The sequence below is a fragment of the Scophthalmus maximus genome, chromosome 18 (assembly GCF_022379125.1).
Source record: "Scophthalmus maximus strain ysfricsl-2021 chromosome 18, ASM2237912v1, whole genome shotgun sequence".
NCBI lineage: Eukaryota > Metazoa > Chordata > Actinopteri > Pleuronectiformes > Scophthalmidae > Scophthalmus > Scophthalmus maximus.
This window is the reverse complement of record NC_061532.1, coordinates 8,507,012-8,578,152: the sequence shown is the minus strand read 5'-3', so window position 1 is coordinate 8,578,152 and position 71,141 is coordinate 8,507,012. Positions and strand designations below refer to the sequence as shown.

Below are 71,141 nucleotides of genomic sequence, written 5' to 3'. Positions count from 1 at the left end.
CAAAAATACTCACTTTACACTAATACAGCGAAATGTGATCGATAGATTGACTCACTGAGGCAAAAGGAAAGCAAGCAGCATATTAAAGCCGGTGTCCTTAGTTCCCTGCATAACTAATGTTAATGAACACAGCGGTGGACTGACTGTTTTCATTTTAGACAATATGTTAAAATATACTTAAATGAGATAAGTTAAACAGTTGTTTACAAAGTGATAGTGATATTCCAACATTGTCTCACTAGAGATATTCATAACATTGTCTAACTTATGGGGTTGCGTCTCAAGACATTACTCACGCTCATGTCATTTTTGGACTTTTTTGGGGACAGAAACTGCCGTCGCCTGTGCCCCCCACCACCATCATAAACTCTGCTCCTGCAGTCTCGTAATTGAATTCTCTTTGGTTGTGAAGTACTTTGTTTCTGCATTCAGACACCTCTCTCGACCTTTGTGTAGCTGCACAGTAAAGCAATTAACTTGCACAACCTCAACCGCACGCTTTTACTTCATGGAACGGTTCAGGAAGTCAACATTTCATTTCTGCGGGTGTTTTTAATTTGATTCAGTGTGGCCAGTGTTTTTTCAGTTCGTGATTTGTGTTGGTGGTGCTGAGTTTCCATTTTCCGCTCTTATACATTCGAGTGAGCTGCTGCGTTGCGAAGATCTTAAAGCTGTTGGTTGTCGGATGTATTGTATGGCAAAGGGAAATGCTATATTCACCTTTTCACGCACCTAAGTTAAAAAGGCAGCTCGCATACCATGGATTTGCATTTAAAAGCATCAGAAATAGAGGACACTGATTGATTTTGATATATCCTCAAGGAAAAATAATAATGAGTCCAGAATAAAGTCCAGACACGTGGATGGTGTGTAGGGTTATTTCATTGCCAAAATGTGCTTCTATTTATTTATTTCCATGCCAAGTGTAAATTATTATGATCATCCCAATGCATGTCTACAAACACCCAATTTGTATTTGTACATACCATCTTGAGATGCTATTTTTGTGATAGCATCCCAGGTAGACACAGGAGTCATGGTACGAGACATTCTCCTGACAAAAAAATAAAATCAGCACAAGAGGAACAAAGGCCCACCGAGAAATGTCCAGGGTTGAGAGAATGGCGCACAGGGGGTAAAAAATAAATGTGGATGGGGGCGCATTTTTTCTGCATGTTGTCGGGGCAATTTGGCACCTGATAAATTACACCAGCCCTCCTCTTGGCTGTGCTGTCATGGCAGAGTGGTGAAACCATCCATTAGCTCTTCGTTACCTGTCAGCCTGTTGCCTCGTGTTGACAGGATTTACGCCCCACATGACATATCTGAGCGCAGCGAGCAGCACCAGCATGCATAGTCATTAGGACTTTTAAGTACAGGAGAGGTGGGAAATGAATGACAGTGCATGTGTGAGCGCGCGCAGACACACACACACACACACACACACACACACACACACACACACACAGACACACACACACACACCACCACCACCACCACCACGCTCATTAAAAGACAACTAGGCTGGTAAACAAAAATGTCTGTTTACTTTAAATCAAATACCGAGGCCAGTTTTGTGACATATGACTCATTTACACAAGTTCCTGAGAATTTAATTTGAACTCATGGATAAAACAGATTTGAGGAAAAATACAGTTCTGTTTTCCCACTAATGATCACGCTAATAATGGGATGTGTGAGAACCTCGCAGATGGATCGGTCGCCTGTTTTCATCTGCGCTGGATCTCCTGCAACCTTTTGAAAGGTTTATAATTAATGACCTTCCCCTACATGCCAGACGGGTCTGCACATGCCAGACGGGTCTGCATGCAGCCTCCTATACATGCCCACCTGTCCGGAGGTCTGTACTGGCTTGAGCCGACTTCACTGTTCTCCTCCATGACTGCCTCTCTCTGCCTCTCTAACTCCTCTGTCTCTCTTTCCTTGGGAAACCGGAGCCGCACCAAACCGCTAGGATCCCTGGATGATGTGTGTTTTCTTTCTCCAAACAGCCGGAAGGCTGTGGAGATATTGTCAGGAGGCTCAAAGGCACAGAGCGGAGCCGGGCTGGCTCTGCAGCGATTGCACTATAGCGCTTGCTTAAGGCCGTGACGGCGGAATGACATTATGCAGTACGTAGGCGGCATTATGCTCACGTGTTATGACCTTTTTTTTTTGCCTCGGTGCTGCATCATGAAGAGAATGAAAACATATCGATCATCTCGACAAGGGGCTTGTGCTCGCCGCTTTCAACAGGTTTATAAGCACGGCTTGACAGCAGAGAGCGCGTGTTGTCTTTGAGTGCACGGACAAATTGGACAGGTTTTGCGCGCTCATCCTCATTTAGGCGTTAATGTAGTTGTTTTGTCTTCCAGAGGTCTGTTTTTAGAGAAAATTAATCCAGTGTTTCCCCTAACATTAGTGGGAAGAGCCCCAGCACATTTCAACCACACACCCACTAATCCCCACCATCAATCAACATGGCTATAGCGCGTGTGCATTATTAATATTAATTGAAAACTGTTTCACTCCTCCAAGCAAATGCATTCTCAACACTCCTACCTGGCTCCATTCATTTGAGGTTCAACTGAGGTGCACTCTCTCTCTCTTGTGGAAATAAAAAACACACACAGTTGCAGGTTTTTAAAAGAGTAATCCGTAGTGCCCCTTGTTTATTCAAATTATTCATCCACAAAGACGTGCTTTTGTATTAAGATTATGCTTATCCAAATTCCCTCAGTAATGTGTTTTCTAAAATGTTGCTTTAAATGCGTCAAGATAAAATCTAGGATGCTCGGGAACGCCCTCGTGGCCTGGAGGGTTCAGCTCTGACCATAAGCTGGGCCATTCCTGAGTCGAACCTCATCGCTCTTCATCACCTCCTGTCACATTGCAATTGTTCACTACAGTACTATACAGGTGTAAAATGAGGCCCCAAGCTGTATTAATAATTTATCATTTAAAAAGGGAATATAATTTTTTTATTTTTGTGCAGTGCATCCTACACAAGCCTGAAACAAAGGAGTGACTGGAGTCATGAGCTTAGCTGGAAGACTCTGAAAGGCCTTATTTATATAGGAAACCATCTGTGTGTTTTTGAAATTAAAGTCCAATGGCATACCGCAGCCACAAGGCACATGCAGGGCTTAAGAGATTTCTTTTGTCAGATTACTATCTTTGTGTAAATGTGAGTAGTGCCCCCCCCCCCCCATCTCTGATGAAAATATTAAAGTTAATGTTGAATTCATTCACACAACAATATAGTGTTAGCCTTGATTTTTTTTGGTTTGTTTCGTGTTCCACCCTCACACTGGATCATCCCTCAAACATGATGATGATGTGTGAAGGATGATGCTTAATTGCTCCTGTAGAAAGCGTGACCTCAATCTGCGGCTTCTTTTCATTACAGACACAATGGAAAATATAAATCTCTATTCCTGATCTTTCCTATATTGTCAAGAAACATCAACTATAAATGAATGTTCGTGTACGTGCATGTTGGGGGTTGAAGTAGCCAACATAGTTTAAAATTGTAAAGAGCACAGATTTGTTCTGCTGTCGACCAGGACCGAGGATCTCTAACCCCTCAGACTGTATGCAGATGTGTGAGCATCTTTTTCTCTTTTGCTGAAGGCGTCGCATATCCGTGTGAGGAATGTTGCGTGGAGCGTGAAATGGTTTCATAAAGCTTTAGGGAGGAGGTGGGTTTGATTCATAACTATTTCACGTCTGAAATGAAGTGTACCTTCAACCGTAGCTTCTTTTTTTTAATGCCTTTTGTTGTTTAGATGCCAAACTGTAGAAATCTGCATATTTCAGAACTAATGAGAAACAAATGGTCCATCACAGAATGTCCATGAATACGAGCCGGGACATTACGTGGAACCAAATGATCCTGCATACGGCAACTCCTCTGTGTTTTGTTTCCCTTTACACAAATGCCTTTTTCTCTTTCAATGAATACAGTTTCTCCACCCCACCCACTCGACATGAAAATCACATCTACCTGCACAAAGCTTGTTGTGCTGCACAGAGAAAAACTTTTTCTTTTTTTACAAATGATCAAACCTCTCCAAAAAATTATAGAAAACGCAGTACTGCCTAGATGGGGAAGGGGGTTACAAGATTTGTTTGCCTCTGATAATGATTGGCCGAAAGGGCTGAAAATATTTATGGGGGATATGACACAAGGAGGAATAAAACTGCCAAGTGTACTCTATGTGGGATGAAGGTGCTTGTATGCAGGATACAGATCTTTCCTGGTGTTGCAATTCATTTTAAAATGAGGGATTTGCATCTCCATCATACACATCTGGGTGTATTGTCAATGAGCCACTGCATTAAAGATACTGTACTGGATATATGCTACTAATTCGACACAATATGATTCACCCCTACTGCGAGGCAGTGCGATTCAACACATCACCAATGTGATTCAAAATATGGTGCAATTCAATTCAGTATGGTAGAGATAGTTTCTGGTCTTCCTTAAAGCTACAGTGTGTACTTTTTTACTCAACCGTCTCCAGTAACACTAACAGTATTAACAGTTGAACAATTTAATGATGCTCAGAATTGACAATTAAGCCCAGTGTAATGTGCAGTAACTACTGACAGCACAAAGACACTGTCAGTAGCTAAGGGAACCAAAACATTTCCTCGATTTGTCGCAGTTCAGTTGAATGTGCAGCTCTTCTTCCTCCATGACAGTCTGTGATTCGCCCGGACATCCTTTTAGCCTTGAATTGAAATACAAAAAATCCAAACTTTTCATATTTTGATTAAAGAATGTCATTCTTGACTCCACCCACCTGTTGTCAACTGCAACATCACCACACATGAACCATAAGACTTTTCATTTGAATGTGCTGTGACCTGATGTGCTGTTGCTCTGTGCAGACGGACTGCTCCAGCGACAGCGAGAGCGAGGACAACTTCATTGTCGTCCCTCCACGAGATCACCTGGGCCTGGCCATCTTCTCCATGCTCTGCTGTTTCTGGCCCCTGGGGATCGCAGCCTTTTACTTCTCGCAGGGGGTAAAGCCACACACACACACACACACACACACACACACACACACAGTGCCTTTGTGTATATATATATATATATATATATATATATATATATATATACACACGCATATATTGCAAATGTATCCAAAGTTGTTGTCTGACATTTGTGAATCATGCAGCAACTGTTTGTCGAACACGGAAACAGGTGCATCCACCCACGTACACGCAGACGTATTTTTCCATGAATTTGCAGACACGCGCAGCACATGAGCACGCATGCACGTTCCCGTCTCTGCGAATGACTCGTCACCCGAAGATTAAGGACTATCGCACGTAAAATAAAAGCCTGACAGCTGACTTGCTTACCACCGACGCAAGGACCCTTTGCCGAGGTATCCATCAATAACTCAAGGCCAATCTATAATGGCTGCTTGATGTTCTGTAAACAGGCTGAAAAGAGGCTTTGGGAAGAGTACATAAATCACCTTCAAGGCTCCGCCTGTAAATTCCAACAAAGAAGGTGTCTAAAATGCTAAGATGAGAGAGGGCCTTTGAACTAGTGGGGATTTCAAGGGGATTGGTCATGACCCCATTACAGGTGTGGCGATGTATTCAAGGCGATGAGCTCTCAGGCACTTTGAGCAGCCCCGTTTGAACTGCAGATTAGAAAGCATAATGTGAGATAGGAAATGCATGAAAACACACTAAGATAATTTAATTTCAGATTTTCTTAGTTGTATTATTTTTTCTAGGTGTATTAATCGTTCCGCTTTCATGCACAAACACAGTGTTTAGGAATATTAGAATGAAAGAGAATGATTGTCTTCACTTTTACATTTATGAAGGCAAGGCACGTGAAAATAATATGGCCTTGCCATAGATACAGTGTTGTATTATTGATGCTGCTAAAGTTTAAGCCACATCATGTTTACATGTATTGGTATTTCACGTGTTGGTGATCTGAAAAGTGACATCATGCGCTGGTTCATACATGTTGACCGTTTCCAAGTTAATCTTTACACCCACCTCAAACCAATCAAGTAATGTTTCACGTGTGCCAAACTGTAGAGGCAGAAGTTATTTCCACAGAGAGCAGTCCATGTGATCTGTGGAGCTGACAAGAGAACACCGTTAATTCTGAAGCTTTTGCCAATATGTTCTTCGCCTGCAACTGCACTTAAAAGCTGTCTAATGGATTCCAACTAGACTTTTCTTTCCCTTTTCAATTGTCCAGGGAACAACTCTTGATGATGGTCTGTCAGTCAGACAAAGAGCAAAGTGATCGCCACTTCACTTGCTGCTAATCAATTCTGACTATAATCAATATGAAAAAGGATAAAAGGCCAGGTGTAAAGACACACAGACACACACACACACACACACACACACACACACACACACACACACACACCCGCAAAGAAACACACAGTATAGTGTATGTTTAAAACCACATGTGAACACACACTTTGTAGTCACACACGCTTGAGACAAAGAATCTTTTCAGTGAATTGCTCTGCCTTTGACTATCTTATCAAAAGCTTGAGCATTCAGCTGTCCTATCTGCGGGCACGAGTAGTCCAAGGCAGATGAAGGCAGTCAGTGAATTATCTTGTCAGAAGCTAATTTGATTCTTCCTGGGTAATTATGGGGAAGTGATGGCTGTGTTTAGGGAAGGTGCTGTTAGAAGGTGACGTCCAGACGAGCTGTCAGGAAAAGATACGGTGGGAGTCAGGGATCGCTTCATTTTATGGCTCAATAAACCACTTCACTGGTCTTCATTTCATTCAATTGTGAAAATGAAGACCCCCCCGTCCCCGTCCCCCGTCCCCGTCCCCCCCGACTAAATGAATTAATTCGGGAGGAGCTCACATGCAATATTGTACGTTTTCAGCCGACCACCGGCTGGAATTTGATAGACTATGTCTCAGCAATGTCTGTCCTCAGAGACAAATGTAAACTATCTAGCTGGACAACATGTTGGTTAAAGTCAAAATATGACTCTTTGTCACTTGTTTTACCTTATTAAGTACATGTCTCTAACAGGAACTAGCCCTAAATAAAAGCTACCTTTAGAAATATCATAATTCTACCTGTGAACTTCTAAATGAGTAATACTTTTTGACATAAACTCAAAAAACTTAAGGACAGATTTACATAAAATTTGGTGGGAATATCGCTTGGGAGGGTAGCTCCAGATCATACACTTTTGGAGTTTTGTATGTTGTAAATGTTGTAAATGACATTTTCATTACAATATAAAAAAAAATTGTATTGCAGCACCCCATGATGCTTTTCACTGTGTTTAGTATTCATAGCGGCACATTAACAAGTGATAAAAACGAGCAAGTGCATTGCTCATTTTAAATTTCCTGCACAGATTAGTTTGGTGTTAACATTGGATTTTGTTCGGATGTAATTGCCTGTGATGACGGCTCAGAATTTCAACTCAGATGCTTGTGTGCAGTTGTTCCAACTCTGCTGCTTGTAAGTACTTAATAAACGGCAGGATGTGACAGCAGGAGAACACTGTTGAATTTTTGAAACCGATCTCTGCGTTGTTGTTTTTTATCCATGACCGTTGCACAACGATGGCCCTACAGTGGGTTGGGTTTTCAAAGTGGGACTATTTCAAAAATACCTTGTGGTTTCTATCTGAGGGCATCTACATGCAACCTATATGGATCTCTAGGTCAGAGGACTTGTTGCTTCAAACGCTTCTCGACTCCACTGTCTTTGTAGTCCCTGCTCTCTGACTGTGTTGGGCATAGTAAGCAGATGCATCATAGGATTTGACAAGGGCAGCTGGATGAGGTAAGAAGAATATTTCTGAAATGATTGCGCATCAGCTTCACCACTTACTCCGAGGACATTTACAAACAAACAGGTAAGCAAGTGTAATAGACTATGGGCACAGCAGATCAATAGTCTTTTTGTTCCAGTGGAAGGTCAGTTGTAGTGGACAGAGAGAGCTGCTGAATGGCTTCAGGAGTAAAGTGAAGACATCACATTTATGAACATGCACGCAATATGCACACATGCATTCCTGTACCGTTTTAAAAGCCCTGTGTCCTATTTGCCAAAGACTACAACTTGAATACCGTGCGATGTCGTTGTGGCGAATGGTGCCGCGGTTTAGGATGCTGCATGAGCCACACACACACCCACCCACACGCGATAATGACTAGAATACCATGAATAACTGGTGAAAATTAGCTTAGAGCATTTGATTGGGAAGCGGAATTGAGTTTCAATTACCGCCGCTAATAGGGTTAGTGTTTTGTTTGGAGATGCTGATAAATGTTTCTCTCGGCTCTGAGACATCTGCGCTGGAAAGTGCATGCAGAGATGACAAGCAGCAGCGATTCCTGTCCCGATTATGCAAATGAGCCTCCTCTGAAGTTATCCTATGGCATACAAGGATGGGTGAAAATGAATGAGCAGCATGAATGGAACAGTTTCTGTATTTGCATTTGCGCGTGTCTGCGTGAGGGAAGTCGCGAGACCGACGCAGAGCGAGAGAGGGGGAGAAAGAGAGCGATTTTGGGCTGCGTGTGTTATGTATTTGGAATAAAAACCTGTTAAGTGTGCTGACTTCCGAGAGCGCATTGCAGTAGGAGTCTCCATGCAGCTAAGCACGAGATGTTATCTGGTTTTTCTTATGACACCCCATTTCAGTCATTTTGTCAAGGTTGTGGAGATAAGACTGATCCTTCTAACCATTTTCCCCTCAAGGGGATTCAAGGAAAAATCCTCACATTGACATGTACAGATGTACAGTACTGCCCGAAAGAGTTAATTATGAACATCAGTATTGTGATTTAAAACTTGTTTTAATACCTTTCCCCATTGCTTCTTGGCTTGACCTTGTAAAAAAAAAAAAATACCCTGATCTGCCACAACATTAAAATCAGTTCCAGGTTTTAAAAAGCTGGTGCTGGTCTAAATTTCTTAGAAGGAAAAGAAACCTTGAAATCGACTTTAGCTTGCACTGGTAACCATTGAAAAGATGCCGGGGGGGGGGGGGGGGGGGGGGGGCGAGTCTGGCTGCAGCATTATGAACCAGAGAAAAAGGCATAACAATTAACAAGGCGTTTTTTAGATTCTGGTTTCAGTATCACAGGTCACATTTTAGCAGTATTGTTAAGATGAAAAAATGCTATCTTGGTAAAAGTCTTGACACAAGACTGGAATGTAAAAAAACAACAACACTCAAATTCCAAAATAAATGTCCATATATGGCTGGTTTAACAACTAATAACTCATTTATTTATCAGAAATTTATCAGCCTTTACATGTAACAGTAGAATGTTCAAACCAATTAATTTAATTTAATGAAGCTTTTATCTGGGTCAGAATCCCAGTGTCACCAGGATAAGATCGTCTAGGTTTTCGAGGGAATGTCAATTTTCTGTGTTTAAGTCTCTGTGTGTTTTGTAGATCTCGGGCTCTCCCCTCAGTCTGCCAAACAAAGCCCACCTATACAGAAAGGAGACACAGACCCACAAGTGCCTGAACCTGCCTGAACCTGCCGAAAAGGAGAGGAAGTGGCTTTATTCCAAATTCCCTCAAGATTTCTGAGCTTGGCACTCTGCCATGATGAGTGGGGTCAGGCATCCTGGGAAGAAAACTCTTTTGAGCTACTTTTAACCACAAAACAAGAGTTTGCGGGCAAAGTTGAAGGTCAAAACAAGGATTTGCCAATAGTCTTGCGAACTCCACATCACTGCAGACACTGCATCTAACCAGCAGTCACAATCCCTCTCAACCTCAGATGTGAATAAGAAACATCACATTGTTTGTTTGCAGCTGGACTCAATTACAAAATTAAAAGGACATGGTTTATATGAGATGACCCTGGTTTAAAAATTGCAGGAACTGACCCTGGTGTCAAATGTGTCTCCCTCCTTATCTATCTCGCACATTACACATTAGCTCCATCATTATTAGAATGGATTCCGCAAATGACCGATGTCCTTTCAAACACACGCAGCCAACGCTTTTCAAACCGCGCTGCCATCCATTCGGAACAATAGTCTGAGCGATGCATTTTGTTATAGGCACAACAAATTAGGACTGGGATTTAGCAGAATGGTGAACCATTGACCAGGGAATCTGAATAGATTAACGACATTTGGAATAATACAGATCAGAGATTCGTTTAGAGGATGGAGATTGAAAATGGAAAAGCCAAACAATGCCACCGTTACACTGTCTACCGTTTGTGTGTACTCTCTGCTCCGCCTCCGACCTCTATTCACCGATGTGAATGACAGCAACAAATCTTAAGAGGCATCACTCTTTCCTCCCTTTTTTTTCCCCCCCTGGCAAGTTCATATAAATACTAAGATAGCTAGAGGAAACCCAGCACAACAGCTTTGTAAACGCATCCACAATGGGGAGGATAAACAAAACAAACCTCTATTTATCACTGTATTCATAAGCTACGAATGTATTTCAGTTATCGAGATGTTATGGATTTATACAAGAAGCAAGGACCCCTTTAAACCTCACTCAAATGGACCAGGCTTTAGTCATTTCTTAAAATAATTCAAATGTATTTTTATTTGATTTTGTATGTTGACAAGAAAAAGTCCCCAGGCCACGTTTAAGATTAAACTCCAGCAGCAAATTATTTAAAACTGCTCTCATCAGTGTTTTTACATAATCGGTTGATCATACGACTACATGTACAGTAAAGTGAAGAGGGCCTCTCGCAGTGACAAAAATCACTGTTGTTGAGAATATTGTCCGTTCTAAAGTCATAGCCTTACAGGGCTGACGTCCACACAAAACAAGGAAAGTGTTGCAAAAAGAGGTCATGATGATGGATAAACAACAGGTCAATACTGTTGCAGAATATGCAGGAAGCCTGTGCTGAGGAAGACAGGAAACACAACAAACCTTCACCATTTGAAAAAGGTACAATCCCACTGAGCATACAAAAAGTATTTGGTCCCAAACTGCAAGCTATCTAGCAGGCAAGTTGCATATCAGCAGAGTCGCGCCTTCCTGCCTTTTCAGTCATTATTGAGTTTGTATATTGTGCAATATGTGTGGCACAAAATGTCATTTCATTTTTTCATTTATTTATTTAAAAGCATTAATGCCGTTGCCCTGTCCTGGCACAAACCATTATGCCATATTCTTGAGAAGAGCAACAACATATTGATTCAAAAATAAATGATGGCTACAGAAAACCTTCATTAAAATGATCGAAGGTTCATTATTCAATCTGAATATAACCTCTTGAAAACCTACAATTGAAGTAGTTTTCATGTGAACAACAAATTCTCTTTACTTTCAGTGTGAATCATCAAAACACATATGTATGTATCCTTGAGTTCTAACAAACATGTTGAATCCTTTGTTATTAATAGTTCATATTTAAGTAATATTTGATATTGTCAAATATTAAGACAAGAGTCCAAATGGATCCGTATATCGCTTCATGTCAGCTGGATATGCAATAAAAACAGATTCATGCAGCTTTAATTTGTTGACCTAAGTATCAGCCTTTTTAATTACACTTGATTACATGATAATTAATAATGTATAGAAACAACGACCTATTTTACATATTCTTTTGTACTTCTTATTCAATCTCAAATGTTTCCAGCAATTTTCAAACCTAGAGAAATACGCAATTTCAGTCCAATTAATGGTCTGTTTCATTTGGTGGCCTGCCAATGGAGTCATACCCCCAGGCAGTCGAGTTTTACCTTTTATGATCTTGTTTTTATATATATATATTCTGCTTCATGCAGGATTTTAGTCATTGGATGTCTGAATCTCTTGGAAGTAATCAGAGAGAGAAAATCTGAGCAAAAGTTAGTGGCGGCTCCGAGATGGCGTCAGAGAAACAGTGAAACTGCTTTGTTCATCGTTTTTACTGGTTTTAATCAGATGGTCTGTTTGCTCTAGCGAGGAAGAGTCCTCTGCAGATAATTCTGCTACCGGTTAAACCCTCCCGAATTATTGACACTGAAAGAATCCTAACCAAGGGAAGCTGCAATAATGGTTCCAAAGGCAACTCCCATGATCCCACACTACTTCATGATGTCCCCAAGACCTCTGGTGGCAGAAAATGACATTAGCTATCAATTAAATATCACAAAATGTACCAAAATACTGAATGAGGATTACTAGTACTTTGTTTTTTATCAGTAGTTGCTATTTTTTCGTACTGATTGATTCTGCTGTTGTGAAAAGCTTGTGCAGCCGTTGCCCTTGGGGCCTTTTTGAAGCACGGACCACTTGAGAGTCACCGGAGGAGAGAGATGTCTGGGCAAAGGGCCACTAACATAAAGAGGAAAACACGGTGACTCTGGTGTTGTTGGCGAGCCCGATCCAATTGTGGATTGGGTGAGATTTTTAGTTCAGAAAGCATGCACTATTAAACACAACAGAAAGTGTTTAGTGTTGAATATTGAAGCCTCTGTAGAGACAACACAATTGTAATATCAGTACATCTCATACACTTGTGTCAGAGGGCAAATCAATTATTACTTAAAGCTTCAAGACTAAGTGTTTTTGTGTATATATATATATAGATATATATATCTATATATATATAAAGTCTAATTATTCTTCTACAGGCTGCTGTTTAACGAGAAAGATTCCAGTTGTTTCATGCTGGTCACTTACTCACACTAGTAGTCAAACCAAGTTGTTATATAAGAAGAAGGTTGAACACGACACCAGAGAGAGGATCTATATGTGCCTGCAGTGGGCTGCGCAATGCACGACCACCTTTAATACATGGTGACTGGGTCAAGATGATGGTCTCGTTGCCTGGAAGAAAGAAGAATAAAAAAATCTTGCATGCAATAAGGCCATGTAGATGCACAAATAACCTCGTCTTCAGCCCATTTTTGCGTGAAAGCATGTCAAACTGAAAAAAAAAACATAGAACTACTGTCAAAATGTACCTCCTATTCCCAGCTTTTTTTCTTGCCTTTAACAATTCCCTTTGTGTAGTTTTCTTTTCTTGGATTTATGACATTTTTTAGTATTTTATTTTATGACAAATTGTGATGAATGTGCTCGGCTCGTGTGTCGTTTATGATTCGGCGCGAGCAGCTGTGATGATCATAACGTACAGTCCTTGACATTTTCACACTAATTGCCATTTTACGGCGCTGCCATGCATGATGGGCTCTCCTGGCTTACGCTGAACTACTCGGTCAACGGGCCCATCCTCCAGTTCAATTCCCTTGTTTATTTTTTTCTCTGCCCACCGCCACACAGAAATAATAAGCAGCTCCTGCAATTATGGTTCTTTTGAAGAATGGGTCGTTCTCTTGCTCCACACTGAATCTGACGTTCTGTTTTTCCTACAATTTCTCTGTTCCAGACCACCAAAGCGGTGAACAAAGGTGACTTCCCCCTGGCCAACATCGCCTCCCGACGGGCTTTGTTCCTCGCTGCCCTCTCCATCACTATAGGCACTGGTGTGTATGTGGGGGTGGTGGTAGCCCTCATTGCCTACCTTTCTAAACCGGGACACATATAGCAGCTGCAACTTCCCCCCACACACCTCCGGGGAGCCCAGGAAGAGAACAACGCCCTCTGGGGAACTGCACTGCTCCTGCAGACTTTGAGGAAAGTTTTTTGGGGGATGTACAGTTTTTTTTTCCCCTCCACCTTCCTTTCTTTCCAGCCTTCTCTCCCTACAGGCGTTCCGTCAGCCAAGATTAGCCACAGTGACTGGAGAGAGGTCAAGATGGAGGGTAAGAAGAGGGGGAATTGGGGATAGTCAACATTTTTATTGTTGTTGTTAAAATAGGGTTTGAGTAATGGAAGTAATCCCTGTTGGAGCCCAGTTTCCATCCCATCGACTTAAGTCGGCTTCATCAGGTTTTGGCTGGTTTTGAACTTCTAAGACTCGGACAGAAACGTTGAGACGATGACTCCTGCAACTTAAGTAATTATTAAACAGCAGAGTTCGCAGATGGTTATAAATACAAAATCAGTCTTCAAGCAACTCCATGTTATTGTTATTTGCGCTGCTGTTAAAACTGGAGCCCGTCTGTGGAGTCCTGTAGCCTGTCGTCTGAGTTTGCCACCAAGGACTGTCTTGAATAGACCATGCTCGGCCCTCATCCACTCCAAAGACTGGGACTCCATTTGTCTCTGTGCTGACTGCCTCACAGTGGAAGATAATAATAAAAAAAAACAACTTCATGCACAGTTTCTTAAATCATGACAAAGGAGGGCTTTCATTGTTTGAGAGAGAAAAAAAAATACAGAACTACTGAAAATAGTTCCATCTATGAAGAATAAAAGTGTGAGGGGATGAAAAAAAAAAATGGCCACGTCCAGCCAGGGACAGAGGCTGTTTTCCTACTGAACAATACGCACCGGCATGAATTACAAGAAACTTAACGGAGCCGCAGACCCGTATTTTACCTCGGAGACAATGTCCACCAATTAAACATGCGCCCTGAAGTCTTACAAACTCTGATTGTGCCAGATATAGTTTTGCCTACATACATGTGCTTTGTTTTTACGTTTGTCATTTGTTTGTCGCCTTGATTACTCTCATTTTTAAAGAATGTTCATTTTTACGGCCGCTGAAGTAAATCCCCGATGTCGAGGTGGCCAGATGGTCAGAAATTCAGTGGCAAATGGAGTCCAGTGTCTCCCAAAAAACGCTGCATCTGGTAACGTGGAATGAAATGAAGCATCAGCCGCTCACAATGGGCGTGGAAGTTGCACTGTAAATCAGGTAGATGGTGGCATTAAAAGGCGGCCTTACATATCCTCCAGGGCTGCACACATAAACAAAGTGTCGCAGTCTGACAGCTCTGAATGTAGCTGTAATAAATTATTCTTTGCATGCGTCTACTTATGCCGGCAGTACACTGCAATGCATGATTGAACGGATTTAGAGCTTTTTTGTCAGATCATAAAAAAAGCTTAAATTGAAATTGATCAGGACGCGAAGGGGCTCACATTTTGTGCTATGCTTTAACCCATATTCCTCAGTTCAGTTATTAAACGGAGGACAATTCATGGTAATCAAGTGTTGAGACAGGATTTCAAGAATTCACTGAGAGTGCTTGTATGAAGGGCTTATTAATTACCGAAATTGTGACTGATTTATTTTTTTCTATATTGTAGATTATACACCAGACAGATGCTATAGTTCAAAGAGTGAAGCCTCAAGAGGTGACGTTATACAGTAAGTTTGCCTGCACAGGTCCTGCATTCCTCATACCTGACATTTATGGTGCACAATTAGTTCCCAGTAATGGATTTTTCTGAAGGAATGTGTACTCTCTGGAGCATAGCCCTAAAATAGCACAACCACATTAGTTTCAATAATAAGCCACTTTTGACGTCACTGGTTCCTGTCATCCCCTGGAAGAAAACAATCCATTCACACATCCTCGGCCCTATGAACGTTTTAAAATAAACATGTTCGTCAGTTCCGTGCTAATGAAGATTGAATATCGCCTATGTTCGCCACAAGGGGAAGTTCCCACTGTGCTTTGCTTTGAATAAACCTGCAGCTAACACTTAGGTGTTTGTTTGAATTTCAGTTCAAACAGTTGTCTTTTGATTAGAGGCAGTCTGATAGAAACCACAATAAGCTGATTGCCGATGGATTTTATGGGTATTTGTTGGGAACCCCTACGATTTACCTCATTGAGTTTCTGGTCATCCGAGGACCTGTTTATTACACTGTATATGTTTGGCCCCTCTGACCTTTAACCCCTTCTGAACAGATGTTCCAGTGGTAACTCATGAGCTACTGATCCCAGGTACAGTGTATGCACACATCTTGACCATCACTGTACCGATGATGATATTTTTGCTTTCATATCTTGGAGAAACCTTAATCGCTGATAACGATGAACATGCTTTGCGTTTCGTAGCGCATCATTACACTGATGTTTTAATCTGGCTTCTTCGGCAACATGGTGTTGTTCAATATGTTACAACAGTACGTTGGTCTCAATGCAGTTGTTTTTTCCTTCTCATTGTGATGAGCTGATGTACTAATCCATGCAACAAAAGGTATTTGCTTAATTCATTCCTTGATGCCAGGGTGATAGTTCTTTCTTTGTGTCGTGCCCTTAAGCCGAATTTATGAAGAGCATTTTTTTGGGATTTATTTATTTTCATATTTTCTGTGAAGGCAACATGTACATAATGCAAATAAAGACATGTTCAAATGTAATGACGAATAAATCAGAAAGGAAGGGTGGCCTTCCTAAAAAGCAAACATTGTTTTCCTCTTTGAATTTGTAACATGAAGCTCAATAATCAGACTCATATCCAAAAACAGCCTCCGCAACCCGAGAGAACCGTCTGAGTAATTGAGATGCTCGAGTTGTCCTTAAAAAAAAATAGAAAAAGCAAAACACAGACTGAGTCATGGAGTGTAGGTGTCTGTGCCAGAAACAGACGGAGGGGGAGCTCTGAAGTTGGCAGTCGCGGTGTTCTCGTAGCTTTGCGCAGGGGAGATCGTTTCTCTTTGAGGTGCAACCATCACGGTTATTGGACATAAATGCAGCGCTGCACTCGACGCGACATTTCTCACACACAAGAACAAGAGCAGGACATGACATTCACGTCCGCGCAGTCTAACGGCAGCAATTAGGCTTCGTTTTAGTGTGTTGATTGCCAGTAATGAAACGTAATATCTATAACTCCTCCGGCTCCTGCCCTTTGTTGTCTGACTAGCCACGGCTTTAACAAATGAAAATTTGAAATTTATACATTAAGCAACTTTTAGCTTGCTATTTGAACTGTATATGCTTATACCTTCAGCTAAAACTCTTTGCAGTACAATTTTAGCTCAGGTATTCAACTGATTTAATTTTAGCCAACTAATATAACTATCTAACTGTTTCAATGTATCTTATTTAACCCGCTTGCTTGCAAACATTATATGTCTCATATATATATATATATTTGTATTCAAATCCCAATTTCTTTTTTTTCTCAGTACTTGGATTATCCAACGAAGTCTCTCCACACAATTACCCTGTGAAGGAACTAAACCCTGCGTGTCAGAGCTGACTCTGAGGTATTGTACGTTTGACATCACTGGCCTGTGCTTGGTTCACATGCAACAGCATTAGGTGAGACGGCAGCGGCAGCTGGAGAAGAGCTCTCATTGCAGGCGTGAGCAAGAAGTGAGTCACAAGCTCATTGTCTTTGTCAGGGAACGGTGAACAGCGCCGGGATGCATGCCTAGTCATCAGGGGTGAAACAGCCTCCTACAAGACAAAACAAAGAGCGTGCTCCACTTCTTTTTCGCCCGGATATGCTAAACAAGTGATGCTCAACACCAGACACACAGGCAGGGTTGAATTAATAAGCTCCGGAGATCAAAAGAAGGCTGTTGTGTTTCCCAGCGTTCTGTGCGTTTGCCTGAACAAACAAGACGAGTGAGCAGCGAAGTATTTTGTTGTCCTCTGGTAACGTCTGATTTGCGCAAGAGGGGATTTTCACATGCTCCCTTTCAAAATGATTTGTGAAGCTTTAAGTTATTCAGGAAGATGTAGAGCTACAAATAGAATCACAAGCTTTCAATTACATAAGGTTTTATATTTATTTTAGATTTGATTTCCTGTCTGACTCCCCCAGATCCTCTTATCTGTCCATGAGTCAGTTTTTATGATTTCAACCACCACCATTTCTTGGCTGTGTTGGTGGATCATAAGGAAGATTATCATGGCAGATAAATAAGCCTGCTCTGGTTTGCACGCGTCATGTTTTTAACTGGAAGCTGCAACCTCCGACTGCAGTCTCTTTCTGCAAGTGCAGTTCCTGAGATTGGTTATTGTATTCCACTCAAGGATGGTGCAACGCCCGGGAAACGTCCACTTCACGAGCTCTCCCACATGCCCACACATGAGAAAAACAAGTCAGTGGAGTTACAGTAGCTTCCAGTCATAATGTTCACGGGCTGATGGGCAACAAGAGGTGGAGCAGCCTGTGTTATAATCACAGATATGTCCCTCACTTGTGGGCCATCAATGTGGCAAACATTCCATTTTGGTGAAGATGACACACAAGGCAGCAAATGAAAGACACCTAAATTTGATTTCAAATGTTTTTTGATTTTTTCGGGGGCGAGAACTCATATTGGTTTGTCAACCTGCCACGTAAAACAATAATGTATTCAGATTTCTGTTTAGTGGGATTAAGTGATTTCAAGACGTCCAGCTCACAAACTGAGGAAAATGGAAAATGAAATGCGATCGAGGTCCTTCCCTCTGATGTTTCTATACAGCTCATTTTTCAAATATATTATTTTTCATTGATTTGGTAGACATTATAATAATGACAATAATGATAGAATTGCTCCGGGGTTTTTTGGACAGATTGCAACCTCAAATAAAAAGGCTCTTGCTGCTGTGACTCGGACACTTCTTAAAAAATAGCACGACGAGCAGGTGCTCGTTCGCAGCATACCCTGTGAATTTGTGATGGACTACATGGAACCACTTGAAAATCAGCTTGGAGAAATCCGCACTGCCTTCTCCACTGAGAGAGAAATGCAGACATTACACCATCTATGACTGGAGTGGCCAGGCCCCGGGCTGTGTCGGCCGCGTTTCCACATCGGCCCCTAAGCGATAGGTCACAGATCATCACGAAATAACAAAGTTGGGTAGAAACTCATTCCCATCTCCAAACTGAGTGCTGCTATAGAACTTTACCTATACCTCCCTATCCAGTGTCTGTGTTTAAACAGGATTTTCTCTGTGGGCATATTGGCTTTTACTTATCTCTTTCAATTAGGGGAGCGCTCGATGGAGAGAAGAAAATTGTGTCCCTGCTGAATAACACTGATGAGAGGACTCTGCTGTATTTGTCATTTATTCATGAGGAATAGCTGGAAATATCTACAGAGAGACGTGCAGCCGTCCTAGCTATTTATTTATTTTTTGTTGGCAGCAGATGTGGTACCAATGTGGAACGCTAAGTTTGAGTTTACGCATCAGAAGAAATGATCTGTACACAGCCCGTGTCTGTTGCACAGAAATGAACTTGAGTCCGTTCTATGTGCACGTGTGCAGTTTTATTTGAGCACGATTACAGTCTGTCTCTAAGTAAAGCATCAGGATCACTGTTTACCTTTGCAGCAGTAGATTCCTTGTGCAGGCTGTTCCTTGCTGTGGAAGAGCCTGTGAGAAATGCAGGTCTGAAAGAGAACCTCGCGCACAAAGCCTCTTTTTATAAAAGGACAGCCTCAACCCACTGCTGCTGCACCCGCTGGGCTCCACCCGTGACTCTGCACACCTCTCGAAAAAGTAAAGGCGGTGCATTTCCACAAAACCCCTTTTAAATGCAATGGAAGCTTGGGATTTCATGTTTTTTTTTTTTTTTTTACATAACCCGCTTTTATCTTGCCTCTGTACCTCTGTCGATTTGTCTGTAGGCAAGGGGAGGAACGAGGGGTGAGATGGAACTAAATGTATGGGCTTTGAAGCCCTCAGGGGAGAGCCAGATACGTCTGTAAAGATTTATTCATCAGCTCAAAAGCAAGCACGGGAAAGTGGAGTCGGAGACGGGCAAACACGGGACTGTACAGATGAATCTATGTATGTACAGCTCTTCAGAGTTGTTCGGAGGAAGCTGCGGAGCGGCTGAGGGGAACATAGCTTTTGGAAGATAATATAAAGGAAAAAGGCGACAAAGCAGTTATCAGTGTGGACCGCAGAATCATTTTACAAAGTTATACTTTTTAGCATATGTTTTGATGTGAAATGATGCTTTCATTCAAAGAGATAGTTTAACCTTATTTTTTTTTACCAATACCATTCTCCAATTCTTTGCACGAAGCTAAACTAACATGAGAGCAGCCTTGAGGGTTACTGTCTTCCTCAGTAAGTCAACAACAAGTCTAAAGATGCCACAAGTCACATGTACAGACTCAAACATCGTGAGATAATTCATGTCTCAAATACAACTGATTAATATTCTGATACTGTTGTTCACACACACACACACACACACACACACACACACACACATCCAAGAAATTCGCAGCCATTTAAATCAGTTCCCTGTGGCCAAAGCAAATCACTTCATGTTTTAGCTGAAGTGAAAACTAATCTTTCTTCCTCCACATTGGCTTGTGCGTGCGTGCGCGCGTGCGTTTGTGCGCCTAATAAACATTTATGCTCCAAGCAGAGTTGCGACTGTCTGTGAAATTCAAAAGCCATCTTCCTCGGGACAAAGTGGAGCAGGGTGTGGATGAAATGTATAAAAGAAAAATGAGGACTCAAAGCGACCTGCTCAGTGCTGTGTGGGTGCCTGGTGACAGATGCCAGTCCTGAGGAACCGCCATCAAACGCCCCTATTTTCTTTGAACATTGGTGATAAAAAGGACAGGAATTAGACTCGCCCTCATGAATGCTTTTCACGCCAGCATAGCCGACAGACGCACAGGACTCACCGTGTCACAGGTTAGATGAAAATGCTTTTTCATTAACTGAAACATTAAAAAGGAATCAGGACCGGCGGTTAAAGGGGCTCAGACCGTTTAGGTACGACAGCGCTGCGGCAAATCAAAAACAACAATTTTGCCTCAAGCAGTGATTCACTGCAGGGGAAATGTGTGTATCCATTGCTTGTATGATGGTTTAGTGGCAATTTGCACATGTAAATTGAGAGCAATTGAATGTCTACAAGGCAAAAAAATGATTTTCGAATGTCAAGGTTGCAAGAATGCGACTCCCGACTGAGTGAAGAGTCAATTATTTTGTTCCCTCTTCTTTTCTTGACTTTTGCAGATCTGCGCATACATGTAGTCATTAAATGCCACTGTGGTGTGGGGGCTAATTGCGTAAGAGGTCAGGCTGGATAATCGCATCTCTCTGTGAAATGTCGCCAAATGCTAAGACTGATGATATGCAAAGCTGTCAAGTGATCAAAGTGTCCACTTCCTGCAGCTCATCGCAGCATTGCAGGTGGATGACATCTGGACCTCCTGGTCTGCAGAGTGCTCACACTTGAGTTGACTTCATCTCGGCGGGAGTTTTAGATGAGGCCTACAGCAGCATGCAGCTACAGGCAATGTGAAAACCGGCCAAATACCAGCCAACCATATGCTACTGTCATTGTCTTCAACAATACACATTGGTGCTGTTGGAATGTCCCCCGCAGCCACCACTCGCATCACATCACATGTTCATCTGCACTTCAGTCATAGTTCCGTCTTTCAAACACAGGTTTCCCCGGAGTGTTATTCGCTCTATTATCTCACCCTCAGCCGGCAAACGCACACTGGGATTAGTTTCAGGTCTGAGATTTATCTCTTTTATTGAAATAGAACTACCGCAATTTTTAACTCAAGACATTGTTTGCAGGAGGCTGGACTTAATGCTCTCAATTTTTACAGCTGACATCAACAGTCCCATTATGAGCTGACTAATTGCTTCGGTCTCTTTGAATTAGCTGCAGGACTTTGTTCTAGAGGAAACAGGGCAACGCACATTTGAAAGGATTTTGGTGCCTTGTGTGCAACAACAAACTTCATTCCTCGTCTGATTTAATTTCAGGGGGACATGCTGTACTGTAGGCTGGTGAGTAGCTTGCCACGGTTGAAAGTGGTCTATTTAAATAGCTCTTAAACTCATTGCATATGTCACCGCATTGTGTTTCTGCTTGTAAGCGCAGAAAAAAAGCCAGCAACTCAATAGAGCTTACCAGGATAAATGCTGCCTCAAGCGCACTCAGATCCCACAATGACGAGATAAAAGTGGGTTAGTCACCTGCGTGAGTCAATGTGTTTGTAATCTGGTAGATGTTACTGAGACTGTTTAAAAATCGGGGGGAATTGGGGACCACTCACCCAGCCGCCTTGACCGAGTGAATGGAGTGATCGCTCCTCGGAAAGGTCCTGGGGCAGAACGCAACGGAGCTGTACACACCGTAAATAGTGAGAGCAGCATGAGACAGTACGTGAGAAAGTGTAAGAGCGAGATACTTCTGAGGGAACCTAGTGTGAGTGAGAAATAAAGACAAGAGTGAAAGGGAATGAAGAAGCGACCAGGGCAGCCAAGGCCGCCTGACAGACAGGTAGTGATTTCCTGCCATCCCGCTGACTCTCGCGGCGTTTTCTTTGTCTCTAATTGACAGTCAATTATCTCCCGATGACAGACCCATCTAATGGCGAGCCAGTCTGCGTGAAGGCTTTGTTGACATCCCCTGGGCAGGGCCGGGTTTATGAGGCTCGACTCCTGTGACAAATCAGTCCTGCTTGTCGACATCATTCCTTTCCCCCTCTGAGAGTCAAGAAGATGGGCACATTGTAGACATGTGTGAGTGATGTCCAGGGAAGATGCACACCTACACAGCGAGAGGAAGAAGACATCTTCTAAATTAATAAAAGAGACAGGAGGGAGGTTAGGGGGATTGCACTTGATTGTTGTGTTTTTTACGAATGGATAATGATGACGATACGGTGGTCGAGGACGGACGTACTCTTTAAAATGGTCACGTGGGGCCACGTTTGGTGGCGGACTATCCAGCTGCATTGAATGAGACCAAGTGGCAACCCAGTGTGAGGTCACCCATTGATTTGTGAACTGCCGTTTTGAAACCTAGAGTTTAGCATTTTGGCTGGCTCATCATAGGGCCAAGATACAGAGACAAACAACCCTTCACCCTCATACACCTATGATCAATTTAGAGTCTCCCATTGACCTAACCCCAATCTGCATGTCTTTGAACTGAGGGAGGAAGCCAGAGAACCCGGAGAGAACCCACGTTCTCCCCGTGATTCCTGGAATCGAACCAGGAACCTTCTTGCTGTGAGGTGACAGTGCTAACCACCACACTGCCGTGCAACTGTAGTTTGTAACTGTAAATATACACCCTGTAGGCACCGATGAACTCAACCCAAAAGATAACGCATATGGAGATCAGCAGAAAGAAACTGTGGGTTTGGGAATAATGCATTAGCGGACCAGTCAGCAGCTTATCAATTCTTAATTATGCTGTGGGCAAAGAGATCCAGCTGTTCAGGTTACTGTACTGCCCTGGGTCAAAGGGTATCTGTGAAGAATGGGGGCAGCAGAATCAATGTATTGATGTTGCTGCACAATCAGGATCCCAGTGGTGTAGAGCGTGGAGGAGCGCACCGACACAACCACACATTAAACGGACACAAACATGTTAGACGAGCCTCACTTTGCCCTGTGCGAGCGCACGCATGTGCATGTTGTTTTATGCACTGCGGGGCTTTTTGTGGCCTTCGAAGCAAAGCTCGAGTCCCAAGGTTTCCCTCAATCACAGCTATTGTCGAAAGATGGCTTTGGGTTTCATCTGCCATCATCGACGAAAACAGCTGGGTATAAGGCCGTGTGCTTGGCTCGCTGATGACAGGACGTGCTGCGTGCTGCCAGGCAGAGAGAGAGCGGCTGAGAACACCCTCCCTACACCTGTCCACATCAGCCCACGAGACCCAGCCTTCAATGTTTTCCACCAGTGCCGCTGGTGCTCCGGAGCTGCAGCATGTGCTCACAGGGAAATTTTGTTAATTGGCTTCTGTTTGTTCCAGGCCTTATCAGTGTATTACTTTCATGGATAACTTGAACTAATTAATCAGGGGGAGAAGGGAGGGTGGGATTTCCCTCTCTCTCTCTCTCTCTCTCTCTCCTGCTCACTTTCATATTATTTTCATTTTCTTTCAAACCCTCACTCCTCGTGCTGTGTTCAGAAAGTCCTTTCGGAACATTAGGAACACTGATAGTGTTGGAGATAAAGGCTTTGAATATTTCAGGTTTTTTTGAGATGCCTAATCCTATGTTTTGTCACCACTGTTTTGTATTAACAATATTTGTCTTCTGGCTGCCCCGAAGCATCTCGCTCTCATTTGAATGCAAAACAAGTAGATTTCCTTGAAGAAGAAAACATATCACACTGTTTTCAAATAATTGCTTTGACACAATCTAGGATTTTCATCTATTAATGCCCAAGGAAGTTGCTTTAATGAAAACTGACTGTGTGTTGTTGAACAATGATGCAGGAAACTCTGCTCTCCAGCTTAGAAGCCCATTGGTACACGTGTCGAAAACAAAGAGCAGCTTCATGACAGGAGACATGTACATAGCACATCCTCGAAACAAAGGAGATACAATCAACCACGGTGCGCATATTATAATTCTACAAATATCAACAGGCAGACGTGACGACACTTCTCATTTCTCATGATGAATATTTTTGATCGAGCATGGTTATGGCCACGTGATGAATTTGGTGATGGTTGTACAATGCAGTAAGTAAGTATTGAGACCAATTCACTCTTTTCACATTTTGTTATATTGCAGCCTTTTGCTGAATTCATTTCCCCTCATCAATCAACACTCAATACCGTCTATAATGACAAGGCTATGACAGAATATTTGCAAATATTAGCAAATGAATTAAAAAGGAAGACGCCTTTGACAAACGTGAACTGCACAAACTCTTTAACGCTTGGTGTATTTATTATATATTCTGAGATATAAGCCCATATAAAGTCACATTCACACAGTGCTGCTGTTGACCGTGCTTTTTCTTTCACAATCATACACATTCATGAACTGGGGAAAGCTGGGATCCAACGTCCAACCTTCGGATTATTGGCCGACCGACTCTACCTCCTGAGCCACAGCCGCCCAGCCAAGGCCAGTCTGATTCTTCATGTAGAATCAGACTTTTTACTAACCGTGAACTGTGCACCTGTGAACCTTCAACTAGACTTGTAAGGGATCAAACTTTATTCAATATAACACGAGCTCAGCTTAATCTCCACATTGCCACTGCTGAGTCTGGGTCATCAGAAAATCCCTGAAGTTTCAAAATTAAAAAATCAAATTACGGAAGTAAGTATGAGCAAACTCATACTGCTGATGTGCACAATCACTGTTGCTCCGAACAAATGAGGTCCTCCCCCTGGCCACGGAAAGCCTTTGAGTATCCATTGTACGAGTTGTTGTTTGTATAGTGTTTTGCCCACAAGCTCCTTCGACATAAAAGATGGGTTAGTGTTAGGGTTAGGGTTGGAAAAGTTTTGAAGCTATAGAGTCCAAAGAAGGAAAAAATCAACCAGCGTCGTTCTCTTACTGACGGTAGCAAAGGCTGCAAACCAGCTGAGAGCACGTGCTTAGCTTCAATGCTCAAATGGTGAACCTGTTACTGCCCTGCAGGAAAGCCTGCAGATCAATTCTTGCCGGGATAAAAGGAAACCTGCATAATAATGCGTGAAAATAAAAACAACAGGGTGGGATTTGTTATGCGTTACATCGTTTAAGAGGTGATAGAATCTGATTGAGTTATTGCCCGATTGGCAAGTAGTGTGGCGAGATTACCTGCCACATTTCTATCTGCATTTCTGGTTTGGTTGTTGTTGATCCCAATCCTGAACATGCCGAATTTGATCACTTACATAATGTATATATGTATATTAATAAATGCAGTGGTGATGCGGACTATCTAATACCATTACCAAATAATTGCATTTGAGTCTCCTTTCATGCTTCATTATCAAAAGGAAATTCAAGAGCCTTACGGAAATCTTCTATTATTTAAGAAACAGCAGGGAACATATTTTCGTAATAAAGCACTTTGACACATCTCTCTGGCGGTTGAAATGTGTCCTCATGCTTCTGCCCAGCATGAAGTGCTTTCACCACAAATCTATCATTTGAGTAGCAGCCCATGGGAGATCCGCCTTGTCAAACCCCCTCCTCTCATTCTCCTCAGCCTCGGTGTGTGCGAGTGATGAGGGGCCCCGCGTTAATGCCTCGTGCTTTCAAATGGAAACCCATCAGCTGGGGATGCGTGTTCATTTCATTTGCTTGATATCTAACTCTGTAGGAAGGATTGCCGAGTGTGAGGATTAGCGGGCAGACAGACACACAGCGTGGAGGTCTGCCTGACTGTTGACTCAGAAGAATCCCAGCAGACTCTGTGCACACACATATACGCGGGGCCAGAGGGTAGAGACGAGGAGGCTGTTGACGTTTGAAAAAACATGTACAGGCCGACCGCGCACACAGATGAATATTAATATGCATAAATACCACACATACATTGAATTTCATTTGGATATACTGGTGGTATAATATGCTATGCTTAGTTTTAGAAGCAGCACAGAGTGACATTTCCATGCCCTAGCTGATAATAAACAGATTGGATTAGAAGCACCCATCCAGGTGTGTGTGTGTGTGTGTGTGTGTGTGTGTGTGTGTGCGTGTGTGTGTGTGTGTGTGTGTGTGTGTGTGTGTGTGTGTGTGTGTGTGTGTGTGTCTGTGTGTGTGTGTGTGTGTGTGTGTGTGTCTGTGTGTGTGTGTCTGTGTGTGTGTGTGTGTGTGTGTGTCTGTGTGTGTGTGTGTGTGTGTGTGTTTGCTGTGTGCTGGGAGTTTGTTTGAGCTCATTGTTTTATAGTTCAAGACTACACGACATTCAAAGTCGTTGGAACGCTGTGAAGTTCACACTACATGATGCTTGCTGTTTTGTGATTGGGAGCCTGGTCCTGTGCTGTGATTGGCTGCAGTTGTCGCCTATTTTATTCTATTCTTTATTTAGCCTGCTGGAAATCCAATTGTCTGAGGCGAACTCTCAATCGTGTGTCGATTGCGTTCAAATAACCAGCATGTTAAACAACAAATGCAATTAAAAGCATGTTCATAAGGACACATGTAAAAATTGGCTATTTCACCAGAATATGCTTTTGAGAGTCTGAGTGTCTGATTTGACTTTGTTGTTCATAAAAGCATGCTGTGATGTGCAGATGACGGTGTAATCTAATTTTACCACTGGCTGCCCTTTCACAGCCAACCTCTGCTTACATAAATGTTTTTGAATGGGACTCCAGCTGTGTGTGAATTTGGCATGTGTGTGAACTTGTGTGCGTGTGTGTGTGTGTGTGTGTGTGTGTGTGTGTGTGTGTGTGTGTGTGTGTGTGTGTGTGTGTGTGTGTGTGTGTGTGTGTGTGTGTGTGTGTGAGCCTGTGATCCTGAGCACAGCTGTGATATGGCAATATAGTCAGCATCCAGTTCAGCTCAGGCTATTCATACATCATCCCCACAGTCGGAAGATCCCAGAGTCATTTGTGAAGACACGCTCTGGTAACCAGCTCATCTTCAGAGCCACTTGTCATCTGTGCACTCGGCAACACTGAAATGGTGCCTCCAGGGCCCTTTAGAATTAAAAAGAGTGACAATTTTCTGTAACACCTTAAAAGAAATCACACTTTTTAAAATCTCTTTATGGATGTGTTATTGGCTTTCCTATGTCCACTCACAAACCTTTCTTCCGTATTCTAAGTAAGTTCAATGAGAATCTTTACTTTGAGCGGCGCGTATAAATGTGATATTTTCTGTGCTTGATATTGTGCAAGTAAATATGTGTGAGTGTGCGTCCAATGGTGTGATTGTGTGGGTGGTTGTGTTTTGGTTTTTTTCATGGCTAAGATGAAAAGCTTTGAGGCGAGAAGAACGAGCCCGTTGTTATTTTTCTGTCGGAGATTTATGTGCAATCTTCCACTGTGGCTCAGCAGGCCCTTAGAAAGGAAGCCAGTAATCTCAGTCATGGATTTAGTGCCAGAGTCGAAGGGTCAACAACCTCTCTCTCCACACACACACGCACGCACACACACACACACACACACACACACACACGCACACACACAGGCTTCTCAACATGTGATAGATAACCTAGATCATAGCAGGAGATCACAAATCTCAGCTATATTGTTTTTGTCTCTCAGTACTGACAGCTGCCATGTAGGCCCACTTACCTGTATTTGACGGCTTTCTCAGACAATTAGACGTACTGCGGCCCGCAGCAGCTCGCATCGTCTCCATTTCCATTTTTTTTTTAACTTTCGTCCCACTTTCCGAAAGAGTGTTGACCAAACTGGACTGGTAACATTTTACAGAAGAAGTTCTGTGAAGCCTTTCAAAGGCATGCGATGAGTGATACACAGTGATACAGTGATATACTTGTTTTACAAAGGGTGTTTATTTCACATAGTTTGTGTTCTGAATAACCTTTTGATGAATGAATACTGATTTCAGGTTTACACAATTCCCTCCGATAAACACAAAGACACATGATTCACAGACGAAGATTATTTCCTGATTATAACAGACGAGAACATCCGCATGCGCGGCCTCCTCTGCACAAAAAAACTGTATATCACCTCTTCAAACTTCGTCAGGGCCCATTTTAAACTGTTTGAATAATTGCCCCTTTAGTATTACCTGCAGTAAGTAAGTCTCTGTACTCGTTTCCTCAACTTACACACCCTGATTATTCAGCACGGCTCTCTGAGCGCTCTGCCAGCCATACACGTTGAAAGCCACTGGGACAATTACTGAGACACATTGACACGAAAATGTAATTATAATGCCATTAAATGATAATTAAAAACACGGCCTTCATAATCCCGACGGGGCCACTAACACCACTTTTGCCATCAGCACAGCCAAGCTCGGTCGTCTACAGGGCCTGTAAGGCACATGACGGCAAAGAGAACTGTTGGCAGCACTGGCTTCGTTCCTCTGAAAATAATTTCCCTCACAAGATGTAAATACCACATCCACACACATTCAACGTGGCATTTAGCGATCCTCCAGACTGCGGCTGCCACAGGTGCTCACACGCACAGTTCCACACACATCTCTGCATGCATGCACAAACAGTATGGAGTCACAAAGACTCAGTCCAAGTGTCCACAGCAAAATTTAAAGGCCCAGTACTTTATTTGCATATGAGAGTTGGCTTCCTGCATGAATGCAAACTCATCTGCCCAACAGCTTTGGACTTTTCACATTTAGAGATTTATTTAGTCATCTATCTGTCTGAGGTTTCTTCACTGGCTTGGGAGTGAGTATTTCGGTCTCAGTTGGAATAAACATGATACTCACTCATTTCTGTACACTAGTCCGAGCAAACATCGCCCCCTCTTTGTACCGATGGAACAGATCAACTGAGATTTTGGCTGAGCTAGCAGTGTTTGCCTTGGTGAAGGCGAAGTCGGTCTGTCGGCCGTCAGTCCCCCACTCTGGAGCACAACGAAATATCTTGGAAATATCTCTCATTATCAAGATTATTTTACCTTTCAAATCAAGTACTTAGGGGCTTAACGCATGTCTCATATTCTACAATAATGGTCCCATATCTGGGACTAAACAGAGCAAAGTTCTACTTGTCAGGGCTGGACGTGGCTGTGATATACTATAGGTTAACCTTTTGATCAGACTCAATTAAACACACGTTTTTTATGACAGAAACCCATGCTTATTGCTTTCTATCAGTGTCGAACAGGGGTGGATAGTTCTCTCTTGAAAATTCTTCTTCTTCTTCTTGTGCCAGAATCGTTTAGTTGTAGTTTTGCATCTTTCGGGTTTTGTAAGAATTCATTTTTCTTGCCAGTGAAGAAAATTCTGTTCAGATCTCACTGTTTATTGCACAGCTTGAGGGGCTTTAGGCCTCATCGTGGTATGTCGTAACGGCCTGTCCATACTCCCAAACCCCTTTTCTCCAAACGCTGGTACACCATGGGCTAGCAGGTTGTTTTTTTGCAATTTGCACTGGGTCCATTTGGATTGCTGCAGAAGTTGAACCTTAGATGTGTTGCTTCTTTGATGAAGATGAGAGAAAACTGATTCAGCCAGGGAGGAGGCAATTCTCTCCCTGTGCTCGTCTCGCACTGATCCTCCAGCAGGCAGTTTGAAAGCTTGCCTAACAACGGCGTTGGCAGAGGCGTGGAACCCCAGAGCACTGGAGAATGAAAGTATATGAAACAACAAACAATGCTGGGGGATCAAGTCGTTTTACTCATACCTCAGACGCTGAGATACAAAAGGCGCTCATACCTTGGTACAATGTTAAAACTCCTCTCCTTGTCATCTGCTCTTTCTCCCTGAGTCAATGACATTGCTGGCTCCCGCCAAGGACAGAACCTGTTCACCAAACAGTCCCCACGCACACGTGTGCTTGTCGGGGCCAAAAGCCACACGATCGGGCTCATTGCTGCATTCATTTTGACGACAGAAATGCTAGGCACAGACCATTTTGTCTCCTTGGCTCAATTACCGACTTCTCTTGGACACCGCGGGGTGATATGTTGGCAGCCAGGCCTTGAGTTATTGAAGGAGGTAATCCTTTCAACTCAGTTGTGAGACTCTTTTTAAAAAAAATACTGGGTAATTGCCATTGCAGCGAGGACAGAAGTGTGCAGATGATATTGGATGTCGTGTATCTCAGCTGGAATTGTGCGTCACTGCCACTTACCTGCTCTATTGACTGTTCAACAACAAACCGCAATGATAGTGGACCTTGGGGTGGGGAGCAGCTCCTGCTCTGCCCATTTGGTCATAAACAGTAGCTGCCTCATTTCACACTCGTCAGATCATTCTGGCTGCTATAGATGCTGGAAACAGGACACAACGTTAAAGCACACATTGTTTTCATTACCCATAGATTGGTTTTATTTATTTTTTTGTTTGGATTTTGCGAAAGCTATCACATTTGAGACAAAATTGTAGCATTGTGCTTTGTAAACGGAAAAAAAAGACATGGTGTTGCAGCTGCAGGCTCTAGTGTTGCCAGGTGGCAGTTTCACAAAGATAGTCTTGGGCTATATTTGACATAGGAGTAGTCATGAAAATCAATTGTTGATATTGACTGTAGACGCATAAATATGTAATGGATTGTGGAAAAACTGACCCTAGAAATGCCATAATTGACCCAATCGCATCTTTCCTGTGATCTCATGGGACAGCCGCTGTCACCACTGATAAACTCTGCTTAATCTGAAATTGAAATGAAATGTCTAGAGCCCACAAGTGGCTGCGGCGAGCACCCTCTCGCACACATGATGGATGTGCGCAGGAATAACTCAGGCAAAATGGCAAAGTAAACAGCCGCGGGCGGTGAGAGTATTAGAGGAGATTATACAGGTGGCGGGTTGCAGGGAAGACCTCGGCCCATTAGCATCAACACCGTCCTGGCTCCAGAGCCGAGGCGGCGTGCTGCTCCTAAGCCCTGCTTGTGGGGCCCCTCACCCCACTCCAGATGTGTGGCTCCGCTAAGCTCACCTCCAACCAGCGAGGGGTGACGGAGGCTTAGCGTCCCAAATCTTAATGCTGGAAGTAGGGGGTTTGCAGGTGTGGCGGCGGGATCATGAAATTAAAGTTGAGCGTTTATCGCTCATTTCATCAGGGGTCCCTGGTGGGAGATACACATTCACTGTTGGGGCTTTTACACTCTCTGGTTGTAATTGTAAATTGCAAAACTTCCGGCGGCCTCTCCGCAGCCCTGTGCGCGATGTCTTGTGTTGCACTGCGCCATCAAATGAATATCAAACGTCAGGTGAGCATTTGCTTTGGCCTTTGGCAATCTGTGCCGTGCATTGTTACATTGTCTTGCTTGTGTCAAAGCAATGCGATGCTAATTACCGAGCATGAGGCCGTTGTGAAATGCTCTCATAAGCACTGCCGCTATTTTCCACTGCGATCCACACGGAGGGGAGAGGAAATAATGAAAGGGAGGTCTTCGATTTTCAAAATTCCTGTCTGTGTGGACTGATTGCCAATTAGACGGGCAGACGGCACACTCTTCGTCCAGGTTTAGGGACGGGGATTGGCGCCGCAGGCCCTCGCCCTGTGCCTTTGTCTCCGATTCTTGATAAGGTGCATTTGTGTTACCATGGGGGCATTGAAATGAACCACTCTCTTATTTGCACTCCTCTGTTCTCTCAGACGGAGCTGCCTTCTGAATGCTAAACAGTGTTTTCTATGTCTTCAGAAGGCGACAGTGGATTGATCCCCTTGAGCAACAGGGGACTTTTCCATCAAATCTGTGATCAATGTAGGCCCAGGCCCCACCCAGCATCCGGCCTCTGAAAGTGAAAACGCCGAGCTAATTTCAGATCAGGATCCAGACTATCGGGGCGTCTACTTTTGTCCAGTTCTTAGGAAGCAGGAGATAAATGAAGGCATGCATCTCTCTTTAAGATTCCTCCTCTGGACTATTATCAAAGCAGGAAATTGCAAAAAAATATAGATTCACAAAACAACTGCCCCTTAGTTAATTTTAATTCAGAGATCTTGAGTTTGTGTAGAAACAAATACCTCTTGCAATAAGCTATAACACAATTGCAGTGTGTCCACGGGCAACAAAAGAATGAAAAAAACTAAACAAATGCAGACAAAATTCACTTGAAACGTCAATCAAATATTGACCAACCATACGCAAATGACAATTTATTGCTGATTGTGAATGTGAACAATCGATTGGAAACTTGCGACATGTTGATTTTAAGTCCCGTTCTTTGCTCCTCGATGGAGGCAATGAAACGGTTAGTCCAGTGTTACCATTACTTCCACCACTAAAAGTGTCTCCAGCTGTCAAATGAATGTGTCCATCGTGTCTTCAAGTGCCCGACAGCTGGAGTCCTTGCACATTATAGGCGAAAGGCACCGTGGCTTCCCGATGTCACATTGGACACACTGAAGAGGGGGACACGTTCAAGTGTCTCTCAAATCCGGAGCCTACCTCTTTTCTAAGAGAGTGATGAATTATGTTTTCTAAAAGGAGTGAGTTAAATTGGGTTCGTCAAATAGCAGCGCACCAATCTTTGGCACACAGTTGTATCACATTCTCCTCGTCCTCTCGGCTGTTTGGTTTACTCATGAGGAGGCTGTGTGATGGCCTGTGTTGTCGCTCAGATTGTAACAAAAGACTTATTTACAGCAGCACATAAGAGCTCCTCTTCTCTTTTGATGCAGCCTCATATCTCTTCTCACCCTGCTTAGTGACATTTGGAGGACGCTCTTCACTGTGACTTAGCATTTCCTAGAGAAACACTGGAATCTAATAGTTCTTTGGAGTTTAAACTTTGGGACCAAAAAAATGACAAATGTATTTTAAGACTTGTTTGACAGAAAAAGTAATAACTGTTTTCCCCCTTTTTATTTGCATATATCTCAAGCCGGGTCTGTTGTTTGGGAAAGGATGCCTTGGTGGATATGCAGCACAAATAAATCAGACTTTTCCAGCGTAAACAAAGGCGCTAGATGGGTTCAGTCATGAGACGGCAACAAAGTGGATGAAAGGAAACTTTCCCCCGTTTTTATGTTTGAATTTCCCTGAGAGCGCCTCATGGCACACGTCCCAGAATATGACTGTTTATTTAGTTCAACAGGTAAAAGACAAGACAAGACAGATGTGGTATTTAATGATTTCTGTGGACAAATGCAGGCAACAGATGCATTACATCCCGTTACGGATCAGATGCTCAATTTGTGGTGTCTTTACTTAAAGCGGAACAAGGGGATTTCAGGAAAGGCTCTAAAGAGGCAGAGGACGGTTTTCAATGCGGATACTAAATGTATAAAGTGTTTGGAGTTAGAGCCCTGCCTGTCTTATTGGCAGCATTTCCACATTTTAGGAAATCCACTCATTTGCTTTCTTGCCCAGAGTATGTACGATAAATGTAATATAGGCACGGAAGCCAATAAGCTTAGTTTAGGACAAAGACTACAAATAGGGAGTAGCTGGCTCTGTCCAGTGATATTCATCATTATCAATTATAATCAAACAAATGATACAATATGCCAATAAGCTTCGAGGTGCGATAGGATGGACTTTACAGAGACAAGCTGGCCCTTTCTGCCCACTTTATGCTAAGGTCAGCTGCTACCTGTGTTGTTATAGTCCATGCACATGACAGACGAGTGGTATCTCATTTGACGCTTTGCAATGATCTCAAAACATCAAACTATTCCTTCGGGCCGATCTCCGCTCAAAAGTTCCATAGCTATCTCATCCTGGCCTGTCAATACTAAATCATTTCTTGCTGTGGGGGCTTATTACACGTACAGACCTGCTTCAAGTGTTTATTATTTTTTCTTCCTTAGGGTCATTTTTATTAGTAAGGAGTGGTATCTTGGTTTCTGAAGGCTCTGAGGTTGATGCCCTGATCTTGTTTCCCCCCTCGCCTTAGTTTATTAAAAAAGCTATAAGGCTGCAGAGCAAGAGACGGAAAAAACGAAAGAGATACATTATTTAAGACAAAGAGAGAGAGATCGAGAGAGATGTATGGATCATCTCCTCGTGGCCAGACATCCTCTTGAGTATTGCTTTTGATAGCTAACTTCATTCAGTTTGAGTTTACCAGCAGAGACACTCTTGGCTGATAATGAGTAATGCATTCAATATCCTCCTGACAGATAAGACCTGTTTGGATTGGACGGCGCCGCCACGGCCGCTTGCTTCAAATGAAGGACCTGGCCCAGGGGATCGGTTGGTCATCTGTTGCGCAGCTCTCAGAGTTTCTTTCCAAAGCTAATAAATCAGGACAAATTGAAGTTCCAGCCCACAGGGGGAAATGCCATTTAATTTACAGTTAATGAAAACAAAGTGACTCTCTCTCTCCTTCAATTCTTCCCCACTTGGAGCTATAGTGATACATTTATACAGAAAAACAAGAAATAGATTTTCAACATCAAGACAAGCCAATATGAATGCTTTGGATATATGCCTGTAAATGCAGGTATACAATAGACCACAAAAAATGTGCATTCAGCAGATTGAATGATAGATTGTAGAAGAGAAGCCAAAAATAAAAATTCGCAACTGTAAGTTTATTCATAAATGGTTTTCAGGTACTTGAAAATCACTTACTTTTGCTTTTCTCCTTAGAAATCAGCCAGCACCAAGAGGACCCCTAGATGTGACTTTCTCTGTTAGTTCTGTTCTTCCACTGAACTTGTCATTCTGCTTATCACAGAAACAAGCTGCATCCGGAACCGCCTGTGTATCTAACTTAGGTTTTATCTGTCCAAACTGCAATTTGTAGGCCTTGAAACCCTGGCCTGAAACTTTTCACTACAAGCTGTATAAACTCGGGAACATGTGCGGAAAATCGGATCTGGTTTGCCTTTCACATGTGAGGAGATTGTCCGAGTCAGACGCCTATGCAGTTTTTTCAACACACCCACTCGCTCGCTGTTGATTATCCGTAGACAGGAAAAGTTCCGGAAAATGCCTGGAGCGACATTTGTGTTCCCACATGCAAGCCCCTCGGGAAAATCTCAGAAAAATGTCTGACCTCAAACGTGCATTTCTGCAAGTGGCTGAGGTCCCAATCCCCTTGGTATGTAGATAATGGTGACGGAGACCAATAATGGTGACGGAGACCAGAGTAGTTCTGAAGTGATAAGTCTCTGATTCCAGACGGAAACCAGCGGTCATTGGGCGTTTAAGTTGGTTATCTTGTGGCGTTGTTCTGAGTGAAAAGCTGAGCCATCTTAGAGAGCGGTGGCGTGCACTTGCTTTCAAAAATGAGGATACAGGCACATAAAGTTTCAGACATCCTCAGTGTTGCACTCAGATGTTCACGTAGGTGCCACAAATAGTTGTGCAACAAGTGAAAAAGAGAGAGACCTAGATAGAGAAGTTGAAAAGATGTCGCTCCTTTCATACCTGTGCGAAGCTGGCCAATCACAGTGTTGGTCCGAAATGAGTTTTAGCCTTTTTTTGATCCCATGCAGTGCTCCATGTGCTGAACAAGAAATCAATGGAGGTCTGTGCCAGCGCTGACTCAGCAAATCCAGCAACTTTGTCAGCTACACACACACACACACACACACACACACACACACACACACACACACACACAGACACACAGAGAGAGAGAGAGAGAGTCTGTCTCTTGTTCTCTTTGCGCCCATTAAAATAGCATGAAAAGAAACGTGTTACCTTGATCTCTATAAAGACAAGAACTCCATGTGCTCGCAACCAAACAGGGCTCCTGACTTTTATCTTTTCATATTTTGAGTTGTCAGCCCACACCCCTCCGGCGAGCTCTCCATCCCAACGCACATTTGTAATATGTCAGAAGCATCGGAGACTCTCCTTCGGGTGAAAATATATCCGTACTACGTCGTTTTTTTTGTTGTTTTTTTTAAGTGGAAGATTCTTTTACCACCTTACTGATTTCATGAAACAACGCAGACCAATTCTCCAGATACGACCGAAGGGTTCTGCTCTCAGAGCAGGCAGAAGAACAAATGCACTCAGACAGAGGGATTTGGGACTCCTCTGTCTTTGTGTGAAATATTACAGACCTGATTGGAAGTGACACAGCTATAATTCAGCATGGAAGACGGACCAGCCTTTGCTCCAGCACAATCTCTCTCTCACACACACACACACACACACACACACACACGCGCACAGGGCATACTGTATGGGTATTTATAAGGTCCAGCTAATTTTCTCACATTTTCATGTATCTCTATGCCTATTAGAGCTGCAAAAATCATATCATCTACAATTTTACAGTCTGCTGGCTTGGTGAAGTGTGCATGGGAATGAGCACTGATATGGACCTAATATTCAAGACAAACAAAAGTGTTAGATGATAATTCAATGGCTGCTTAGACACGGTTCAGTGCAGCATTAGGAATGGTTTTTTTTGTCTTTTTATAGCTCCACCTCAACTTTAGTACTTTTGCCTTCCCTTCTTGGTCCTATGAAGTTTAGAATTAAAGCTCTCATAAGGGCAGTTGTGTAGAATGTTTAGATCGTAGGTGAAATGTATTTCCCTCTAGCGCACATCGAAGGTCTCCTTAGCTCTGTAAATTTCTTTAATTATTACAACCCTGAAGCTTGACACACTGCACGACTAGAATAACTACTATAAGTCAAGCTAATATGCTCAGCAAAGGACTTCGCTCGGCACAAGGGACAATCTGATTCATCCACCTCAAGTCACGTTTTCATAGTATCTTGCTACACTATTGCACACAGTCATTGTTACAGCTTTTCTTTTTATGACCTTGGATTGTAATTGGCTGATCTCAGAACATAACTGTAATGTGCCTGATAACATCTGTTTTGATTCAATTCTATTTATTCAGCGCCAAATCACAATGTTGTGTAAAATGTATTTTTCTCAATTGCACTTTATGGAGTGAAGTGAAATTTATAAAATGTTTTCCCCCAAGTGCTGCCTAGTCCATTATTTTAAACTCAAACATAAAAATAAAAAAATCTCTAACCATTAAACAACCATTTTTAGTAGCAAACATTATTTTGTAAGGCTTTGGGGGAAACGTTATTGAATATTCCAATTTCTATGCCATGTGTCAGAGCAAGATCGAGGGTGTGAGGAGAACAGTGAGGGGAGTGGGTTCATTTACGTGTTGAGTCTAATGTGGAATTAGATGCAGAGCGAAGGCTTGTCACTATCAACGGGCACATTAATGTTGAAATCACCCACTACTTTCACCATTACTTCATCTGTACCAAGCACTAACTCAGACTGAGTTCTGATAAAAAATTGAATAAAGGGGCAGGCGGTCGATAGTGTATTTGTAGAACTGTTTTTTTTTGGGGAGTGTGACAGATAGGAGTAAGATTATTCCAATGCGAGAGGAATGTCTTCTCACTCATCAGACCCAGTCTTTTCCCTGAAAGTCTTCCAGATGTCTATCCAGCCCCCGTGTTGAATGACAACTTGAGGCTTCACAGTATTCCACATCATCTGCCTTTAACAATTCTCTCCTCTTTTGAGGGGGAACAGAATCATAACAGTCTGCTACTGTTACTGGGGTGGTACGACAAGGACAGCTCAGGACAATTAGACTCAGCTGACATGTCCTCTGCTGTTATGAAGAGATTTCTACATTCTCCTGGGTAAATTCCCGTTCTCTTCTTTCATTAAAAGAACGCAAGATAGGTCTCTCTCTTTTTTTCTTTTTTTTTTTTACCAAAAGAAGGATACATAGACGCTGGCCATCACGATTCTGTTGTCCCAAACACAAAAGCTCCCATTTAAAGTGTTTTCTCACATCCGTCCCGCTGTAGGTCGCTCCTCTTTTCTTGTGCTGACACAAAATCTAGCAATTAGCTGTCATCACTCGCGTTCTGCAGACGACAACAGCTCCCACCGGAATGAGTTCATGGGTCACGGTTACGCTGCTTTTAATCACAACCCCCGGACATTAGCCATTAAGGGGAGCAGCTTTACTTTCGCCCAGCTCACAATCGGGCATTATGTCATCATGGGAGGTTCATTTGGCGAGGTCGAGGTTACTAATAGGGCTCTGTTATTAAGGCAGGGGGCATTGGCAGGGGATGTGCAGGACGGTTTACCGAGCAGCGTTATCAGGCCTTGAGTCCAATTCACCCAGGAGGACGCAGAAACGCTGAGGCCTTTAGGAAGCTGAGAGCAAGTGTGTGTTATGTGATGAGCACTCCTCTATCTGCTTCACAATATTTAACAGCGGACAAAGAGCACTCGGGTAACAAAATAATAGTTGACCTTGACTTGAATTCCTTAATGTCTGTTTGAATCCATACAAACCTTTCTTTTTGGTCTGGAGTTTTTTCCACCGGGTGTAGTAACATCCTGTAGACTCTGGCTTGTTGCCTGGTAACCTCATGGTGAAGTCACTTCCTTTTCTGTATTAAGTACAACATGGGTTGTTGTTTTTTTGTAATTTGAGTTATGTGTTTATTCGTAAACTAATGAGGGGCTGGTAGCTGGATATTGTTACCAGACTAGTTTTTTGCCAACTCTGTCCAGTCTCTAGCTACACACACACACACACACACACACACACACACACACACATTTTACTCTTTTTCTCCTTCTATTCATCAGCGAAACAAACCATCACAGAATAATCGATTCTCTGCAAAGACACGAGCGAAACATTTGACGAAGGAAAAACAAGCAAGGGGTTGTCACTCATTGATTTACTTGTCAGTGCAGGGCTCTGATCAGTGGCCATTGTGTGTGCGAGTGTGCGAGCACGTGTACTCGCTGAGAGAAGAATTGAGAGTAGTTGGGCGCAACAACAGCAGCAGCAACAACAACAGCAACGGCAAACCCACAATAAATCACTTTAGAATAAATGTGAGGGAAAATTGATCTTTGCTTTATGAGGCAACAGTAAGTAAATAATACTTTCTCATTGGATTAACTAATGCTTTCCTCTTCTGGTTTGCGTCAACAAAATCCTTCTTGTCATGCCTACAAGGTCTGAGCAGGCTCCCGGGCACAACGTTAATCATAATTAAGCAACAAAAATTACACATTACTCATGGGAAATTTACAAAAAGCTCTTTTGTCTCTGTGACTGACATCAACAATTCAGAATCCGACATGCACCTCAAGATCAGCCTCATTTTGACGTCAAACATACTTAGTCTGTTCCTCTGTGAATACCCTTGTTTAAACTTAATATTTCATGGTAAAATCTTTATTAAAAAGATAAAATATGCATCTGCCAACTAATGTGACGTGATGCTGAATCAAATTAGGCCGTGCCAGCTGGAGATGACATAAATATGGATTGTAATTGTGATCATTAACGCTTGAGTGTTTTAGAAATTTTCACTCAAAAAGTGTGTCACAGCGGCAACAGTTATGTCTTCTGGTCCGCATAGATTTATGTGGCTGTGAATTATTTCACATTTTTGTTATTTGCAAATAAAAAAAGGGTGTATTCAGGCATAGCTGTTTTACTAGCAAAATTTATTTAAATGAATATGATGTCATAGAGTCAAGATATTCTAATTGAGTTTTACTATCAATGAATAGTCCTCTGGTAGCATGGTTGCATGCACAAAGGCGTAGTTGGTATTTAATAACCCTATTAAAAAAACGAATTCACGCTGTAAATAATGTTCTGGCACTGACCAATCCCTGAATGAGGCTCAACGTTTTTTGTTGTTGTTTTGTTTGTTTTTTAACCTTCCTGTACTGTGTATTCTGTCATTAAACTATTTGTTTACAAGAGGTTATCTGGTCTTTACTTTACTGGATGCAATGTTGGATTATGTTTATTAATGGAACTATCACAAGAGAAATCTGCACACATCCTGAGGTGTGTTTGATTTTGTGATGAGTGTGTGTGTGTGTGTGTGTGTGTGTGTGTGTGTGTGTGTCTGCCCTGAAGTTTTCATGAAGGCACCCAAAACTGTGGAAACTGTCTTATGAAGCAATCCACTGCCACCTAGTGGACATACTGTCTACGTGCCTGGATATGTGTTTCAGTATCATTGCGAGTGAATTTATCCATATCCATGTGAAAATGCCATGTCTTCTCTAAAAGTAATGAAAAATAATTGGTCAGAAATAGTTTGTATTTTTCATATGTCTTCTCCATCTCTTACCCACACTGTGGTCAAATTTCAGAGTTCATCTGAAACCAAATCACTGATCCTATCAGAGGGATATTGGCAGCAGACCGCAGGTGGAAAAGGTCCCGCAGGTCTGTATTGTTTACTGAGAGAATCTGGCATCCTTGAAATGCCTCTCTGTCTTCCAGCAGTATGCTAATCCTTGAAGATTCCGGCTCCCACCTGCCAACCCTCATTATTTTCATGCTATTTTTGAGATAAACAATGTGGAGTAGCTCGGTGCCAGTGAGACTGCCTCCCATCATGAAGATGCAAACAGACCCACAAAAAACACTGAGACTCCATCAATAGTTTGCTCATGCCAAGGTCAGTGGTTTCAGAGAATTTTGGACACGACTCAAAAGTCAAACAGTTTTTTACGACGTGTCAAATGTTCACGTTAGCAGGCAGATGGCTTCAGTAAAATGTCCTTCATATCAAATCTCATGTGACCGTATGTGAGATCCAAGCAGTTAAATGATCCTATGGTGAAATATTCATATTATGTTGAATAATAGAAAGAATACACTTCAACTGATGACGTGTGGTATGGTCAAAAGCTCATGATCCAGTAAGAAAGCGGGCCTTGTGTCGGCTCCTGGTTTCAAGGCTGTGAATCACATTCTAGCAAAAAGTGACAAGATAATGATAAAAAAATGTTCTGATTAACTGAGTTCAATCCACTCAGGTGTATTTTAATAATTGAATGCCTTCATTACAGACAGATGCAACAAGAATTCCAGACGGGGAGTTTTTTTTCCCAAGAGAAAGTTCATTGTCTCTGCACCTCTGTCCCTCCCCCAAGCTCTTGGATGTTCTTGGCCTTATCAACGCCTCCATCCCCATGCATACAATTAACCCCCTCCCCCCCGCATCCCTCCCACTCTTGACCATTACCTTCGTTAGCATAAGCACAATAGCTAAACAGAGCCAAGTGAGCAGAGACCAACCAAACAAGTCTCAACACTCATTACTGTTCTTTAGGCCCTAGCTTGGTCTGACCTGTTTGTCCGTAGTTACACAAAGTGACTTTGCTCCCCTTTCTCTTGTGCTTCATCTTTTGTACAGCAAATTGGTTGTTAACCCGGTTTCATTTGGCAAAGGCTGACGTGTCTTTTTGCTTTGTGTCGTGATGTACTTGCAGAACTCTGCCACCAAGGTGAAAAACCTGATGCCCCAAAATGACCAGCTTATACCACCAGAGAAAGCCATCAACAGGCAGCAGACTGGGCATGAAAAGATTTGACACGTCTTACTGCCAGCACTGGTTTTACATATTGTGGTGGTTGTAGCAATTGGTCAATGGGGGTGTACGTTATAGACAGAGAGGAGAGATGTATTCATTCCTCAAAACTGCAGTGATGCATGTGAAGACTGATTAAGCAAAAAACGAGGCAAGGGGTTGACGCTGATCGATGGTTTATTGAGTCCCAACCAGTACAGACCGTCTCCACGCCCACTGACTGAACGTTCTGCAGGCTGCTGATATCAACAGTACCAATTTCCCACATGAGATGAAGAAGAAAAATAAATACACAAACTACAAATGTAGGTTGAAATCTATCACTCAGGGGTCATTCTACAAAACACATCGGTCTGCGGGGATAGAGGTGGAATGGAACTTCGTTTTCACAAAAAAAAAAAAAATTAATTACAAGCAAATTATTTCATCATTATTTCAGGAAAATAGGTAGTTTTGAAGTGGAGGGTACAAAAAAATAAAATATCTTCATTTATATTCATTTTTCAAGTCACTTTTTTCAAAAAAAGAAAGAAAAAAAAGGTGTTTGGAACTTAACCAGTCTGCACACAGTGTAAAGAGAACCATTTTAGTGCAAACACAGTGAGACAAAAAAAACTCAGTTTGTAGTTTTAATAACCAGAAAAAAACGAGGTCTTTTTAAAATGCCACAACCTTGATACAGCCACCGTAACCTTCAGTGCACCAAGTGAAACCCTGAGGTGAGCATTCAACAACAAAAAGGAGGAATATGAAAAAAGACAAGTTCCCATGTTTACAGAGGAAGTCAGAACGCGACGTCTTAAAAACCAACTGGCTGCTCCTTACATTCAAAGAGTCAAAAAAAATTAATCTGCCAAGGATCCAGGTCCATATGCATCATCAACAAAAAAAAAAAAAAAAAAGCATAGACACCTAGTACAAGGGGCCCCAAGTACAAGGCTTGGCAGGGAATTCAAATGCAGTGGAGAAGAAACAGTTTCACACACAATACAGCTAAAGAACTGCTTTGAACTGCCTTTTGCCTGGAGGGCAACATGCAGGGTTTAAATGGACCCACGGCTCAGTTTCTTTTCACACAGGTGTAGGTAGTATGTTTGCAATAAAACGAGGCAATGGGGTGAAAAGGTTCCTCTGGGGGCCGAGGACTTCTTCAACAGAGCTAACATGTTGCTTCATTCATCCGTGAACCAGTGACACCCCGTGGTGCAAAGCCCGCTTCCACATGTAGTACGTGGAGCGCGGAGTGAAGGGGAAGTAAGACCGGAATTCTTTGAATGTGGGGAAGGCCTTCTCCTCAAAGCGTTGCTGCAGGAACAGCTTGGCCTTGGCCTTGAAGTTGGCCAGAGCTACAACATCCATTGCAAACGTCTGCTCATCGATTGGTGCCCTGGCGTGAGGGGTGTGCTTTAGATGTTTGTCGTCAAAAGAGGGCACGGTGGCGCTTTCTGGATATCTAGGCCTCGCCACAAATGGGAGCATAGACTGACTCTCCGCGCTCCTTTCCACGATCTTGTTTTCTGCTGCTGTGCTCTCCGGCTGCTCCGGGAGGGCCTCGACATGCTGGGCGACCATCTTTTTCTTCTGCTTCTGCCTGCTACGCCACAGCCAGTAGAAACAAGGGGACATGGAGGGGAACTTGAGCTTGAACTTTGTCAGGGACCATTTGGATTTCTGGACATGCAGCTTCGCAGCATCTCGGAGCTGTTTCTTGCTCATGTATGCCAGCCTGAAACTTCTATGCGTTTGCCTGTAGATCCTCATTCTGGGTGTTGCGGGCTGGTTGATGGTGGGCAGGACTGGCGACAGACTCTTTGGACTTTGGCTCTTGTCAGCATCGGAGCTATCCTCACTGCTGCCGACGCTGCCTTTGTATCCCCTGTTGAACATCATGGCCTCTCTCCTCCAGTTGTAGTAGGTCGATCTGGAGATCCCCGGGAAATTTCGTTTGAAGACCCTGAAGGGGAGGGAGGCATTGACGGCGATGCAATTCTGCAGACAGCGCTTAGCTTCCTGCATGTGCGCTACATTCTGGGCCCGCTCTACATCCAACTTGCCGAGGCTGAGGCCAAACATACTTGCCACACTGTCGTGGTGGTCCGGCTCATCCTGCTTCGCTTCAGGCGAAGACCAGTCCTCCTGCTCCGTGCTCTCTCCAGGACTAATCTCTCCAGTTGAAAGCGAGGTGAAGAAGTTTCCTCCGGATTTCACGAGCTCGTGCTTCCAGTTATAGTAAGACGACCTTGAGATCTCAGGGAAAAACTCCTTAAACTGGTGCAGAGGAATGAGCCTCCCCTCCAAGTAGGTGGCCTGCAGGAAATACTTTGCCTCATACCTGGCCGCAGACTTTTTGCAGTGCTCCTGTGTCTGCCGTTTCCAGCGGTAGAAGGTTCTCTTGGTAATGTTGTACTTGTCCCTCAGGCTCGAGTAAGAAAGCTGCGAGTCCTGGCTGAGCAGCTCCTCTGACTTTGTTGGAGACGCCCTCTGCTCACTGTCGGTATTTCCAAACGTGGGGTCTCTTGTCGGGGCCAGCGCAACAAAATTATTCGGCCTGAACAGGGCGTCAGACTGCAGCTCGCCAGACCACATGATGTGGAGGGTTTGTGGCTCCAAGTCATCGGGCCAGGTCCTTGGACGTATGACTCGGTGGAAATAGGGTCGGATCTTGGGGTTGAACATCGGGTAGATGGAGTAGATGTTCAACTGAAGGACGGATGACAGGGCGTACACGTGCCACATGTTGGCGTAGGAGCCGGGGAAGCAGGACGCTTTGACATCCGCATCAAAGATGGCCTCCAGGACTGTGACAGGCAAGTTGAGCATGTCCTCAGACTCCTCGGCGGACAGACTGAAGCGAACTGCTTGAAGCATCATTTTGGAATCAATCATCCCGGACAGGTAGTATCGCTTCCACAGCATCATTTCTACTACAGTGCGCACCTGTGGGGGGCGGGACAATATTCATATAAGTTAAAATTACAAATCCTTGGGGACAACCAAACACAACCAGAATAAGTGCAAAAGTAGAAATTCAGGCTACATAGCTAAAGACTATAAACCACCACTACTCACTTGTAGCTCCAAGCTAAGGGCCGTGTTGCCCACCAACAGCATGCTGACTGCATCGAACAGCAGGTTGCCCTCTCCCTTGCAGTTTAGAGGCAAGAGGTCTACGGGTGCATCGGCTGGGTACAGGCCATGAGCGGAGTCGTCCACGCCGGCCCACCCGGGGAAATCCTGACAGGGGGTCCTGGGGAGCTGGAAGGGAGCGAGGACCCGGTCCACTTCCAGGGCCACTCGGGTCAGGGCATCCAGACCGGAGCTCTCCGTGGCCTCCTGGAGCTCTCGCAACACAGACAGCACCACCTCGTTCCTCTGAATCATGCCTGGAGATCTGATTAGACGTGGGGGGGAAGGAAAGGTTAGAGAGTAGGAGACGGTTCCCGATCTCTAAATCCACAAACAGACGATTGTGATAATAAGTTGAATGATAAAACTCTCAAAACAGAAGTGGATTGTGGGGGAATTCTGCTCTTGTCTTTGTTACGTGTGGACTAGATTATGTAATTCATTTCACACGATCCTAATTCGTGGCAGTGGATTCATTCGGTCTAAACTCAGAATTTAACGGATATATAAGGTACTACAATTCATTTAACCCTTTAGGGTTTTTAAAAAAAAAATGCAAAAACATCACAGCATTTAAGGTTGCAGCTCGAACAAATACGAAAAATCTGTGAAATTCTTTGTTGGAAGGTTTCAAAAGGAGCTACGAGGGTCGACAGGAGCAGGTCAATTGGATTTGATGTTCCAAAATAAAATCCAATTCGGGTCAAATTCAAAGTCATTAACTAGAACGGCGACGTTGTTTGTTCACGGTTCAAAAGCCTTCATGGGACGAGAGCCAAGTTGGGGCCCCATTCTTCACGGGGAACTTCATCGACGCGCATCTTGATACAAAAGGTAAAAAAAAGAAACCAAGACTTGTCTTACCTGGGCGTCCGGAGACTGGACCGTGCGTCGGTGGAAAGTGACTTGTTTGGAGCCGTCGTGTGGTTTCAGGTGTGATAGTATCTCTCTCTCTCTCTCTCTCTCTCTCTCTCTCTCTTCACTCCATCGCGTGCGCGCAGCTCCGGACTGAGCGCGGCCCTCAGAGCCGCGGGCCCCTGCAGGCTGCGGGGAGCGATAAGCAGCACCTCCCATCAGGAAATTGTCAATCGTCGATTCGCCTTTCTGTTTCGAGAAAACACCTCCCACCTCCCCCTGCACCTACTTTGCGCCCCCCCCCAGTGGACTACAGCCAGGGTCAATTTCAATGTGAAGTGTTAACAGAAGCCGATGTGTCCGGGGGCCGCAGGAGGACAGAGGCGGCCCCCGTGGGCCCACAGGCATTTGGTGCCTTTAGGTTTTGTCAACACGTTGTTTTGCTCTTTTGGGCCTTTTGCATGGCCTGCTCCACATGTCAGCAGTTCACTTTCAAGGTGACTTGTCGTCAGGTTCTCCTGGCATCAAGGGGAGAGTTACTTTTCACCCTCGAATAAACTCTGCGACGCTTTGCCTCCAACTGTTCGTGACCAAGCCTGGTTGAATTCTTCCCCGTCGCGAATAAAAAAAAGCACAGAACGGACAGAGCTTGTGCGGCCGCGAACGTGCTCGTCCCTGCGCAGTTGGCAGACGGAAAGCAGCGGAGTGTATGTGGATTGGAGTGGATGTGCGTGTGCAGACAGGGTGTGGACATGAGCTTCACCAGAGACGAGGTGGAAGGCTCCTGGGCCCCAGCTCTGTTTGTTTCTCCACTGTATCACTTCTCACACCTCCTCTCCTGCCTTTTGCAGGATTTCAGTAATCAAAGCCTTTTGTTCCACACACGCACAACAATCCCATCGAGTGTCCCCAACCCCCGTGGCCTGTTACCCCCCCCCCCCACACACACACACGCTTACATTTACACTCCAGGGGACAACGGCATTTGGCCCCCACTGCTCTGTCCACTCCGAGCACTTGGCAGACAAGTTGGTGACTGAGTTCACTGGGGTTCAAGGGTTTGACCTTAAGCTTATCAGCTATCTGGACAGTGCGTGTGTGTGTGTGTGTGTGTGTGTGGATGTGTGGGTGGGTCGGGGTGTTTCAAAAGAACAGGCACAATTTCACCACAAAGTTAGGCTCTTCCTCTCCGTCTAGATTTTCCATGCTTGACGTAAATGTGTTAAAGGTCAGAGTCTGTTGTAATTTTTTTGAAATTCTAGACGCAGAGCACCGTCACTTTAAACTTCCTGTAAATTTTGGAATCGCGATGACAAGTTTGCAACGGCAGGTCAAAGGAAGTGTGTGAAGGTTGCATCAGCGGAGCGGAGAGTGAGAAAGAGGTCACATCAACCTTTCCTCGTTCACTGATTTGAACATAAAAGACACTTTTTGGTCCAGGATTTCGTTGTAGCTCAAGTGAAAAGAGCTCAGTAGACAGTCGGCGAAGCAGAGACTTGTGTGCGGTTTATTATGTATCCAGAGGTTTTAGAATATAAAGTCATTACACTTATGTTGTAGAAGGGCCTAATTGCTGAAATATGCTCTCAGTGCTAGTCAATATGTTCTATTAGTCCCTAATCTTCAGCCTTTAGCTCGAGTTTGTAAACACTTCCTGTACTTTGATATCCTCTGCTTGCTCCCTAAACTTGATTCATGCCGTTGCCCATTTTACATTCCCCCAATTACCTTCATCGTATGCCTTCATTTGCAGTGGGGGTGCACTGTCGACTTATTCGGTTGGCGTCTGGTTTTTGAAAGACAAAGTCAGGTAAATCAACCTCTTCAGCATATTCCGCGTTTGTTCTGTGTCATAAGCAACGAGGACTTCTCCTCCGTATTCATCCCCCCTGTCTTTTCAACGTGTCTTCTTATCATCTCTTCAACCCCCTCAGATTCTTGGCTGTAGCCAATCACACACCTTAGGTGTGTAGATTAGCTGTGCTGCACTGCACTGTGAACACAGTAGTGGGCTGGCTGTATTTAAAATGCAAATGGGGCAACACTGGGACCGGCTCCGGCAGTCTCTCGCCTGCTGTGGCTGTTGGTGTACTGTATGTGTGTGTGTGTGTGTGTGTGTGTGTGTTTGTGTGTGTGTGTGTGTGTGTGTGTGCGTGTGTGTACTGGTGGGGGAACGCAAGAAAGAGCTGCAGACTCACGCCTGCAGCATATTGCAAACACAGTTTAATTCAGCATGTTTGCACAAGGAAAACTGCAAGTGCTGTTGGCTGTGTAGCGAACATAAATCCTCAGCCTAGTGAGATATCAATTAATAAAAACATCTCAAGCTTTTTCCTGCATTCAGCAACATTCTGAAAAGCTTTGGACATCAAGAATTACATTTTGTGCCATGTTACCGGCCATGTCATTTTCATATTGTACAGTCGAATGATGTAGGGAAATGACATGGACAAATTCAACCACATTTTGTGAGGAGTAACAAAGGAGCAAGAGTTGACAATAGACTCTCTTAAGGTTTATGTTTTAGGATGGTCCCCTGAATTCATGACAGTTTTTTTTAATCATTAATTATAAACTTCAACACAGTTAGAAGTTTTGCAAAGAAATCAGCAATAACCATAAATGACAACTGTTCATTGAAATGTTGATGTCATTAGAAAAGCATATTTAGCATTTTTACAAAATACGTACAATATATTTGTTCCCAACCGTTCGACATGCTGTTTAAAAGCCTGTCATTTCTTCTAAGAAAAGTAAAATGTATTGAGGTAGACTGTGGAAAAAACAAAAACAGTTCATTGCCTCGATGTACAGTGTTTGTATTGGAATGCACTGCAGTAGCACACAGCTCACAAACATGTAGTAATTTATACTTTTGAGAAAAGACTCTTCCTATCGGACACAGGCGTATTCAGTGGTCTCACACTCGTTGACCCAGACTCTGTCAGAGCCAATGGGGACAATAATGTCAGCATAGATGACATCATCTGTGTTCGTGACCTAAAGACACACAAAGAAAGACATGCATTCTCATGAACTTTCCAAGTTGTCCAATGTGCCAGAGACGTGGCTCTGTACACTGATAAGCCAACACAACCAAAAACCTTCTATCCGTTTTAATGCGGATCGGTGTTCTTGGAAGAGCATTTACTCACGTTGTTGGTACTGGACTGGACCTCACTGGGCAGCTGGCTGTCTAATAAGAATACAAATGCATGAAATTCATATTTAAGTGCAAGTGTTCAATGCTGTGGTGCGATCAGATTGATACAGTATGTACTCAAAAGGTTATCTATACAAGATTTTAAACCTAAATATGGAGGCCAGCGACAATTTTCTAGGTAAAGATGAGGAGTAATGGCATCCTGAGCAGAGAAGAGAATGAAGTCACACTCCTTCTGTGTGTGTGTTGTTGTCAGCATGTGTATGTGTGTGTGTGTGTGTGTGTGTGTGAGTGAGTGTGTGTGTTGGTGTTTTGGTTGCTGGTCTGGGACATGTAACTGCATGTACGTGTGCTGTAGGCCTACACTGTAAACACACCTGTCACCTGCCCACCATGGTGCTTGTAAACCATTACACGCCTAACGTATGTATTTTTATACATACATTTTATGTATCTCTGGGATACTCACACAGCACGGTACAGCTATGCGAATGATGTTAGCCATGCTAACTAGTTGCAGAGTGCACTGTGCTTTTTTAATAACAGACATCCGCCATCCGAAGTACATTTCTTGCTCCAGTCTCACATGGGCTTAGTTGGACATTCCTCGGAAATTTGACTTGGCGGCCGGCAGGAAAGGTTCGGGACAATGTCTGGAGCAACATTTGCGGACATTTGTGTTCTCACACACGTGTATGGGATACACAGATAACACACGTGTAACACGTGTAACCTCATGACTCTACCTTAACAAATAATAACCTTTAAGTTGGAAACAATGAAAAAGGAACGTGTAGGACATTTGTGCACCTTGCCCAACTGTACTTGAGCAAGGTGTCATGTGTGGACTGATGTTTAGAAGCGACTGCGTAGCCTATAGTGTGTGCAGAGCGATTTCATCAGACACTTCCTGTGGCTTCAGGAAGTTTAGGAGAACTTACTTGTTCTTCTTCGGTTCAGAACAAACACTGCAGCCACCGCTGTCACAACCACACAGCCTACCACCCCCACAGCTGCCCCGACCGTGTCCTGGTTGCGTCCTGTAGAGGAAATTGACAGTCATTTACTGAAAGATTGGTATGGCCGAAATATCGTCATCCAAAGCCAATACCTAACTTTTTCAGCAACAGTTTGACAGTTAGCTGTGACGATTGATACCACTATTCTTTTTGATATTCATGTCATAACGACACTAAATGGATCCTGTGTCCCTTTGTAATTAGATGATATTCACTGCCCAGATTGTCTAGTGATTTAAATAAGATTAACCCTGAATGCAATGTAGTTTTCTTTTTAAATTGTCAAAATGTCTGCCTTCTTGCTGTTTGTAGGATTATTAATTTACCTGTTATGGGCTGTTTTTGTTGGTTATGATGCTAATCCTTAAAAAAAAAAAGTTAAGTGAGCAACTGAATTTCTGATATTGTACCTTGACCTTCGGGTTCCAGATCTACGGCAATGCCTCTTCCCTTCCCTTTAAGAGCTACAAAGGAAAAATCATTTATTATTTATTCTTTTAGCATTTAACAAATTAGGAGTCTACGGTTAGGGTGAGTCTTCCACCGACCTGGGGCTCTGACCCGAAACTCCACTGAAGTCAGGACTTGATCGGCCACTCTTGCCTGGCACCTAAACTTCTTGTTTTCAGGACGTTGGTGTTTCACAGTCAGAGTTATATCACAAGAGGACCGCTCAATTATCTGATGCTGGGAGTCTTCTTGTATCTTGGCGCCGGATACATCCACCCACGTCAGCCTGACCCACTGTCTTTTCACGGTGTAGCAATGGCGCTGGTCCACGAAAGTGAGGAAAACACACTGCAGTGATACTGTTTTGGCCGGCAGGAGGTTTAACACTGGGGCAGCTAAATGGGCTGAAAGAAAGTAATACATGTTATTGGCCTACCACCTTACTTATTTCCAGGGGAAATGCTCACTGTATCAACCTACACAATCATAAGACTTGTATCTCGATAGAACTCACTGTCACGAGGAGAGGAGCCATTCGACCCTGTTTGGCAGTGATGGCGTCCAACGTCCTCTGCTGTGAGATCTTTGAATCGTAGCGTGCATTTCTCTTCCTCTGATTGGTCTCTCTGGATCTCTCCATTACTGACTATGGCAATGTATTGACCTCTGCCTGTGCCGATCTTCCATTTATGAAAGCAGACTGTGTCTTCCTCACATGGAAATGTAATATCATAACCACTTTCTGCGAATATCAGACCATCCACACCTGTGGAGAGAAGACAGAGAGGTCAAGATAATTCTACCAAAGACACGTTTATAAGACTAAAATCACCGACTAAGGTTGCGTTCATGTTTCTCTTACCTGCTCTGATAAAAGAGAGCAGCAGCAGCAGCCCCATCCCAATCAGAGCGGTTCCAGCCATCCTGTGTTCAAATCCGTTCACTGTGAGAAGGTACTTTTAAGGTCCACCGTCGTTACTCTTTACATTAGTCAACTCTAATGTGGCAACATCCTCAATCTGCTGATTTGGAAAACCTCAGCAGCCCTCATGTGTTTCAGAGTAAAAGGCTTCATACAAAAGAAGCACAGCAGTTCAGGATTAGGAATTTTGACAAAGAAAACATTAAATTCAATAATGGCATTCAGGATCATTTAAACATGGCCCCTTTTCACAGGTAATTGCTTGAATGTGATGCATTATAAATGACTGCATGGTTTCTGCAGTGAAGTTGAAACAGTCTAAAAGTTCATTTTCAATACTTGTCTTTGTAAATCAGCATGGAACGGTGCTCCATCAATACAAAGGCCATTCACAGATACATGTTGTTGAAGTCTGTTGTATATTACAGTATTGTGAAAAATAAGTTTTTGAACTTCAGCGGTGCTGATTTATTCTCTGTCTGTTTGAGCTCGACAGCCAACTGTTTTCACAAGATGCGTTGGGAAGTTTAAGATGAAGAAGACCCGTCAGTAGATATGAGCTTGTGGTGCACAACGAAATATGCTGAAGATTCTTTTAAAGGCTAAAAGGAGCATTTCAGTGAATAGCAGGATAAAAAAAAGACAATAAAGGGGCCTTTACATTGAGTTCACACCTCAACTGGATTGGTGATTGTCAATGGCTCTTTTGACCTATTTTTATAAAAACAGCTGTTTATATTTTCATTTTAGCTTCATATTTTGTCCGATGGATGATTTTTAAAGGTTTAGCCAAACTACAAGTAGAAATCAGTTTTTCAATGTTGTCGAAAGAATCCTAACTTAATTTATATCGCAACTTTCAAACTGTTTCACAAAGAAGGACAAATAATGATTAAAAAAAAATAGCAAAATAGCTTTTGCTCACAGTGTTAAAACTTACATTTGAAACCCCTTGGAAATTTGCTTGAGTGTTTTCCCAGATATGCCAAGTCATCAGCAGATAGCGCTAAAGTTGATTCCTTTAAAATTACAGGGATGGCTCCTTTTTGTGACAATATCTCAGTGTAATTATTCTGGTCATTTCATGTGTCATTTTGCATTTCACAACTATATGTCTTTCTCACTGAAGTGAAAAGCTTCACCTAAGTTTTATTTATTCATATCCTTAATGCACAGAACCAATTGGCCCCTTCAGTGCTTGTGTTGAATTTTAAATTGTGACCAAACCAATATCAAGCTGTAGTCCTTTAAGGTAATAATACAGTACACATGATTTCTCTGACTCCCGCTTGCTTGTAAATAAAACTGCTAACTATGTTACCCAACTTTCATTATTTTTGTAAGTATACAAAATTTGGAGAGGGATTTTGTACCAAAGAAGAGTGGTTCTACCTTTGTCGAGAACAGGCAAAAAGTAAAAGGGGACTAATGGACAAAAGTCTGTCGATGACGTCATGGTTTACTGCATCCGTAGTTCATTCAGCAGGTGTAGAGCCGTAGGCAGTTCTGGTTTGTTATGCAGCCCCCACTAATGTGAAATTATCTGATCAATAATTCATTATTATACAAGCTCTCACGTGAGAAAATATAGATCCTTACACGCCAAGATACAACGTTATGACCTGTGTGATATAAATGTAAGGACATTGAATCAGGAAACAAGTTACAGAAACATACAAACAGCGTTGTCTCTGACTGTGATACGGGAAAAGAGCAAAAACAGTACTTATGACTAATCAGACAAAAAACATACGTTCATAGGTTTAGTGATGAAAGTTATAATGACGCTAACATCATTTAAGTTTAAGTGCAAATATCTATTTATTTTTATTTAATGTTGCACAGCTCCCATTGGGCCCAATGCTGTTAATTATGGAGACTGTCATAGCCCAAATGAACAAGCAACCAATTCTGTGCTTATCATAACCCTGAATGTGCAATGTTGTATTTTTCCACAACAAGTCTCCATTATAAAAACACAAACAGCTGCTGAATCATTTTTATTTACCCATTTGTACAGATCATGGGTGACAAATTCAGACAAACATGTGTGTACCTATCTTACAAAAATATCATGTCTCTTCATTTAGCAGCTAGAACTCAAACTAATCAAACGGAGACTTTAAAAGCGGCTTCAACTCACACTTAGGAACCACACAACTACTTCAGACCGAAGAATCTGTTACATACGAATATTACCAGTCACTTCAAAACAATCTCACATTAATACACTTACATCCTGTACATATTGCATCTTTCACGTGAGCTGGAATCAATATTAGCTGTTAAATAGCATTTACAGAAACTTAGATGTCACACACCATCTAACAGTCGCTTTTCATGAGGTGGAAATAATCATTGAACCCAAGAAACTTATACTTACATACCATTCCTTTTCATTTTTCTCCACCCACATTTTTTATCATTGTCACCGACCATCAAAGTGCAACACAACCCTGGAGATTTTCAGGTGTCTGAGCAGCACTGAACCGTTTAAAACTAGTACCATTTAGCATCCAAGCAACCGGACTGATAGAAAACATGTTTCATTCAGAACACCCGAGAGTGACAACAGGCCTTTACATTCAACATACTGAAGGCTGGTTTGACTCCCCGGTCTCCAAACTTTCATAGACAAGTTTCACACACAAATGAGGGCAGCCATCGTGGTCGCTTCGAGTTTTACAGCTTCAGCCGAGATGATGATTTACTGCTTTGCTGGGAACTGACTGGGGAGAAACTCTGATTGCTTTACAGCGAGCAAGCTCAACATTCAGACTGAAGATACGGAGAGAAATCATCTGATACTGACCACACACATGCAGAGAGCAGACAATTCCCTCTCAATAATAACAATAATAGCTGTAGATTACGTAGCTAATATACTGACGTAATTAAGCAAATAGGCTCCTACACAGATGGTTAAATGCAGTATATTAACTATTGGTACATGAAAAAAAAACATCTGTCAAGTTTAGGACAAAAATAACTTATTTTCTTCCATAGGTATACAAACTGTAATCAGGCATTTTGTCTCAACAAAAACAGTAACCCAAGGTTTTCTGCACCTTTTCAGAGAATCTTTTCAACAACTATCACCCATCAAATGCTGATTTGTTTTTTCTTTTTAAAATATAGATTTTGATTTGTTTTTGTTGAGCTGGTCGGATGAATAAAAACAACCCACAAAGTTCTAAAGCTCAGATTTTAAATGCCTTAAATCACCTACAGTGGCCCCTGGGGGACAGTGACAGTAGTTTCACAATGATAACTAAACCACATTGTAATGAATCAGGGTCATTATAAATACTGAGCAAAAAACCCCATAACTTAATAAAAAAAATTTAGGGAACTCCTAGCATGCAGTTCTGACCTTGCAATAACCGCATTAGGTGCAGCTTTAAAATATATTCACAGCTCATAATTAGTTGTAGAAGATTTGCAACAATCATATTTTAAAAAACAAAAACAAAACATTTAACAATAAAAGACAATAGTGGGGCGAGTACAGTGCCATGTGTAGCACCATGTTCTCCCTCTGGAATAGGTCTTCAGTACAGCAGTAAAGTTACAATGATAACTCGTCACAGTATTTTGTTCAACACAACAGATGACCAAACAAGACATGACCATAATGCCACTCTAAAATTTTGATTCGCACACAGACACTTTGCACTTGGAGAGCCCTTCACACCAGGAGATTGTTGTCAAGAGCGGGCATTAACATGCTGTGTGGACTAATAGTGCGTTAGTGATGATCGGATTATAGCTGCAATGTACTGTATGTTTTTTTGCTCGAAAGGAGACAAAAGTGGTTCGATCTGCATCTCATCACGTGCTACATTCCTTCCCGCTTGTTTGTTTGGCTCTTCGGAGGAAAGAGTTCAGGTGCAAACAGGTGCTTCAGCTCCCTTACACAAAATATAGTTTTTGATATTTATAAGGCAGGAAAATCAGTTTCCAATATACATTAAAAAAAGAATAATCAAAATCAGCATTATATACAAGTGCAGTTAAACACTGTACATTTCAAGATTTACTCAATAGGGATAGCAACTTTCAAAGTTTACACTGCACACACTACCCTGCCACGGACAGCGTTGTGGCTTAGTAACAAGTCTAATTCAGTGGAAAGGATGTTTATAAAAGATGCTGTAGAAAGCTTTCACTAATTCCATGTTTCATATATCAATTTTCCTCATGTTATTAGAGGTAACACCATCCCCTTTACAAGTTTGTTAAAACCTTAGGGAAATCTAAACTTAAATTATTACTATAAATAAATACGTTCTTCTTTCCTTTGTTTTCTTTTTGACATGGAGTAAAAACCAGCGTTTTGTATGAACCATGTTTTTTCTGATTCAACACCGGGAATGACAGGCTGGCAAAGGGTTCCATGTCGATTTCATCTTCCCATGCGCTTGAAAAGTACCCAAGTTGAGGGTGTGATCTCTGTGCTGTCACAGGCTGGAGGGTTGGGCCTGCTGCTGTATCTGTGCGTGGTGGCTCGGCTGAGCCGCCTCGCAGTCTTGTGGTCCTGCTTCTGTCCCCCGGGCGTACATGAGAATGAGGGTGACGGTAGCAAAAGTAGCTGCATTCACGGGGAAGGCTCGTAGCAGCGTGGAGGTGAGGCCTCGTGTGAACACCATGTAGCCCTCTCTCCTTACACTCTGTCGCACACAGTCAGCGATGCTGCTGTACTGGTTGACTCCACCCATCCCATCCGCCTGGAGCCGCGACTTGATCACATCCACAGGATAGGTGGAGAGCCACGAGGCGATGCCAGCCATGCCCCCAGCAAACATCAGTTTAGGGATCATGTAGCGATCGTTGGGCTCACAGCCGAGGCTGCGCGTCAGCACATCGTAGGCCAGGAAATACACTCCGAAGCCGGGCGTTTCACGGATAAGCGTGGTGACCATGCCTCTGTTCACGCCCCGCAGACCCTCCCGGTTGTAGATGCGCACCAAGCAGTCCAGGGAGTTCTTGTACATCTTCCTCGAGGACTTCTTCTCTCCAGTACCCTGCATTTGCAGACGGGTTTTAGCCAGCTCCATGGGGCAGCAGATGACACACTGGATGGTACCTGCTGCTGCACCGGCAAGGAACTGGTTCGTGGGGGTGTCATGTCCCAGCATGCGCATGGCGTTTCCCTGAACACCAAACACTATAGCATTGATGAACGTTAGGCCCATCATGGGGGATCCAATGCCTTTGTACAAACCAAATACCTGTGGAGGGGGTAAGAGAGACGTCACATTAGACAAGTTGTTTTTACATATCACTATAATTTGAAAACACCAGCATCCTGAACTTTCCTTTAAAGATATTTAAGGTTAAACTGTGTCAGCAGTTTTTGATTTAATTAATTGGGGAATTGTGCAGGTGGAGGAGGCTGTTTGCCAGCCAGTCATTTCGGGCAATTGTCTAATCACTCCCAGGGTTAAAAAGCCTGTGAAAAAGCTTCCAGGGGAAGGAGAGAGACTGAGTCAAAGAAGAGCAGTGTCACACCGGCCATGACAATTGAGATTATGTTTCATCTCGATTAGAAAAAACCTTTGCATCCTTCCTGTCATTACTGTATTTGTTTTATTCTGTCACTGTACACACTGTACTTCACACTGTACTTTATATGCCAGCCTCTTCTTTGTGTGACAGAGCGGGTCAAAAAAGCTATGTCCTATCTATGAAACTAGCTCCTCCACCATTTTACTTCAGGACAGCAATATTTTCCGACGTAGCCCTCCCCCACTCTTCTTGTGATATAAGTGCCGCAAAACTGAAAATATGTGAAAACACAGTGAGGCTGTGAAAATAAGGATCCTGTAAACAGGTTCTATCGTCTTCCCTCTTTACAAAAATGTAACAGTCTTTTTTGACGATCTGCAAGGACAGTTATTCAGAAGCTTTGAAATAACAAATCCTGGAATGTAAGATAAGAGTTTTTAAGTCATTTCTAAGGCTGAAAATAGTAATGGGGGGGGGGGGGGGGGGGGGGACAACACCACACAAAATTAACAAACCGAATAGGTCTGACCTTCTTCAAAATAACTACACCCATCTCCTGCAGGCATGTCCACAAATTTTGTCTCAGAGCATCAAGTGCTTCATTCAGTCATAAGACCAAGTGTGTGTAACATAACTCTACTATCAGGTCACTCTGCCCCTGCTGACTGAAATACAGATCATAACAACTGTTAGAGTAGATAGTAGAAATATAAACTTAACAGCTTATTCCCAACACAAACACAACAGAAATATCCAGGGGGTGTAATTACTGCATACAAATGTCAGCATTAGATTTGTGTGGGAAAAAAGAAATCCACCTACCGACTCTTGCCGGATAATGGACTGGAAACAGTGGAAGGTCCCGCGGTACAGCGGCTTATCAACACTCTGGACCTGCAGTCTCACCTGCAGAAGAAGAAACTCCTCAGTGGGAGGAAAACTAATGAGCATCTCAAAGTATAACAGAGGAAACAGGTTCATGAATTATGAGCAATGTTCGAGTCAATTAGCTGCACACAGGGTGCCCTGATGAAATAGAACCTACTTTAAAGCATTTATTCCACTAAGATATGCTGTTTCTTAGGAAAAGGAAAATTATTGAAACATATGTAGGAAAGTTAATAGTTTATATTCTATGAAACTGCATGCAAATCATCTTGTTGTTTTTTTAATAAATGTCAATAATTTCACAGTGCATTGAAAAATAAAGCTTCCATACCTTAACTGTGTCAAATGGGTGTCCAACCAAGACTCCGGCAGCACCTGAGGTCAAAGGCGGAAGACATAACGGAAAATGATTAACGGAATTAGTCATCAATTGAAAGGTAAACAAAGGAGGCATTTTACTTTTGAACTCTAAAGGGATTTTTAACTCTAGAAATCATTCGTAGGATTTAGGTATCGAAAATCACACGCCACTTCACCTCAACTTTCTCATTCACCTACATAGAGACCCTCCAAACATCTTACTCGTAATAGTTATGAGTCATACTCATATTCCATATTTCTAATTTCACTGACTTTTATATGACATGTGCCGTAAGTGCGTTTTTTCAACTTTCTATGCAAATTCTGATGATTTGGTTGAATGCTTAAAGCCAAGGCTTTCTTGACAATAACTACACCGCTCAAAAAAAATTAAGGGAACACTCAAACGTCACAGTAAAATACCAAGTCAGTTAAACTTCAGGGATATCAATCTGTCGATTCGCGAAGCACAAGTGATTGTGAATCAGTTTCACCTGCTTTGACTGATTCTTCTCTAGTTTTGTGTTCTACTAGTGTCCTTGTCACTACTGGTAGCATGAGGCGCTACCTGCAGCCCAATCAGGTTGCACAGGTAGTCCAGTCTGACCAGTCTGTACCAGTCTGTAAAGGCCTTTGCTTGTGGCACTGTTGTGTAACTTTAGAGTAAGCCTCCATCTCATCCATGGTAACTCCACTGCCTTATTGAGCCACAGCCAGCTCACTGGGCATCAACACCCTCTAAAACTTTTTGGCCTTTAACAATTGCATAACTTTGGTTTGCGCAGCACATGCCCATGTTGCGATGCCAGTTTGGGCTTCTCACCTAAGTTTATGCTGTAACTTCATCACTGTACAGTTCCCTGCCTCACGACAAACAGCATTAAAAGGTATAATATGTTATTTTGGTGAGTTGTCTGCTCACATTATCGTAAATATTTCATGATACATATCAATATTATTAAATAAAACTTCTGTCGGAAAGGAATTTGACCCATATATTCTTCTCCTACTCGTTGCTAACAAAGGCTGTTGCAACTAACACATATTTTCATAATCAACTGATCTGATGATTATTACTTTCATTACTTGTTTAGTCTCCAGCAGTAGGCATAAAACAGTGGCGATTGCAAATCATACGTTAACAAATAAGTAGCTGATTGTCACCGTCATATCTTTTCTCAGGTAACGAATTAGACTGGTTTTATGCTTAAAATATTATGTTATTGATTATATTGGAAAAGGAAAACATGGCTGAAGTTACTGACCCACCTGGGTCACAGGAGTAAACAAACCATGGCGAGCTAATCCTCCATAAGCACAAGTCACATGACTGATTTGTAAAAAAAAAAAAATCAATATACTGGAACGAACTCAAAAAACACAAGCAGAGGAGGCTGTTGCGTCACAGTTGTAATAGCAAAGCTCGTGTGTCACCACCCATCATTTGATATCTGAGCTCACTGTAAATGAATCAGTGTAAACGCCACTGGTTACAACCGCCATGACACATAGCTAACCTTGTTTTGACTTTTGAGACGATGAGATGGTTTGCAATGTCAGTCACAGTAATAAACAGAGAGCAGGGGATTGGTCTGCGCAGGGGTGTGTACTGATTCACGCTATCTGCCAGGTGGTGTGTGTGTATGTGTCTGTGTGTGTGTGTGTGTGTGTGTGTGTGTGTCTGTGTGTCTGTGTGCGTGTGTCTGTGTCTGTGTGCGTGTGTGTGTGTCTGTATCTGTGTATGTGTGTAGGTGCGTATGTATGTGTGTGTGTGTATGTGTGTGTGTGTGTGTGTGTGTGTGTGTCCGTCCGTGTGGAAACTTCAAACAGCCAATGCGTCCTGGCTTGAAAGGTCAGGTTGCACTTCTGTAGTATAGCATGCTTGCAATTCTCCACAAGGCACACAGGAGACAGGGGGGTTAACAACAAATGTATCATTTCCTTCTGTACTAAAACGGTTGGTTAGCAAAAAACTAAACTATTACAGGGGAAATAACAACAACAATGAACTTCCTGTTGTCATAAGCACCTTCACCCCAGAATAACCCACCCATAGACTCATCCACTGTCAAGAACAAATGCAAAGAGCGAAATTACAGTGTTGACTAGAGTCTGCCGACCTGCGGTGGGATTTCGAAAATGAACTCGTAATCTGGAGATAGAGTTGCATCACATCAGTAGTGGGTGGTGCTGGATGCGTTTGTGGTTTGTTTTGGATTTGCAAGCATAACTAACAGAACATTCGTGCACCTGGGAGGTCTCACGGCCATTCCATGGCAACTGTACTCTTCTAAAGATCTAAAGATGACGCAAGTGCAGCCGGGCTCTGACTTACCTCCGATGCATCCGGCAACGAAGTCCATCGCCGCTCGTCGACGTCACTCGCCTTGATGAATGATTTATTGTTTTCGAAATGAAGAGGAGCTCAGCGACTCATTCGAAACCCGCGTCTGACCGACGTCTGTTCCGACAACCGTTCACTTCGGAGCACACCTGACAGTAATCGCCCCCTGTCTGTTTAAACCCTGTGTCCAGAGACTCACACTTTCCGTTAACCACCGGCTAGCTGGCGCTCTACACAAGGTGACAATTTTGTTTGTCTTTGAGCCGCTGTTGACCTCGTTCTCGGTTTGTCCGAATGAAACTCTCCTCGTCTCCACGACCTCCGTGAACCGCTGAACCGTTAACCCGCTGTGGCGTTTACAATCGGTGCTGTAAACTAGTGGTGTGGAGCAGCAAGCTAGGACGGGGGCGGGGATTGCCGGCGTCGTATCGATCTTCTGTCCAATCAGAGCCGAGAGGTAACGCCGACACCCGCTTCCTGCACACAGTCGTCGTCATCCATTGGCTGCCTACTGGCAAGGGCTCCCAAAGTCGAAGTGCGTCACGAGTACCGTGTGATGTTTTGCTTATGAATGGACGGTGCAGAGAGCCTCGCGCGAGCAGATAAGAGGCAATTTTATCAACAAAATAGGGGAATTTTTTTAAAGCTTATCGACAGCTATCACAATCCATTCATAAATACGTAACTTCAACAAATGATGTCATATGATATGATGCAATACGCCTAAAGAGTAATGTTTATACGGTTTTAAAAAGTGTCATTTCATTGTGTAGACTAGTATAAGCTGAAACAGAAAGAAATCGTTTTTTGTTCCTCTGTGTTATTCTAGTATATTGTCAATTATCTCTCAAGTTATACGGTGCATCTTTCGGCCAACCTTCGACCAAAACCGGAAGCAATGAGGTCGGCCGACGCTGATTGGCTGACAGCGTTACACGCCTCTGACTCACGTCACGCGACGTCATACGTAACAGCGGCACACCGATGAAGGTTAGTTATGTGTGTGTTCGGCACGTCAGAGGGAAGAATGGACACACACATGTGACATCTCTCCGCGGGGCCCGCCACCATCTGATAACATGCATATCGCCGATTTCGTGTCCGGATCATTTGCAGGTAATAGCTGCAGCGCCAGATTAGCCAGCTTGGGGATTTATGTAGTGTCAACACGAGGTGGATGCTGCAGTGTTTGCTAAATGGCTAAGCTAGCTTCTGTGTGTGTATGGCGCTATAACTGTGTCCCAGCATATGAGGAGATTACGTGTACATTTTCAAACGATGTCAGCGACGCATGATTCCACAAGTTGTATTTACAGCCCCATATAACCTTGAGCATCGCTGTGTCTGTGTAAGTCCTTGTCGCTCTCTTTCCTCTGTAAACACGCAGGGGCTTGTGGAGTGGCCGTGGGCTACCCCCTCGACACCGTGAAGGTAAGTGGGAACTATTTGAAACACTCCACATTACCATGTGACAAATTGACATGTTATTATTATTTCTAATATTATTATTATTAGAATATTCCCAGCTTGGGAAAAATAAAGTATCTATCTATCTATTATTATTTTATTTTTTTACATGATATTCGTAATCTTTGTAGGTCCGGATCCAGACCCAGAAACAGTTTGCTGGAATATGGCATTGTGCTGCCACAACATTTTCAAAAGAAGGGGTAAATGGAATTGGTTTAGTCAAATTCAGTCACCTTCTATGCAAATGCTGATACTTGCTGTCTTCCTCCTCTATAACCAACTGCTTGAATTATTATTAGTTATTGATTTGAATGCTTAAACCCAATTAAGGGAACACAGTTGCTTCGTCATCAGACATTATTCGGGGTATTTGAAATTCATTACCTTTCATTTGCAATTGAATGCCAGTTAGCCTCAGATAAGAAGTTAAGCCAGCCAAAGTGCTTAAAAAAAAATGGTGTAAAGTTTTTGGTATGTTTTTTCACTACTACTCACTGTTCTCTCTCTTTTTTTCTTCATCAAGGTGCATGGCTTCTTCAAAGGCATGTCCACACCCATGGCCACAATCTCTATGACTTCCTCCGTGGTATTTGGTACATACAGGAACTGCTTGCAGTGTCTCAGCCAGTTACGTGGGGGCGGTGGTGGTCCGAACAGCAAAATAGAAGTCTTCCTGTCTGGCTTGGTGGCGGGTACAGCTCAGGTGATGGTGGCAATTTTATGAACTGAACCGAAAAGTGTTTGACTCACGTGACCTCAATAATGTGTTTCATTTCACCTTCAAATTGTTTTCATGTGTATTAGTCATGAGAAATGAAGGGGCTGCTTCACCGAAAAAAAACAAGCCAAAAATACATTTTAGCTTTAATTCCCTGTTGTGTACAGCCTCACAGATAGTTTTAGCTTTATTTGTCCAGGTTGTGAGATATCTGAGTGTACTCCTATCTACCTCCCACAGATTTCAGTGATGGCTCCAGGTGACATTGTGAAAGTTCGACTGCAGTGTCAGACAGAGTCCAAGCGAGGAGGAAGCAACATGCGCAAACCGAAATACCGTGGTCCAGTTCACTGTCTGCTGCGCATTATTAAAGAGGAGGGTTTCCTGGGGCTGTACAAAGGAGCTCTTCCGCTTATGCTCAGAGACGCGCCGTCATTTGCCATGTACTTTTTGACTTATTCCATTATTTGTGAATGGCTAACAGATCATGGCAAGAAAAGACCAGGTGAGTCGAGAGCCCTGTTCATACCTGGCATTTACACGCGTCCTGGGTGATCTGAACACAAATGCATAGCTCTAAGTACAGAGTATGGCCCCATTTTTTTTTGCATGCATGCACATGCATCCTGGGCCAGTTTCATAATGAACCAAAAATAATATATAATCCAAACACATCAATTTAAATTTATTTGTTACTCTCTTTCTCTCTCACTGTCTCTGACACACACAAACCCATTGACGTCGGACACATCTGTCGTTGTCCGACTGGCCTAAAACAACAACATTATTTGGTCTTTGCAAACACAAATGATGTTCTTGTTGATTTGCATACAGAGCGGAGAAGTGAGATCTGATCACATGTGGGACACATCTGTCGTTGTCCGACTGGCCTAAAAACAACAACATTATTTGGTCTTTGCAAACACAAATGATGTTCTTGTTGATTTGCATACACAGTGGAGAAGTGAGATCTGATCACAAGTGGTCACTTGAGATGCACGTGGCGACGCATTCTAATGCCTGATGTCAAGTGACATACTCAGAACTGTCCACCTGTCATCTAACCGTCTGGTTCTTTGTTTTCTGTCTTTTGGGAAAAGTTGCTTGAGTGGTTGACGTTTCTGGGCATGACTCCTCTTGCATGCTGATCCACCGCATATCAAGCTTTACGCATGTTTTCAATAACAGCTTCAAATGGTCTGATTAATTGTTTAAAAATAACCATTGGTCACGTTTATTATTATATTATATCTAATAATAAATAGACAGCATCCCTGAAAATCTAATTATTTAATCACCAAGACAAATTTAACATTTTAAAAGTAAATGTATCCCTTTAACGCCAGTGTCTTTTCATTTTGTCCAGATTGGAGCGGTGTAATGCTGGCTGGTGGAGTAGCAGGAATATCAGGTTGGACTGTAGGAACACCCATGGACGTGATCAAGGCTCGTTTGCAGATGGACGGCGCCCGGGAGACAAAGCGGTACCGAGGTTTTTTGCACTGCGTGACTGACACAGTGCGGGTGGAAGGCGTCGGGGTTTTCTTCAGAAGCTTAGGCATCAACTGTGTGCGCGCTTTCCCCGTTGGGGTTGTCGTGTTCTTTACATATGAGGTCCTCACCGGTTTCCTCCGAGCCAGACCAGACAGTGTTGACACGCCTCGGCTGGGGTTAGAATAGTATTGACTGCTCATCATGTTCTGTTATGCAGTTTGTCTCTCTGTGTTTAGTATATGTGTGTTTTATCGACATGCATGGTGGTTGCAAAGACATTTATAAGACAAATATGTCTGTTGCATTGCAATATTTTTATACTATTGATAGCTGTTAGTATACATCATAAAAATGTCCATTTAATCTTCCTTGCACATATAATATTCAGCTAGTGAGGGTAATATATCCTAATATGCTCAGGGGAAACTTGTTAGTAATTGGCACTGCTGATATCAGATGTTGGACTATGCAGTAGCCAAACACTAGATGGCCCCCCTGGCCTTTTCTGGGGGGGTTTCTTCAAGGGGTTTTTTCTGTTCATGACAAGAAAATCGTCTGCATGACTGGTGTCGTTTTCACCAGAGCAGCAGCAGTGAACCAAGAAACTGCAATACTTATAGAATTTAAGTTGCACTGGACTGAACTCAAGAAGAACCTGGATGTAGAATTTTATGAATGAGCTTCGGTACGCACAATTATGAAAGCATGAAACCCATGAGCTCAGAATGAATACAAATTGTAATTTGTAAATCAAAATGAGTGAATATGTGCTTTCAAGTGTCAAACATATATGTGGCCTAATATTAGGAAATATTCAAATATCTGAGTTTTAGCTAGTTACATTTTTCATAACTGGGAGGAACTGTTACTTTCACAGTAAAATAATCTCAATCGATACACAAAACTGTTGACTTCATCGGCCCAGTATCGATAAAATTGAGATTGCACACATCGGACATATCCATGTGCTGTGCTGCTTCATGAACCGTGAAGCTGTATCGCCATCTAGTGTGCAAGTAGGACACTACCTTGCTAATGTCATCCACATTGGTGTCTGCAAATCTACCTTTGCTCACACCAAGACTATACTGATGTGTGGCTCTATTACATATGTATCTAAACGATGCTCTTGATGGCTCTAGTTACTGGAAATCATATTGTTAACTTTACTTTTGACTTGTCTTTAAATTTCTGCAACATGCCCACGTTTGGTTATGATTTTAATTTATTTTGTGTGTGATACAGTATCTACAAGTTGGCGGCTGCTTAAATGATTACATGAAAATATGTAACTTTGTGACTTTCATTTTAACTTGAGTCAGCCGTTATTTTGAAGGTATGCAAAAATGGTCAGTGTAACAATAGATATCTGAGTAGACAACTTAAATTACACAACTTCAAACCTCAAAAACTGTTCACGCCGTTTTATCTGATTTGAGGTGAACCATGCAGGAACTGTTTGTTACTGTTTTTCCATAAAATCTCAAACCTAACTTGCTTTCTAACAAAAAACTACTGGCAAAGTATTGATCATTACAACTGATTTAATGGTTTAAACTTAATATAGCCCGCTGTAGCTGAAAGATCGGTTCAGTAACTGTACACTGAATGAATTTAGATATAACCCCTGGGTGAGATCCCAGGGATTATATCTTGAACACGGCAGCCACCTCTTCCAGTTAGATGGACAAACAATTAAGTAATTAACTGAATCCGATTATCCCACACGCAATATCAAGTGGAATCCAGGGAACATTTTGAGAAGTGATTGAGCGACTCACCACTGCTCCTGCTGGCGCGCAGACATTACTACTGCAATCATTCCGTCCCCCTTTTACTCTTTCTGTATTTGGGGTCTTGTGGTGAGAACCAATGTTTTCATCTGTTTTACATGTGTAATCGGCCCGTGTTCATTCCACCATGGGGGCACTAAAGGCCTATTCTAAAGAACTCAACTGTAATGATTTAATTGCCTGATGGCTAACAGATTTACTCAGTGGATGGAGTGGGGTGGTGTTGGGTGAGAACCCAGGAGATCTGTTTTCAGTCAGTGCTGTGGCAAGCCTTTGTATTACATGCCGTAAACAAGAACAAACTAAAAACAAAAGGCTCTGTTTGCATATTTGTTGCCTCTCGTTGTGTATCTGCAAATGCACTTGTGCATATCACCAACTCTCTTACAGACAATGTATTAAACTGCAAAACGGATGATTCATAAAACCTGAGTTGTTTATTTTATTATTACTTACTGGTGACCCAGCAAAACAATTCTTAAAGTTCTGTATAGTTCGAATACACTGATCTGCGCGGGTTTGGCCCTATAGAAAACATTGCAGGGCCCGCTGAGTCTGAATGCTTTAATTTCAGTTCCAAACCAGTGATGGGTTTCATGACCATGGTTTCAGTCTTGTGAAAAGCGCTCTATAAATCCAATGTATTATTATTATTATGACGGGATTTTCCATAATGGGATACTTGCTGAAATCCTAGGAATCACGGGCTGTACTGTGAAACAAGAACACCACTGAATGTTGCCTTTGTTAGCCCCTTTAATTAAGCCCTGCATTTATTTCCCCTTATGCAACAGCAGTAAACAACTATGCAAGCATTTAAAGATCTCCCTCAATTAAGTTGCAGCTAGTTTGGTTGTGAAACGGCCAGCGGAGTGACACCTTTTTTACAACTGCTCTTGATTTATTTGTTTGCTGTATTTGCTGTCCTCGGTATAAAGCAAGAAACCCCTGTTATATTCGCCATTGATCAAAAAGGCCTGTTTCTTACCTGGATTACTACAGTTTCGGACCATCTACAGACAACTGAAACAAGTTTGACTGCAAGATAATAGCGCTACTAACCGACAAAGCAGATCATGCGACAGATTATTATCACAGTTGTGACTCTTGTGTTCATTGATAAGGAAATCAGAGGGGTGAGTTCTAGCATAACTTCCATCAGAAGATGCTCGTCAGCTCATTGTGGGATTTGTTGGGTTTTCCCTGTAATATTGTAATATTGACCTCACTATGTAAAGTGCATTGAGACAATGTATGTTGTGATATGGCACTAAACAAATAAAATTGAATTGAATAGAATAGAGGAGCCTTTCATGTCTTTCAGCCGTGCATCACTGTGTCTGCTCATATGCTGTTTATCCAGGGATGGAAGCCTGGGTTGCCCTCATTAAAAGTCCCTAATTGTTAAGAGGCACATGCCATGCACAGTCATGTAAAGCAAGAACAAAAGTCATTCAGAATAACTTTCATAATAGCATAATTACTAACTCCACAGTAGTGCTGAAACGCATAAATCACGGTTTGCATGAGTCAGTCATCGAGTGATGGGTGTTCACATAATGTCTGCAAAGCTTCAGTTTGTTGTCAGAATCGGTCCTTGGTAACTACCACTTGGGCCCCCTTTCAACTATTGCTGTTTGGGCTATTTTGGGAGCTCTGCGCTCCCCTGTTAGTGACGTGTGCTGCTGGGTAAATTTGCAGCTCCGGCGGCCTGGGCCTGCAACCTCAGACAGCATCAATCGGGAGAATAGGAAATACGACACGGACATGAGTGGGGTTTAACAGGAAATGGTCTTGTCGGAAAATAAAAAATAGACATTCAATATGAGTATTAATTCAGTCCAATAGAAATAGATGGAAAAAACTGTCTTTATTAGAGAATCTGAACCCTTTAAATTGGATAAAGGGAGAAGAAAATCCGCTTGCATGAAATGAGGTAGATGACGGATGTATTCATGAGGAAAAACAAACTCCACTTGTGGTTGATGACTAACAGTTGGAGGGAGGATTGATAGGTGAGGATGGAGGTGGAAGAGTGGGGGCGCTATTGTCCTTCCTCGACTGGAACTAACGCGGCAAAAGGAAGGAGACAAGGACACAACTGAGTCAGTCTGTTTGATGCTCAGTGCATGTTGTGCTTGATAATGTGTGTCCGCGTAAAAACAAAAATAATCCCTTTAAAATAAGCCTTTAAATTAATATTCAACATTCAGTTACACAAAAAAAGGACATTAGGAAATCATAGGAATCATTACTCACTCTCACGTCGCGGGAACAGTAATAAAGCTTTTTATAAATGGACAACTAATTGTACAATAATATGAGTCGACATTAATTAAGTTATTTGATATTTTAGTGGGAGATAAAAGGAGGAATTTTAAAAAGAATTTACAAATGAAAGTGTAAGCCATCAATGAATACTTCACATGAAAAGGGGAATTTCCAAAAACGAGTACAATGGAGCAATTCATTGAACGTAAAAAATGTATTAGAAAAAAGCAGTTTAAAAGACAATATAAAGAAATGGATAATGTGCATTTCCATTTTCCCACTGCTTTTTCATTTTCCCATTGGCTATTCGACTTGCTGAGTCATATAGATTCTACCTTTAGACTCTCCATGACACTTTGGGCCTTGCTCTGGTGAAACAAGAAAAAAAACTATCTGCAAATTGGCCACTGGATGTGAGAAGCTCTCTGATATGGTTGGAGGGTTTAGGGATAATCTGATAATCTGATTTTAACCAATCAGAAAGTTGGCCTGCTTTGTATTTTTTGTATATCCCTTTTTAATTTAAAGTATGTATTGATGGATTCATACTGTGTTCATCTGTAAATTCATTTTACAATTCCTTTAAAATATCATTATTTATTTGAATTTTTTGAATTTAGTCTTTATGTATAGATCAATACATTCATTTGTAAATAACTATTTTTGTTGGATTCATTCAACTTTAAAAGCTCCATTACTGTTTCCACAAACCTTGTGGTCCTCCATAGTTTCCATGGTAAATCCTCAGCTCCTTTGATTTGATCCTCGGCTCTCTTTATTTAATCCTCAGCTCTTTGTATTCATCCAATAGAGTTTTGTTTACGTGGGTAGTCTAACTGAGATCAAGATCAGTCAACACATACGCACACACACGCACCGAGAGACACACTGATTAAGGCGATTAGATATATCAGCAAGAGAAAAAAAGAAACTGTCCTCAAAAGAATGAGTTTCTTTCACTCCGAGATGAGTTGTTCCAAAATTGAGGCGCACTGGACTGAAAAGCAGCCTTCGTTAGTGAGCTGCCTTGGTCATAAACTGTGAAATGAAATCTGTCTAATTAGGCTGTGAAAAATAATTGACGCAAAAACCAACGCAGGCTTAGAAACAACAAAGCATCGTTCTTCCTCCCGAGGAGTATACATACATCGCAAGTGATGATGTTAGTGGTGTACTTTCTGCCAAACCAATTTCAGACTAGAGCTTTAAGAGCACATAATTGCAGACTATTATAACGCTCACCGTTTTCACTGTCAGCCACAGCGGTAACGGCAATGACACTAAAGAGGGGCCACAAGCTGGCACACTGTACAGAGTCAATTGCGGGAGATTCCATTCGGAGGCTTTCACCTTTCTGTACATTTCTCAGCATGCCAGAGATTTGGTGTGAAATTATTTGCAATTCCTACAGGGAATTGGAAAACTTAAATTAGCCACAAGCTACAAAAAAAATGGTCTAGTACATATTGTACAGTACTATGACCAGGTAGAAACCTTGACTGGTGTGACGTGGGATGATTAACCCCCTAACTCCAGAAAGGAACGGTGTGTGCTGAGCAACATTTATAGGAACTTTCACAAGCAGCAATGTACAGACTATACAGGCCAGCAGTAATTTAGGTCACCAGTGTCACCTACTTTTATACACTCGCCCGCCCATAGGTGCAATGTCTGTGGGTGCTGGGGAACCAGGGGCACCAACTGTGAATACCCAAGAGAAAATCATTGTCCAGTAAGATCAAAAGAAGACTGCACTCAATGTACAGCAGAGTTTTAACTGTGATCATAAAAAAAAAAGTTGCTGTTTCTACTTTTAACACTTCTGGTGGTTGGTGCATTAGTGTCTAGATCAGATGTGCTGTATATGGCCCATTGCAGTTATTCTAATACAGTTCAACTGGGAAAGACCCAAATTAACATGAATGCAGAAACTTTATTTAATAAAGACATTGGCGTTGTAAAATGGAATTAGATATATATATCATTATATTTTTATTAATGTTCAGTGAATATATTTGCAAATTCACAAAATGTCGATGCTGAATGTATCATCAAACTGTTCACTGACGCTGTGTTTCATTTGTTTCCCCCACAGTGTCCGCTTATATAAGCCCTGAGGCACAATGGATGTTTTTATTTTATGTCTGTGATTATGTTTAGACACTCAGAGCACATGGTAAAGACTGTGTGAAGATAATGGTCTTGACTAAATATAGAAAAAGTCAACATTGACTTAAAGCACATGACTGGATGTGCGTATGTTCTCAGTTTAACTGAAACCACAAACCAAGTGCTCCTAGGGTCATGGAGTGGCGTCTGAGACCCTGTTGGCTCACACCTTTGGCTCAGATTTCGATTTTTTACCATTTGGTGGCTGCAAACGCACCATTTAGCAACACCCCGTGAATTGTGGCGAGGAAAAGCCAGATATTTTCAAACCGAGGCTGTTTTAAATGTGAAGTAATGCATTGTGCCCGTTAACAACCACACCACAAAATAATGATTTATTCTTTATATTTTATGAAATATGAAAAGGAAATAGAAGCTTGGGCGACCCACTGTGGCTATTCTAGCCAGTCGGCTTATGTCAGTGGTAGGTATAGCTGTGGATCGGATGTGCTTCACGTTCCATGTCAGGATTTTGTCACCAGAAAAGAGACAAATCATAATGAAGCGTGAACGTACACACTTATTATACAGCCAGCCTGAGATCCCAGAGGAAACCTCAGACAGGGTGTTGACACCAGTGGCTGTGGAGCAATAGAGAGACAACATAGGTGAGGTGGTTGGGTGAAAGTAAAAACCCAGGCCAAGGACCCCGGTGAAATCCATCGCGGAGAGGTGGAGCCTCAGTGACGGTTGGCTTCCTGCTTGAATTTGCGCTAAAAGCTTCATTGGCTTCAAACAATTCAACCTTTGTGTGAAGGTGATCTAGTGATTCCTCCAACTGACGTTTTTATGTGACAGGCCTGAGTGCTACCTAAGGGTTGACTAAGTACACTAAAGGTCTTGAGATGCTGTAAAGTTAACTTGTGGTCCTGTACGTGTAGGTGACGAGCTCACATGATGAGCTGCGCTGAATTAAAATCTTTAGCCACATTGCTGTCGGGAGTGTTGTTTTATTTTTAATTTTTCCAATGTTTCATACACAGCCTTGCTGGGCGGTGAGATCCAGCACAACAACACCAGAAGCGGAGGGTGGTTGTTTCTTAGAATAAGAAATCTACTAAAACTGATTTAGCAAATTGTTAATTTCATTGCTCCACTTGGTTTGGATATCAGCCGAGACCGATTTCACCCGGGTGGCTGGAGATAACCAGACGGGGTTAAGGTCACCCATAATA

At 42.6% G+C, this 71,141-nt stretch overlaps 5 protein-coding genes across 17 annotated transcripts in view; 2 read left to right on the top strand and 3 right to left on the bottom strand.

Annotated features, from left to right (window-relative positions):
• Positions 1-16,243, top strand: part of syndig1l (synapse differentiation inducing 1-like) — a 174,840-nt gene extending 158,597 nt beyond the window's left edge. For 8 of the 11 annotated variants that reach the window (XM_047328684.1, XM_047328682.1, XM_047328680.1 and 5 more), the window contains 2 exons: positions 4,900-5,037; positions 13,367-16,243. In XM_047328684.1, coding sequence (XP_047184640.1) covers positions 4,900-5,037; positions 13,367-13,525 — 297 coding nt within the window. In that variant the 3' untranslated portion in view covers positions 13,526-16,243. The remainder of the gene's footprint in view (positions 1-4,899; positions 5,038-13,366) is intronic. The other 3 variants (XR_004786441.2, XR_004786439.2, XR_004786440.2) reach the window with 3 other exon arrangements.
• Positions 16,244-41,416: 25,173 nt separating this feature from the next.
• vrtn (vertebrae development associated) lies at positions 41,417-45,637 on the bottom strand. Its single transcript, XM_035618510.2, has 3 exons — positions 45,407-45,637; positions 44,486-44,807; positions 41,417-44,353 (listed from the first exon to the last, which is right to left on the bottom strand). The coding sequence occupies exons 2-3, from the start codon at positions 44,795-44,797 to the stop codon at positions 42,593-42,595; spliced, it is 2,073 nt and encodes a 690-aa protein (XP_035474403.1). The 5' UTR covers positions 44,798-44,807; positions 45,407-45,637; the 3' UTR covers positions 41,417-42,592.
• A 2,262-nt stretch (positions 45,638-47,899) lies between these two features.
• LOC118290697 lies at positions 47,900-51,020 on the bottom strand. The gene is made up of 7 exons (XM_035618512.1): positions 50,892-51,020; positions 50,544-50,795; positions 50,128-50,433; positions 49,990-50,043; positions 49,502-49,600; positions 48,553-48,593; positions 47,900-48,397 (listed from the first exon to the last, which is right to left on the bottom strand). The coding sequence occupies exons 1-7, from the start codon at positions 50,950-50,952 to the stop codon at positions 48,290-48,292; spliced, it is 921 nt and encodes a 306-aa protein (XP_035474405.1). The 5' UTR covers positions 50,953-51,020; the 3' UTR covers positions 47,900-48,289.
• Positions 51,021-52,936: 1,916 nt separating this feature from the next.
• Positions 52,937-60,423, bottom strand: slc25a29 (solute carrier family 25 member 29). Its single transcript, XM_035617879.2, has 4 exons — positions 60,043-60,423; positions 57,679-57,722; positions 57,282-57,365; positions 52,937-56,182 (listed from the first exon to the last, which is right to left on the bottom strand). The coding sequence occupies exons 1-4, from the start codon at positions 60,068-60,070 to the stop codon at positions 55,412-55,414; spliced, it is 927 nt and encodes a 308-aa protein (XP_035473772.1). The 5' UTR covers positions 60,071-60,423; the 3' UTR covers positions 52,937-55,411.
• A 140-nt stretch (positions 60,424-60,563) lies between these two features.
• slc25a47a (solute carrier family 25 member 47a) lies at positions 60,564-66,825 on the top strand. 3 transcript variants are annotated; one of them, XM_035617878.2, is made up of 6 exons: positions 60,564-61,041; positions 61,439-61,482; positions 61,650-61,721; positions 62,045-62,224; positions 62,480-62,744; positions 63,606-66,825. In XM_035617878.2, exons 4-6 carry the CDS (start codon positions 62,066-62,068, stop codon positions 63,917-63,919), a joined length of 738 nt encoding a protein of 245 aa, XP_035473771.1. In that variant the 5' UTR covers positions 60,564-61,041; positions 61,439-61,482; positions 61,650-61,721; positions 62,045-62,065; the 3' UTR covers positions 63,920-66,825. The 3 variants fall into 3 exon arrangements, with proteins under 3 accessions (XP_035473771.1, XP_035473770.1, XP_035473769.1); XM_035617877.2 differs by having other exon boundaries at positions 60,564-61,167; XM_035617876.2 differs by having other exon boundaries at positions 60,564-61,167; positions 61,405-61,482.
• Positions 66,826-71,141: the final 4,316 nt, after the last annotated feature.

Excerpts from the sequence above, each read along its gene's own strand:
- slc25a47a (XM_035617876.2), top strand. The coding sequence starts at position 61,036 with ATGAAGGTTAGTTATGTGTGTGTTCGGCACGTCAGAGGGAAGAATGGA. Across the intron at positions 61,168-61,404 it reads CGTGTCCGGATCATTTGCAG|TCCTTGTCGCTCTCTTTCCT; the intron begins GTAATAGCTGCA and ends TGTCTGTGTAAG. Across the intron at positions 61,722-62,044 it reads CAACATTTTCAAAAGAAGGG|GTGCATGGCTTCTTCAAAGG; the intron begins GTAAATGGAATT and ends TTCTTCATCAAG.
- vrtn (XM_035618510.2), bottom strand. The coding sequence starts at position 44,797 with ATGATTCAGAGGAACGAGGTGGTGCTGTCTGTGTTGCGAGAGCTCCAG. Across the intron at positions 44,354-44,485 it reads CCCTTAGCTTGGAGCTACAA|GTGCGCACTGTAGTAGAAAT; the intron begins GTGAGTAGTGGT and ends CGCCCCCCACAG.
- LOC118290697 (XM_035618512.1), bottom strand. The coding sequence starts at position 50,952 with ATGGCTGGAACCGCTCTGATTGGGATGGGGCTGCTGCTGCTGCTCTCT. Across the intron at positions 50,044-50,127 it reads GTTTCGGGTCAGAGCCCCAG|CTCTTAAAGGGAAGGGAAGA; the intron begins GTCGGTGGAAGA and ends TTTCCTTTGTAG. Across the intron at positions 49,601-49,989 it reads TCTGGAACCCGAAGGTCAAG|GACGCAACCAGGACACGGTC; the intron begins GTACAATATCAG and ends TTTCCTCTACAG.
- slc25a29 (XM_035617879.2), bottom strand. The coding sequence starts at position 60,070 with ATGGACTTCGTTGCCGGATGCATCGGAG. Across the intron at positions 57,723-60,042 it reads CGTTGCCGGATGCATCGGAG|GTGCTGCCGGAGTCTTGGTT; the intron begins GTAAGTCAGAGC and ends CTTTGACCTCAG. Across the intron at positions 56,183-57,281 it reads CCATTATCCGGCAAGAGTCG|GTATTTGGTTTGTACAAAGG; the intron begins GTAGGTGGATTT and ends CCCCCTCCACAG.